The 72,089-nt window shown below is 28.1% G+C and overlaps 4 protein-coding genes across 4 annotated transcripts; 1 reads left to right on the top strand and 3 right to left on the bottom strand.

Moving 5' to 3' along the window:
• Positions 1-3,665: 3,665 nt before the first annotated feature.
• Positions 3,666-12,302, bottom strand: LOC134836962 (regulatory-associated protein of mTOR). Its single transcript, XM_063852256.1, has 9 exons — positions 12,108-12,302; positions 11,938-12,040; positions 11,230-11,866; positions 10,883-11,157; positions 7,535-7,636; positions 7,229-7,470; positions 5,128-7,169; positions 4,146-4,262; positions 3,666-4,078 (listed from the first exon to the last, which is right to left on the bottom strand). Exons 1-9 carry the CDS (start codon positions 12,234-12,236, stop codon positions 3,901-3,903), a joined length of 3,825 nt encoding a protein of 1,274 aa, XP_063708326.1. The 5' UTR covers positions 12,237-12,302; the 3' UTR covers positions 3,666-3,900.
• Positions 12,303-13,908: 1,606 nt separating this feature from the next.
• LOC134836761 (eukaryotic translation initiation factor 2 subunit 1) lies at positions 13,909-15,302 on the top strand. Its single transcript, XM_063851975.1, has 3 exons — positions 13,909-14,013; positions 14,161-14,246; positions 14,309-15,302. The coding sequence occupies exons 2-3, from the start codon at positions 14,205-14,207 to the stop codon at positions 15,269-15,271; spliced, it is 1,005 nt and encodes a 334-aa protein (XP_063708045.1). The 5' UTR covers positions 13,909-14,013; positions 14,161-14,204; the 3' UTR covers positions 15,272-15,302.
• Positions 15,303-16,224: 922 nt separating this feature from the next.
• On the bottom strand, positions 16,225-19,743 carry LOC134836786 (reticulon-4-interacting protein 1, mitochondrial-like). The gene is made up of 8 exons (XM_063852004.1): positions 19,652-19,743; positions 19,249-19,436; positions 18,897-18,977; positions 18,254-18,410; positions 17,482-18,192; positions 17,052-17,305; positions 16,614-16,714; positions 16,225-16,554 (listed from the first exon to the last, which is right to left on the bottom strand). The coding sequence occupies exons 2-8, from the start codon at positions 19,294-19,296 to the stop codon at positions 16,428-16,430; spliced, it is 1,479 nt and encodes a 492-aa protein (XP_063708074.1). The 5' UTR covers positions 19,297-19,436; positions 19,652-19,743; the 3' UTR covers positions 16,225-16,427.
• A 12,534-nt stretch (positions 19,744-32,277) lies between these two features.
• On the bottom strand, positions 32,278-48,347 carry LOC134837244 (protein Teyrha-meyrha). The gene is made up of 8 exons (XM_063852613.1): positions 48,221-48,347; positions 47,060-47,287; positions 46,791-46,974; positions 34,529-34,767; positions 33,074-33,840; positions 32,786-33,011; positions 32,652-32,726; positions 32,278-32,588 (listed from the first exon to the last, which is right to left on the bottom strand). Exons 1-8 carry the CDS (start codon positions 48,335-48,337, stop codon positions 32,517-32,519), a joined length of 1,908 nt encoding a protein of 635 aa, XP_063708683.1. The 5' UTR covers positions 48,338-48,347; the 3' UTR covers positions 32,278-32,516.
• Between the last annotated feature and the right edge of the window lie 23,742 nt (positions 48,348-72,089).

Genomic DNA, 72,089 nt, shown 5'->3' with positions numbered 1-72,089 from the left:
GCGCGCGTAGAGATGTTGCATAACTTTTTTTTTCGAATTATCGTACAACCACGAGTAGATACGCGTTATTAGAGCTGCAAATGCTGTTGGTTGTTTTTTTTTTCAGGGAATTTTCACGAATTACTTTTTATTTCAACTAAAAATCGCGTTACGGCATCTTTGAGCGACGCTTTTGCAACAAGTGAGAGTTAGACAAAACCTAGTGAATGGAAACTAGGTCAGTCAAATTCACTTTTATTTATTATGAATTTATACGTAAACATCATTTGGGCTGTTTCTATGGTGCGCGCGCGGTATGATCGACGAACGTTCGTTGACCAGATTTTTTTAACTTGAAATTTATTTTTTTTTTTTATTTATTTCAGGCTACCAACTACCACAGAGCGATGTGTAATTATTAGTGCAGTTGAAGAATTTACATACGCACATGACGAGCGACGTGTGCGCGGCATAAGGAAATCCAGCGTACGCGATTCTTGATTAATTACCATTCCAAAAGCCTTATTTTGCGATGGAGAAAAAATGCACCGGTGGCAAATTATCATACGATGCGAATTGAGAGCAGAGATTTTTCATGATTTTCTGTTGGCGATAAATTTGTTTTAGTCACAGAATTGACTTTTTATATTTTTTTTAACATTTTAAATTTATTTATTTTTTTTTTAATTATGAGCAAATAGTTTTTAATTATATTAAAATTTTTTTTAATTGTTTTCAAGAATTTTTTTAAACAATTTAAATTAATTAAATAAATTTTAATTATTATTTAAATATATATTTTTTAATTTTTTTTTTAAAACAAATTAATTTAAATAAAAGTATTCATAACTAATTTACTAAATTTTACAAAACAAAATTTTTCAAAATATTTATTATTTTTTTTTAATTCGAAATAAAGCATTTTTGATTTTAAGTATTTTTAAAATATTTTCAAGTGGTTTTTTAAAAATAAATTTGATAACAATTATTAAAATATTGATATCTAATTCATAAAAAAATAAAAATTTCATCATATTATTTATTATTTTTTTAAAAATTTGATGAAATAAAATAATAATTAGAATAAATAAAATAAATAATTAAAAATTAATCTAAATAAAATATAAATTTATTAATTATATTAATTTAAAAATAAAAAAATAAATAAATAAATTTATTCCAAATAAATTATTTATAAATTCATGAACTTTTGTCGAAAAATTATTTTTTCTACTTGAAACTTATTAAAATTAATTTTTTATTAATTATTTTAATTATAAAAATGTTATTTTCTTACTTATTTTTTTTAATTATTTTAATTTAATTTTTAAAAAATCTATGATTAAAAAAGTTATTAAAAATAAAGTACAATTTTATTTTTTAAATAAAAATTTGTTCTTTACATAATGCAATGAAAAATAAAATGTATAAAAAAAACACAAAATTTTTTTTCGTTTACATTTGAAAGGAAATAATAAATTAAAAAATTTATTTTTTAAAAAACTTTATTAAATAAGATACTTTTTATTTTAACTTTCAAAATTAATATGTTTTTCAAAAAATATCTCAAAAAATTTTGAAATTATTTTTATTTTTTTAAATAAAAAATCAAAATTGAAAATAAATAAAATTTTAAAAAATATGAAAAAATAAAAAAAATTAAATTACAAACCCATCAACATCCTTCGCTAATTTCCTTCTCGCCGTTTCCATCCACTCCGCGTTGCTCTAAATTTTTCAGCATTTTCTTCGCCATAGAATTCATTCACCTTCTTGTGGTAGCTGCATTTGTGTGGTTTTTATTTTTCTACACATAAAACTGCAACGTACAACATGCAATTTTTATGGTCGATTTACGACCTAACAGGTTTCGATGGCGCAATTTGTTTTTCTAGCTACTTCAGTAAATGAGCCAAAAAGAGAGAGAGGAGAAATCCTCGCCGCCAACAAAATTTATTTTTAAGTTCCATTGACAAGAATAGAAAAAAAAAGCCTCGCACGTGTCAGAAATCAGACATCAATTTAAGAGTCATTAATTCCTCATTATCGCCCATCAGTCGAAAAATGGAAGAAATTCGATTCAAGAGTTTTTCCTACCTCAACTTTTTTTTTATTTTTCTCGAAGTATTTCTGACGAGCTCATTACTTTTAACCGCACGAACGAAAAAAGCGGTCGAATTACATAAATGAACTTTACAATATTTTTCACGATTGAAAGCATCTAACGATTACTCAATCCACACGTTTTTTTTTCAGCAGCACCGAGAGTGTCGTGGTAATAAATAAATACATTTTTCCTCCATGTCTATATTATTGCAAACAGGTATCAGTGCGCAACACATTACAGCGAATTTTGTAGGTTAATATAATGGCAATGAAAGTGAAATGTGTCTGATTTGTGCATCGATAAACGGCGAGTTGTCGACATTGCCGGAGAAAGACTTTTACGTAGCAATTTATTCAAACACGTCTGGCGAGCCGGCTTGTTGTTGTGTCTATGATGCGGATGATGAAGGCAATGAAGTGTGCGACGATGTATTGGAGAAAGAAAGAAAGAAAAGGCGCAAAAACAGGTAAGTTTGCTATCTGTAACGGAATATAGTTCAACGATTCGAGCACAGATGATTAACTCTATTTATGACGTCGTTTATGCCGTAACGGATGGATATTATCGGAAAAGGTAATTGCGAGTAAATCAATGTTATGGGCATATTAAGACTTTATTGCGTCACTGATTTACGATGGCATCGGGTGAGTAATGCGGAAAAAAGAAAGAATTTCTTAAAGTTCTTTCTGAAAAAAGTATTTTTCTTTATAAAATAAGAATAAATTTTTAATAATTTTTCCTAAAGATAAATTAATTTTTAGAAATGAAGCAGTATTAAATTTTAATAAATTCGATGGAAGAAAAAAAATCTGAAGAAGCTTTGGAAAAGTTTTTGATTAAAAATTCTTCAATTCCTAAATTCCTATTGATATCAAGATAAAAACTTTCATTTTTGATATTTGAAAAAATATTATTTAATTTTTTGTACGCTATTTTTAACGTTTTTTAAATTTTAATTTAATTAAATTTAATTATTTTTATTTAATTTTAGTTTAATTTTTTTCAAATTTGAAGAAAAATCAAACATATTCTATATCCAAAAACTGAAATTTTAGAAGAAAAAAATTTTTTGTCTTGTAATTTGTCTTTTTTTAATCAAGTTAGATCGTTTTTTGAATAATTTTAATTAAAAAATCTATTTTTTCATGATTTTTTTTAATTTTAAAAAAATGTCAAAAAAAGTTCAATTTTTTTATTTATTTAAATTTTTTATTATTATGTACCTACCCCTGAATTTTTTCAACGAAATATGAGAGAAAAGTGAAAATATTAAATTATCTATGGTAATAAAATACTAAATTTATTATTTAAATTTTTAAAATTAATCAAATATGAAGAGAAATATTCTTTAGAATGATTGCGAAAAAAAATAATAAAAATTTAATAAAATATAAAATTAATAAAAATTAAAAATTTAATACAAAAATTTAAAGTTAAATAAAAAAATTAATAAGTGGTAAAATTTCAAAAGAAATCTAATTAAATAATATTTTTTTAAATTAAAAAACGGTAAGAAAAAAATAAAAACAATTTTTTATCGATTTAATCTTTTCGAAATTTATTTTAATATTGATACAATAAATTTTACAATAATAAAGCTTTTCTTTTGTCGCTACATTTATAGCTTTACTGAATATATAAACAAAAAAAAATATTTTTTTTTATAATAAAAATGTACATTATAATTATATAAATCAATTTCTTATGGCCACAAAACTGCGAGCGAGTAGTTTTTTGTATTTTTTTTTTTTTTTTTTCTTCATAAAAATAAAACCCTGATGACAAATTTATAATAAATATAATTCCACGTCTTATCAAACGGAGAAAACGGCAACCGTGTTATCGACAAAGCCACTTGCCAAGCTGACTTTGTGCTTGTGAAAGGAGAGACAATTAACTGGCGAGACCCGAGGTCCCATGAAACCCTGACTTTTGATTTGATTCAATTGACGACTGTCCATGCCGTAGATTGTGATGCTGCTTTGAGCGCCGCTGTGTGAAAAAAAATTTTTTTTTTTAGAAATTTTTCTAAAGGAGAATTTTTGTTTTGAAAACTTACCATGCAATAACATCTGCAGATTCATGGATTGCTACACTTGTCACATCGGGAACCGTATCCCAGCTCATTATGGATTTTTTACTTCGCGTGTCAAAGAGGCGAACGTTGCCGTTTTTGCTGAAATTTAAAAAAAAAATTATCAAAATTTACTTTAGGTATTTTTTTAATTAAAAAATTCTCAAATTTGAAAAAAAAATCTTTTTTTTTAATGAATTCATCTCTAGGCTACTTTTTTAAATTTTTCTAAGTTCAAAATAAATATTAAATTTTTTAAAAAATTATAAAAAATAAAATAACATTGTATGAATGAATTTATGAAAAATATTTTTAGAAATTAATTTTTTTTAGCCAATTCAATTTTTTAATTATTTTTTGAAAATTATTTTAAATACATTTAATTGCATTGATTTTTTTTTAAATTTTGACTAAGGGAATTCCAAATTTTTTTTATGTTTTTGTCCAAAAAATTTTTTTTAAATAAAAAAAAAGTTTTGAAATACATTTTTAAATAAAATGGCAACTTTTTAACCAAGTTCTGACCAAATGCAATTAATTTTTTATTTTTCTTGTATTTGCAAATTCTAAAATAAATTTAAAAAAATGTAAATTATAAAAATATTAAAAAAAAATAAAATGAAATTTATAAAAATTTAAAAAAAATATTCAAAAAATTAAAAAAAAAATTTTGTCAATTTTCTTAAAAAAATTTTTTTTTGAAATAATAATTTTTATAAAATATTAAATTCATTTCTAAAAATTGTGAAAAGAAAATATTTTTAAAAAATAATTTTGACGTCGAAAAATCGGTAATTTTTGATGAAATTTTTATTTTTTTTTATTTTCATCCATTGGATTTTCGATTTTTAGGGCATGGAAAAAACATAAAAAAATCTTTGGAACGGCCTAAGTTTAAAAAAATGTCTTAAATGACTAATTTTTCACTTTCAGCTTTAAATTGCTCAAAAATAAAAAAAATTCTCACCTTGCTGCTACCATATTCTCACAATCGCGTCTCAAACAAACCGCCAACACCGACTGATTGTACTCGCAATACGTCCCTATCCGACAATTATTGATCGGCAATCGCTGATCAAACAGCCTTATACTTCCATCGCCGCATCCCACAGCGAAAATTCCATTTCTCGCACACACAATATCCACAACTTGACTTTCGGTGCCCGTCGGAATATCACTTAGCAGCAATTCTTGCTCCGCATTCCATAATTTCACGTATTTCGAATCTCCCGCCGCGAAAATTGTCTGCGATCGCTGATGCCAAGCCGTCACAAGATTAATATTTTTCTTCGCCGACGGCTCTCCGATGGCTTGCCACGCTGTCACAAGCTGAGGCTCCTCTTTGTCGACATTCCGATTCCAAATTCGTACAACGCCGTTGACATAACCCACCATTACGAGAAATTCGTCGTGTTCGTTGACAAAATTCAGCGAATTCACGTAAATCGAGGTTTGTTGTTGGTTCATGAAGGGTGCGAAATGTTTGCTGCCCGTGATGGGGGCTTGCGGAAGTTTGGCTGGGATTAAAGTGTGCGTTGTGCTGTTGGTCCAATCGTGCAAAGCGACGCGATCTTTGTAGGCGACGGCGATAATTGATTCGTAAGGATGTAATTTGAGGGTTATTGGGGTACATTGGGTTCTTCCGGTGTAAATTTGGTTTTCTAAACGATTAAAAATGACTTTTTTCTGTTCTTTTAGGCCTTCTTGACGGATGCGGGCATTGCGTTTGAGCCGATCCAAGCGATCGATGTACTTGATGGACTCTTCGTTCAAAATATCACCGGAAAAAGCGGTTGGGGAAGCATCGTTGCCCGGAATATCGGGTCGTTTCTTCGATTGTCGCACAAAATATCCGACACTCCATTTGAGGTAATTCGTTGTGATGATTGGCTTGATATTTCGATGCAGCTCGTCAAAGTGCCCGCCATCCGTGAGACTATTATTGGCGGAATGCGAGTCCGAAAGTCGTGCCCGAAGCTCAATTCCGCTCGCCGACGTGTTTAATTGGTTCAGCTGGAAGCGATTGTGAGTCGATTGCACGAGTAAACTGGCATCGGGTTCGTCGTTCGTCGAAATTCGTCGCGAATGAGGCATGTGGTTGTTATGATGAATGGGAGGCGATTCACTCAAGAAGCTCGTTCGCGTATTCGGGCTCGGCGGTAAACTAACACTCAACAAATGTGACTCCGGAGTGCCTTCCTTAGCGGTATACAAAGCAATTGCTTGACTACTGACGTGAGTTACTATTTGATGAGCTAATTTTGCTACTTCCGGATACGGATCCCGACATAAATTCATCAAACTATGCCAAACATTCATATTTATCGAGTCGAATTTGATCAAGGTACTTTGGTTCGACATGCTGCTGTTACTCGAGACGCGCCGCATGCGTTCCAAGCTGTGAGTATTGAGCGGATGCAAGGCAGCTGCCGATCCGCTGGGTTCTTGAAGGAAAATTTGCATAAACTGATTCTCGAAAAAGATCACAATCCATTGAAGTGTGGCAAGAAGTTCGATTCGCACAATGGGACTTGCATCGGAAACGACTTTTGACAGTAAATACGACGCAATTGGGCGATCCATGGTATTTGCTTGTTCCGTACGAACTGTCACGGAGCTAATAAACGTTCCCATGGCATAAACAGCAGCTGCTCGTACCTCCGGAACGGGATCCACGAGAAAAGGATTCAATTTTTCGATGGCATTATCACGATTTCCTGACCAGCGGGCACGTTCGAAATTTTGCCACAAATTTCCGAGACAAATAATCAGCCATTGACGCAGTTTGGGGTTCGGATTTGCCGTTAGCTGCAACAAACAATTCGAAAGTAACGTTCCGTTTAAGGCATTTTCCTGTCCAATGGGGAAATTGTGAACGATGGAAGCGAGAACGAAAGCTGCATAGGTGTGATAGTCCTCGGAGAAGATGCAACGGTTCACTTGTTGGTCCAGCAATGCCGTCAGGAAGTATTTGTGGTAACCGTCTTTTACTAAATCGATTTGACATGTCTGAAAATTAAACATTAATTAATTTTTAATTTTTTTTTTTAGGGAAAATTGAGACTTACACAATCAACTGCTAAAATTTTCACCCAAATAAAGACCAAAAAGGGTCTCAATTCGACGGCGGAACTTTGTAAAAGCTTCAAAACGTAAGGAAAGATGCCAACACTCAGCGCTAAGTTGACAGCCCATGGTCCGAGATCCAAAAAGCGACCTAATAGCTCTAAGGCACGAGTTCGATGCACTTGCGAGAGTAAAACTTGCAAGACGATCGGTAGCTGCTCGGGAGGCGTGCGTTTTTCGGAGCCTGTTTAATGAAAAATTTTAATAAATTTTGATTTGAAAAGTAAAAATATTGAAAAAAAACTTACTTCCTTCGAGCCAAACTTCAAAAGCTCTTAGCTGCTCTTCAAAAAATGGTGAATTTTTAAAAGGTACTTGTTTCTCAATGATGTCAGGAAGTTGTGAAAGTGCTGTAAAAAATTTATTTTTAATTAAATTTGTTATTTTAAGGATTTAATTTTAGATATTCTTAATTAATATTTCAAAATTATTTTTTGTTACGTTTAAAAAAAATTCAATAGGGCAAAAAAATTTAAAATTTCATTAAAAATAATTTTCTTACAATTTTTCTAAATATTGTATTTTTTTTAACTTAAAAAAAACATTTTAAACATTAAAAATTGATTTGCAAAATTTATCACGATTTTAATTCAGCATGAGGAAGAATCGTGAAAAATTTTATTTGTTTGAAAATTGAGAAAATATGAATGGAAATCATCTTCAGAATGACTTTTTATTCAGTTTCAAGCTTGAAATTGCTCAAAAATTGACATGCAAAATTTATCACGATTTTAATTCAGCATGAGGAAGAATCGTGAAAAATTTTATTTGTTTGAAAATTGAGAAAATATGAATGGAAAACATCTTCAGAATGATTTTGCTCAAAAATTGACTTGCAAAATTTATCACGATTTTAATTCAGCATGAGGAAGAATCGTGAAAAATTTTATTTGTTTGAAAATTGAGAAAATATGAATGGAAATCATCTTCAGAATGACTTTTTATTCAGTTTCAAGCTTGAAATTGCTCAAAAATTGACTTGCAAAATTTATCACGATTTTAATTCAGCATGAGGAAGAATCGTGAAAAATTTTATTTGTTTGAAAATTGAGAAAATATGAATGGAAATCATCTTCAGAATGACTTTTTATTCAGTTTCAAGCTTGAAATTGCTCAAAAATTGACATGCAAAATTTATCACGATTTTAATTCAGCATGAGGAAGAATCGTGAAAATTTTTATTTGACTTGCAAAATTTATCACGATTTTAATTCAGCATGAGGAAGAATCGTGAAAAATTTTATTTGTTTGAAAATTGAGAAAATATGAATGGAAATCATCTTCAGAATGACTTTTTATTCAGTTTCAAGCTTGAAATTGCTCAAAAATTGACATGCAAAATTTATCACGATTTTAATTCAGCATGAGGAAGAATCGTGAAAAATTTTATTTGACTTGCAAAATTTATCACGATTTTAATTCAGCATGAGGAAGAATCGTGAAAATTTTTATTTGTTCGAAAATTGAGAAAATATGAATGGAAATCATCTTCAGAATGACTTTTTATTCAGTTTCAAGAGGAAGAATCGTGAAAAATTTTATTTGTTTGAAAATTTATCACGATTTTAATATGAGCATGGAAAATCGTGAAAAATTTTTATTCAGTTTTTTATTCAGTTGAAATTGCTCAAAAATTGCTTGAAATTGCTCAAAAATTGACTTGCAAAATTTATCACAGATTCGTGAAAAATTTTTAATTTTCAGTTTCATTTATCACGATTTTAATTCAGCATGAGGAAGAATCGTGAAAAATTTTATTTGTTTGAAAATTGAGAAAATATGAATGGAAATCATCTTCAGAATGACTTTTTATTCAGTTTCAAGCTTGAAATTGCTCAAAAATTGACTTGCAAAATTTATCACGATTTTAATTCAGCATGAGGAAGAATCGTGAAAAATTTTATTTGTTTGAAAATTGAGAAAATATGAATGGAAATCATCTTCAGAATGACTTTTTATTCAGTTTCAAGCTTGAAATTGCTCAAAAATTGACTTGCAAAATTTATCACGATTTTAATTCAGCATGAGGAAGAATCGTGAAAAATTTTATTTGTTTGAAAATTGAGAAAATATGAATGGAAATCATCTTCAGAATGACTTTTTATTCAGTTTCAAGCTTGAAATTGCTCAAAAATTGACATGCAAAATTTATCACGATTTTAATTCAGCATGAGGAAGAATCGTGAAAAATAATATATGATATGCAAAATTTATCACGATTTTAATTCAGCATGAGGAAAAATCGTGAAAAATTTTATTTGTTTGAAAATTGAGAAAATATGAATGCAAATCATCTTCAGAATGACTTTTTATTCAGTTTCAAGCTTGAAATTGCTCAAAAATTGACTTGCAAAATTTATCACGATTTTAATTCAGCATGAGGAAGAATCGTGAAAAATTTTATTTGTTTGAAAATTGAGAAAATATGAATGGAAATCATCTTCAGAATGACTTTTTATTCAGTTTCAAGCTTGAAATTGCTCAAAAATTGACTTGCAAAATTTATCACGATTTTAATTCAGCATGAGGAAGAATCGTGAAAAATTTTATTTGTTTGAAAATTGAGAAAATATGAATGGAAATCATCTTCAGAATGACTTTTTATTCAGTTTCAAGCTTGAAATTGCTCAAAAATTGACTTTTATCACGCAAAATTTATCACGATTTTAATTCAGCATGAGGAAGAATCGTGAAAAATTTTATTTGTTCGAAAATTGAGAAAATATGAATGGAAATCATCATCAGAATGACTTTTTATTCAGTTTGAAAATTGAGAAAATATGAATGGAAATCATTTCAGAATGACTTTTTATTCAGTTTCACTCAAAAATTGACTTGCAAAATTTATCACGATTTTAATTCAGCATGAGGAAGAATCGTGAAAAATTTTATTTGTTTGAAAATTGAGAAAATATGAATGGAAATCATCTTCAGAATGACTTTTTATTCAGTTTCAAGCTTGAAATTGCTCAAAAATTGACTTGCAAAATTTATCACGATTTTAATTCAGCATGAGGAAGAATCGTGAAAAATTTTATTTGTTTGAAAATTGAGAAAATATGAATGGAAATCATCTTCAGAATGACTTTTTATTCAGTTTCAAGCTTGAAATTGCTCAAAAATTGACTTGCAAAATTTATCACGATTTTAATTCAGCATGAGGAAGAATCGTGAAAAATTTTATTTGTTTGAAAATTGAGAAAATATGAATGGAAATCATCTTCAGAATGACTTTTTATTCAGTTTCAAGCTTGAAATTGCTCAAAAATTGACATGCAAAATTTATCACGATTTTAATTCAGCATAAGGAAGAATCGTGAAAAATTTTATTTGTTTGAAAATTGAGAAAATATGAATGGAAATCATCTTCAGAATGACTTTTTATTCAGTTTCAAGCTTGAAATTGCTCAAAAATTGACATGCAAAATTTATCACGATTTTAATTCAGCATGAGGAAGAATCGTGAAAAATTTAATTTGTTCGAAAAATGACTTTTTATTCAGTTTCAAGCTTAAAAAAGTCCATTGAATTTTTTTTTAACTTTTCAATTGGAGAAAATTAAAATATTTTTAAATGAATTAAATAGAAAAACTTACTTTGATCGAGTGCCAAGTCCCACGAATCCCACATGGGATGCCTGTAGCTTTCGGGTAACGCGGGATTCGAAATTGGCGTGCAATCGTAATGCCGTAAAATCCGTTCAGCCAGCAAAAAGTTACGGAATAAGCTGGCAACGAGTAAATCTTGTCTAAAAAGTTTCTGGAATAAGTCACGTGGTAAGATATTCCAAGCAATCGTATCTGTAATGGCAGTGAAAATCCAATTTAGTTCTCCTAACATCGTCCTTCTGTCGTTCAATTGTCCCGGGATTCTAAAAAAAATTAAAATTTTATTATTTCAAGTCAAAAAAAAAAAATTAAATTTCAGGCGATACGGCACTCACTTTTCTATGTAGTCATACGATACATTCGGCACAAGACTAGAATTTTTCTGCAACGTATACCACTTTAAAGCTATTTTGATGGGCGTCGTGAGGCAAGAGGTAAACAGATCCGCCGGAAGATTCGGATTCATCGGAAGAATTTGATTTGCGCCGCAAGCCGCCAATTGGATGCAATTTTTGTATGACGAGCCCGAAAGTGATCCTGCGGGTGAATTTCTACTGCCGGGATTCGATCCGGGAGGCAATTGATCCATTTCGCGTTCATGCTGTTCGGCAAACATGTTGAAGGAGTTGACAATTGTGCCGGCATTTGAGCAATCGTAGACGTAAATTGACGGCGCACCCATCCAAGTTTGCAAGTCGTAGATGGAGAGCGGGATGTATTGCGTGTATTTCTCGTTGAAGACCCAAATTTCGCCATTTGTCGTCGGTCGAGGCACCCCATGCCCGTTGTAATGGAATAAAACGCGTTCTTCCTTCGCATTTCGCCGCAACGACGTACAAAGTTTCTTCACAACTTCCACTGTGGGGTCCAAGGATTGTTTATATCTCGCTTTCGGCTGCCATCTTTCGTATTGTGCTTGCAAATTTTTACCTATTAACTCGATTGCCTTCGCTGGCGATAATGTTGAGGGATCTGGATTACATAAAAAAATAATTTTTTGATAAGAATTTTTTCTAAACATTTAAAAAGTTGACATTTCTCACCGATCCACGCTTCCAATCTGGCACACGGTTGAATTTTCACGACATCCGGCGGATCTACGCCGACATTTAGACACACAACCAAAGCAACACTCACAGTTTTCATCTGAAAAAGACAAAAATTCGTAAAAATTTGCTAAAAATTAGGAAAATGCGATGAAAATGTGACTTACCCGTTCTTTCATACGCCAATTTTTGTTGATAAAATTGAGATCTCCGGCTCCGGAGAAGGTCAAGTGACGCCGTTGGCAGAAGCTAAGTGGTAGTTGTTCGTCATCGTTCGTCTCTTGCTCCTCTATCATCGTTAAAAAGGTCCTTTTTCGCAAAATTTATTCGGTGAAATGAACTTGCAGTGTGATTTATTTTGATTTTTCGTTCCGTTTTCATGTCAAAATCATTTTTATTCGTCTCATTTTTGATTTGGATTTTAGAAATAGGGTTGCCAGATTTATTTTATTTAAAGAGAATTCTAAAATTTATTAAAATATCTGAAAAAAATTCACTTTTCAAACAATTGGACATCAAATAAATTTTTTACTTTGTAAAACTATTCAAATTTCATTTAAAATTTATCTTATTTTTTAAAATTTAAAAAAGTAAACTGAAAAAAAAAATTTCCTTTGACATAGTTTTGTTTTAAAAACTAAATCAAGAGCAAAAAAACTGTGTCAAAGCCATTTTTGTCAAATCTTGCTCCAAATGGATAAAAATTTGTCAGAGGGCTCTAATTTATCATTTTTAATCATTTTATAACTCAAAACTGCCAAAAAATTGAAACTGAAAAAAAATTTTTTCTTTGACATAGTTTTGTTTTAAAAACTAAATCAAGAGCAAAAACTGTGTGTCAAAAACTGTGTCAAAAACTGTGTCAAAGCCAATTTTTGTCAAATCTTGCTCCAAATGGATAAAAATTTGTCAGAGGGCTCTAATTTATCATTTTTAATCATTTTATAACTCAAAAAAAATTGAAACTGAAAAAAAAAATTTTCTTTGACATAGTTTTGTTTTAAAAACTAAATCAAGAGCAAAAAAACTGTGTCAAAAACTGTGTCAAAGCCATTTTTGTCAAATCTTGCTCCAAATGGATAAAAATTTGTCAGAGGACTCTAGTTTATCATTTTTAATCATTTTATAACTCAAAACTGCCAAAAAATTGAAACTGAAAAAAAAAAATTTTTTTTTGACATAGTTTTGTTTTGAAAACTAAATCAAGAGAAAAACTAAATCAAAAACTGTGTCAAAGCAATTTTTGTCAAATCTTGCTCCAAATGGATAAAAATTTGTCAGAGGGCTCTAATTTATCATTTTTAATTATTTAAAAACTCAAAACTGCTAAAAAAATTGAATTTGAAAAGAAAATTTTCTTTGACATAGTTTTATTTTGAAAGTGTATGTAATTGCAAAAGGGTATGAGGAGTACGAATATGTGACTTGAGGAGTACGAAATTGTGAAATTAGGAGTACAAAAAAGCGTAGATAAATGATATAGAAATGCGGTATAGAATGTCGTTCTTTAGACGACTACTTCCTCTATTTTTTAAACTTAACTTTCATTCTAAAATGCTCCAATGCACATTCTAAAATATTACCCCAATGTACAATCCAAAATTTTGCCCAATACACATTTTTAATTTTTTGGGCGTAAAAATTTAACAAAAATTGATTCAAATACGGAAAAAATTCGTAAAAATTTGAAAAAAATTGATTCATATGAAAAATACGGAAAAAATTTGGCAAAAATTGATTCATAATAAAATATGGAAAAAATATTTCGTAAATCGATTTAGATGAAAAAATATATAAATTTATAATAAATAAATAATAATAATAATAATATATAAATAAATATATAATAAATTTGAAAAAATAAAAAATTAAAAATTCTAAAATTTAGAAAATGTTAAAGAATTAAAAAAAATTAGTTCAAAAACCGAACACATGGCAACCCTAAACTCAAAAAATGAAATCGAATGACATGAAATTTGGAACGCGACAGCCTCGTTGTCAAAAAATAGATTGCATCAGCTCAATTTCCAACTTTTCCTCAAGTTTTCTGCGAAAAGAAGCTCTTTGGATCAGGTAAAGCCCCAAAAAATGACTGTCCAGATGGATTTTTTCTTGAATTCATTAAGAATTTGAACGAAATCGGACTAAAACTTGATGAAATTCTTCAAATATGTTTCGTGACTGAAATGTGTGTTAACCTGTCAACTTTTTTTTTTGCAGATTCCTGTGAATTGAAAAAGAATTAGAACAAAAATTATTCAAAAATGGTGTTAACGTGCCGGTTTTACAAGCAAAAGTATCCCGAGGTAAGGAAATTTCATTGAGAAAAATTATTTTTCGATAAAAATTTATTTTTTTCCGAATCTAGGTTGAGGATGTCGTGATGGTGAATGTTCGTTCGATCGCCGAAATGGGTGCTTATGTGCATCTCTTGGAGTACAACAACATCGAAGGCATGATTTTGTTGTCGGAATTGTCGCGTCGTCGTATCCGTTCGATAAACAAGTTGATCCGTGTCGGCAAGACAGAGCCCGTTGTCGTAATTCGTGTCGACAAGGAAAAAGGTTACATCGATTTGTCAAAGCGACGTGTCAGTGCGGAAGATGTCGAAAAGTGCACAGAACGATTTTCCAAGGCGAAAGCTGTCAATTCCATCTTGCGACACGTCGCCGACATCCTCAAATTCGAGAGCAACGAGCAACTGGAAGAGCTGTACCAAAAGACGGCGTGGTATTTCGAGGACAAATACAAGAACAAAGCAGCTGCTTACGACGTCTTCAAGCAATGCGTTTTGGATCCTTCCGTTTTGGACGAATGCAATTTGGAGGAACGCACAAAAGAGGTGCTCATGAGCAACATTAAGCGAAAACTCACATCGCAAGCGGTCAAAATTCGCGCCGACATCGAATGCGCTTGCTACGGATACGAAGGTATTGATGCCGTGAAGACCGCGTTGCGTGCCGGCTTGGAAATGTCGACGGAAGAGCTGCCAATTAAAATTAATCTCATTGCGCCGCCGCTGTATGTCATGACGACATCGACGCCCGAGAAGGCTGACGGCTTAAAAGCACTCGAAATGGCGATTGAAAAAATCAAGGAAACGATCACGGGACTCGGGGGTGTCTTTAATACGCAAATGGCGCCGAAAGTTGTGACAGCAACGGATGAAGCCGACTTGGCACGACGAATGGAGAAGGCTGAGTTGGAAAATACGGAAGTTGCGGGCGACGACGATGACGAAGAAAATGAGGAAGGCATGAAGTTTGATGGCGATGCTGGAGATAATGGCAAGGAGGGCGATAGTGAGGAAGGAGAAGAAGAGGAAGAATAAATTGTTGAGTGAGTTTCGCGCTTTTTTTTTACTCCAAGATCCAGAAAAAAAATTATTAAAACAAGTCAAATCAGGGACCTCCAGCTTTCGTTGAACACAAATACCGCAGTGACATTTAATTATTATTATATTTAATAATTTAGGGGATTTCCGACGACTATTGTAATATAAAAAAAATGAACGCTTCGAGTATTATATTGAAGCATCAAATTAAAAAAAAATGTTTTTTTCTTTGATTTTTTCTTTGAAAAATTTTCTTTGATTTTTTTTCTCTTGTTCAAAAAAATCTGTGAAGCAAAAGTAATTCTTTACAAAATTGCAACTGTTTACCGTTGAAAAAAAATTAATTTAATTTTTGGATTTCTTTGATTTAAAAAAAATAAAATTTATTTTAAATTTTTTCATTTTTGGTTGTAAAAATTAATAATGTATTTTTTTAAATTAATTAAATTAAAATTAATTACTTTTTTAATTATTTTAAATAAAGTCGTAATTTTTAAAATTATTTTTTTCTTGAAAATTATTTTTTTTTTTTAGAAAATTTAAGTTTTTTAAATTCTTTTTTTATTAAATATATTTTTATATATAAATATAATTATATTTTCATTAATATTTTTTATTAAATTTTTCTTTTCTTTAAAATAAATTTGGAAATTATTTTTCAAATTAAATAAATCTAATATTTTAATTTTTTTTTTTTTTTGTTTAAAAAATTAAAAAAATATTTACTACTTCCAACTGAAAAAATTAATTTTGGAGTAAAGAAAAATTATTTAATTTTCTTCAAAAATTGAAAAAAAAAATTATTTGAAAAATTATAAAAAACAAAAAATGAAAATTTTTAAAGAACTTTATTTTTTTAATTTTTTATTTAAATTTTTATTAGAACAGAAGAAATTAATTTTAATAAAAAATTAACTGAAGGCTCATTAATAGATGTCAATAAATATTTTTTTTTATTTAAATTTTCAATATAATATTTACACATTCAAAGCACGTTATTTACACTTTTTTGTCTTTTAAACATTGTTAGAACACAAATTTTCAACACTTTTCGTATATTCGTCAAAGAAAAAAATCTTCAAAAAATTTGTTGTTAGTTTTAAGTCATCATCAAATCTGATAAACTTTCACGTAGCGGAAGCGGCTTCGGTTTTCATCTGAACGTTATGAGTGTGCTCCCGATGCGTTTGTCGCTCATCACATGCGCAAGGGCGCGCTCCGCTTCATGCGGCGAGTAAACTTGGTCCACAACGGTTTGTAGGATGCCGTCATTAACATAACTGAAAATACATTTTTTTAATTAATTTTTTTTTTTTATTAAAAAAAGGAAAAATTTTACCCAGCAAGACGATCAAGTGCAAGATGACACAAATGAGGACCATCCCACGTTGGTTCTGTCCTCAGCAAGAAACAGCCAAACTTTTTTAACTTAATGTACATCTGAAAAATTGAAATTTTATTGAAATAAATATAAAAATAATTAAAAAATATAATAAGAAACTAAAATTAATAAAAAAAAATTGATAATAAAATTAATTAAATTCTAAATAAATTTTAAATTAATTTAAATTATTTTTTTTATTTTTAAAATTTAATTTTAATTTTACATGTAAATTTTATTTTTTAAATTTTAATTTTAATTAAATTAACTATTATTAATTAAATTAAATTATTTAAATTAATTAATTTTAATTATTTTTTTATTAAAAATAATTTAATTTAAAATTTTAAATTAAATTTAATTTTTTTCATGATTTTAGTTGAAATTTCAACTTACAGAATAAAACAGTCTCATAAACGCTCCGTACTGATCAGAATCAATATCAGGCTCAACTGTGTTCACAACCGTTCCTGATGGCTTCACGAACTTCCAGAAAAAGTCTGTGCTGTAACGCAAGCGTGTCGTTATAAAAATCACGTCGTAACTCTCTCGCGACGTCAATTCGTTGATAAAATTCGACTGGGCGATGTTCACTTCGAAGAACGATGGCGTAAAACTGTCATTTTGGAAGGTAATGACATCATCAGCTCCTGAAATTCATAAAAAATTTAAATTATTTTTTTAGCTTTTGTCGTTTTTTGGACTTTTTGAAGCATTTTTCGGGTAATTTCTTACCTCTATCCTCTAAAAATGCGAGCATGAAATGAATTTTTAATGAAAATGAAGCCAATTTTGATGAAAAAACGTAAAAAAATTAATTTCTTACCTAACGCTTTAACAACTGGAGCACTTCGAGAATGGCAAGTCGTTGTCACAAATGCTCCCCATTTCTTCGTCAATTGCGTCAAAACACATCCAACCGGCGAACATCCATCTTCGATCAAAATTCTCTTGCCCGACGTCGTGTGTTCGCTCAAATTCGCCGTTTTTAGTGCCGTTAACGCGACACATCCGCTATATGGCAGTGATGCAGCTCCTTCGAAGCCAATTAAAAAGGGTTTTCGCGCGACAAGTGTTTCCGGCGTGACAACATAATCCGATGCCAAGCCCGCATTATACCACGGCGACGCGATCCACACTTCATCGCCAATTTCTAAACCGCATTTCGAGCCTCGTCCCACAGCTTCGACAATTCCCGCGCAACTTCTGCCAAGCACGAGAGGCAATTCCGGATGGAATGAGTCATATCTGTTGATGAGTTGTCGCAAATATCTGCCGTAACCGTGCGAAATTCGATCGTCGAGACGCATTACGGATGCCGCACGAACTTTTACGAGAATATCGGAGCTACTTCGAAGATGCGGAACGTTCGTTTGGCAAATTGTGACGTTATCGCTATCTTTGTACGAGACACAGGCAACTGCTTTCATGATGGGTTCGGCAAGATGAGGTCTGGCAAGCCATAATCCGAGCAGAAAACCGCCTGTAGTGCCGAATCCCAAGCCAATTAGCACGAAAAAAGCGTTGTTGCGGGAAACTAAAAAAAGGTAAAATTTTTTTAAATTTATTTTTCATTGAAAAAATCGGAAAAAACTTACTTTCATCACGAAAAATGAAAGCTAATTGCTCTTGAATGACATTCGGGTCGGTAATTTGGTTCGCGAAATTAGAAACACTACCGGCAATTCTTCCTAAACTGGCCCATATGTTCCTCAAAGTTTCTCGCACGGTATCGAATGCTGGATCTCGAATCGCCTAAAACGAAAATTCGTAAAATTTTAATTAAAATAAAATAATTGATTTAATTAAATTTAAATTTTAATTAATTTATTCATTTATAAATTTCAATAAATAAGAAATTTAAATTTTAAAATTAATAAAATTTAATTTAAATTTTTTAAAATTAAGATAAAATTAGATTAAATAAATTAAATTGACAATTTATAAAATTAAATAATTATTAATTAAAAATTGATTTAATAAAATTAAATTAAATTGAAAAAATAAATTAATCAATATTTATTAAAAAATTAATTAAAATTTAATTTTAATAAATTAAAATTAATTTATTTAATTTAAAATTATTAAATTGGAAAATTTTATTTTATTTTTAATTTTAAATTTTATTTCTCAAAAATTCATTCAATTTAATTTATTTATTAATTTTATTTTATTTTATTTAAATAAAATTTTAAATAAATTTAAAATTTTTTAAAATTAAAAAATGTGGGAAAAACTTACTCTAACAGCTTGTTGCCTCGCCTCATCGGAATATTGTCTCACGACTCGCATAGAATTTTCGGCTGCCATTCCCGCTTGTACCTTTTTTCGGAAAAATTACTTCAAATGAATACTTTTTTTCGTGCCTTATTTTATCACAAAATTACAACAAATTAAATTATTACTGACACCATCCATTAGTCACAACAGATAAGAAGCAGATGAAGAAATAGAAACAACATTTTATTTACAAGCAAACTACCGAAATCAATTTTTTAAATGTGTGTGTTAAGGGATTGTTACATAATACCCTTGAACAATTTTTGGACATCAAACAAGCACTTTCAAGGCCAAAATTCGGCTGAGGACCTACCTTTAACGTATCCAACGACTGACTCGCTCGAAAGACAACTTCATCCATTTCCCGGTGACGGCTTTTGATCTCGAAAACTACCCGACAAGAGGGCAGTGGGTTCTATTGTGAAGACATTTCTCTCATCCGACAGTGACTCACGAGTGTTTCGTTGCAATCTTCGAAAATGAGGAAGTAATGGGGTGATTCTGGAAAAAAATAGGTAAGAAGTTTCATTCAGTTTTAATATTTTATTTTGAAGTTTTTGAAGAAATATTAAAAAAATAATTCGTATTGATCCGAAAAAATTTTTTAGGTCGTTCACTTAATATTTATTAAAGTAAAAAGTAAGGAGTAACATTTAATAATTTCACTTTTAAATGATAATTTTAATTTTTTGTTAATTTTTTTCATTGACACTAACCTTTAATTTATTTATTAATTGTTAAAAATACTGAAATAATTTTTATTTGTGCGATTCCAAAACAAAGTGAGAAAATATTGACAATCGGAAAGCTGGATCGAAAGGCTCGTGACTGGATGGCATGCGAAATCCGGGTAACTGAGTGAGACGATCGAAAGTGATACTGTTATATGCTGTCAGGTAAGTATACCAGTACTGGTATACTTACCTGACAGATGTATAACAGTTCAATTTCAGCCGACTCATTTCGTCACTATGGATTGCCTATGAAATTCCGTCACGAGCCTCATGCATTGCAGCGTATATTCTGGCAGAGGGCGCTAAAATTGGTAAATATTTATTTGAATTTTCAAAATTAACGATAAAAAGTTAAAAATTAAATTAAATTAAAAATTAAACTAGATTTATTAATTTAAAAAAATATAATATTTGAATGATTATTTTAATTTACTTTTTATTAAATTATTTTTTTTTTCAATTTTTAATTTTTATATTGAATTAAAATAAAATAATATTTTCTAATTAAAAAACATAGTTAGTTTTTATTTTAATTTTTAATAATTAATTAATTTTTTTTTTAATAGGTATATTTTTAATAATATTTTTATTAACTATGTTATTTAATTAGAAATAAAATATGCTTAAAAATTTAATTTTTTTTTGTAAATTTTGCTCATAAATGAAATTTGTTTTTAATAAAAAAAATAATATTTTTTTTCCACTTTTGATTAATAAATAATTTTTTTAATATTCTATTTCAAATTAGCAGAAATCTAAAATTTTCGAGTTTTTCAATTGGTTTTATTTTATTTGAATAATGATATAAATTTAACGAATTTTTTAAATAATTTTATTGTACATCGTAAAATTTATTATTTCATTGAATAATTTAATAATAATTTTTTAAAAATATTTTTTTGCACCAATTTCTTACAAATTAGATTTTTATGAAAATTAATTTAGATTTTTTTTAGCATTTTTTAGAAATCGTTAAATGTCATAAAATATTTTTGTTTAATATTTCTATAAATTTTCGTCCATGTTTATTAACTAACAATTTTTATTTTACAGCAATGTTTTTCTTAACGCAAAAATGGGCTTCTTTAAAAAACAAAACTCTTCCAAACATCGTTGCTTCCCTTTTCCTTCCCTTGACTCTTGCTTCCAATTGTTCGACATTTACATTGCATTACCATCACTTTACATTTTTAATTTGAATACCATTACTGTCAAAAAGTACATGCGAAAGTAGCAAAAAAAATGAACGAGACCACAATCAGAAAACGCGCACTTTGTTTGACTTTTTAATACAAAAAAATTTAAAAATTTAAATGAATTCTTATCCTCGGTATTTTGTGGCTCTTGCATTACTCGCTCTCGCCATATCCCGTCATTGCATCGCGTATCATAGCCATGCCGGTGTTTACGTTAAAAATTATGCGGCGTTGATACACACTCGTAAAAAATATTCTGACTGGTGTTTGAATTATTCATTTCTGTATTTGTTCTGAAACATTTTTTTTGTCATCGCTGTGTCAATAAAGCAGCAAGAAAATTGCGCGATTTTTTGTTGATTAATACATCAAATCTGTTCCTTCGTTCAGAGTGTAAATTTTTCTTGATTCATTAATATTTTGCACATAAAAAGACCCTTAATCCCCTTTTATTATTTGCAACTTTCTGAGATAATAAATTTGATTACTATTAATAATAAAATGATTCCTTCATTAAATACTCCGACTCTCCCATCAACTTGTTACAATAATAATTTCTTAATACTACCACATTATTAAATTCACTCCGTTCCCGACATGGATAAGCTGAAATTTTAATATTAATTTTAATAGTAATGATGATTGGATAATGCAACAACAACAACAAAGTATCGTGCGTACGTCTTGTTTGTGTGGGATGTTCAATCAGATTGAAATAACATGGAAATTACAGGGTCTTTATGTGCATTGAAATATGGCAATTTGCAAAAATATTGCTTTATGTTGTTATTAATTTTCGTTTTATTTGATGTTTTATTTTAAGCAGGGGTGTTTTGTGACTTTTAGCGCTTTTGTATTAGAAAAAAAAAGATTTGTAGAAACGTTTATGCAAAAAAAAAAAATGTTATAAGGGGAAGTTTTCGCAATATTTTAGATTGTTCATTTTTGCACATGAGGAACGTTTGCGTCTCAGTCGGAGGTAAAATGGGATTAAAAGGATCTAAAAGAGGTGTTACTGTGAACCTGTTAGATTAAAATCTGTTGCATGAGAAATTTTTTTCAAAGTTGGAAATCTGATATATTCTGAGTTAAAATTTTGATATTTGAAGCTAATTTTTTAAAATGGATTTAATGAGAAATTTTAAGGTTCTTAAGCCGATAAAAAAATTGAGATCTTAGATTTTTTAAAAAATAGAAAGAAAATAGAACGGCGAAATATTTTTCAGAAAATCTAAGAATTTGATTTTTTTAATTTTTTTTTATTGGTTTAAAATTTCTCATTTAATCAGTTTTGGAAAATTATTTTCAAAATCAACGATAATTTAAAGAAAATTATTTTTGTTCTAATTTTTTAAAATAATTTTTCTATTTTTCTATATCAATTTTAAATTTTTTATTTAATTTTTTTTTTAATTTTAATTAGTTTTTTTTATATTTAATTTAATAATTTTTTCTCTTTTTAATATATTAAAAAATTTTAGAAAAATATTTTTAAAAAATAAGAAAATTTTGGATAAAATATTGAAATTTTTTATGTATTTAATTCATTTTTTTCAAAAATTTTTTTTTTAAAAATTATTTTTGTACAATGAAAAATGAAATGATCAAAAAAAATTTTTTAATTTTTATTTAATTAATTTTTTTTGGTCTTAAAAATTAAATTAATTTTAATATAATTTTTAAATTTTTTATTTATTTTAAAAATATTTTGACAAAAAAAATTAATAAAAAATTGAAAAAGCTAAATTTTTTAGACACAAAAAATAATTTCTGAGAATTTTTAAACAATAAGAAAAATAAAATCGAAATTTTTTAAAAATCTTTTTGACACAATTTTTTTAAAATTTTTATTTCGATTTTTTTCCCAAATTCATGCCATTAACAACAAAGAAATTGACTAAAGTCATTTAAGCAACTCACCAAAAATGAACCAATATTCACATCTTTTTTATTCAAAAATTATCATTCGCCATACAAAACGCACATAAGTTAATATTTATGAGGTTGTAGCGTGCCATACCAACAGTTAAACATGAGAAAGTATATAAAAGAAATGAAAATAAATAAAAAAGGCGTGGCATGTTTTTTTTATATTCAACGTTCTTAAAAAAAAATATACGAACAAAATCACTCTTGAACTAAATTTTTTACTCATCTTGATCTTTACTTTGTTGTCAAAAAACTGACTTGAGAATTTTTTTTTTAATGAAAAATTTTTTTTTTCTGTTAGTAAATGTTTCACTTCCTAAAGAGAACGCGAAAAACAGCAGGCACTTCCGTATTTTTATTACTTTTCTCCTGTGCCCAACCCCTCGTTCCTCACTTCATAATTACGAGTGCGCCAACATGTCAAAGATATAATTTAATTAACGTCCTCGTTAATGCCTTCTTCACAGATTTTTTTTTATTTCACAGAAGTAGTTATTTAGATAACGCAGAAAGTATTTGCATGGAAGAGCTAATTTACACAGCAAAAAAAAAAAAGAACATTAAAAGATGCCTTTTTTCTTTTTATTTTATGTTTTTTTTTATTATTTGTAAAAAAAGCATCTGATAAGCGCAGTCTCTGTTTGTGTGTGAATTGAATAAAGTTAATTAAAATCGGGGTGTAAAAAAAGTAAAAACGAAAAAAATACTTATAATTGCATTAAATTTAAAAAAAATACACGGAGCATTGATCCATAAAGATAACATGTAACGACTTTTGGTGACGAGATGACTTTTAGCGCGCGCCCGTTGATTCAATAAAATTTTAAAAAAATATTAAAATAAAAAAAGTCTTTGATTACTTGAGCGTAATGCGAAGCGAGTGTGTGTATTTTTTTGTCAAGAGCGCGCGCTTGTGTAATTAGCAGTCTTTTTAAAGAGATGTTTTAATGGCATTAGAGACGAAGAGCAAAAAAAAAGTGTAATTTAATTTAAAGTTTTATCTTTATTTTATTTTTTATGAAAGAAAAAGACGTCTTTTGGTCAAAACTGGGTCAAATTTCCTCTAGAAAAATATCTTTTCCAGACGTTTTGTTCAAAAAAGATAAACAAGTCTCCGTTTGATAAAAAATTAAAGTCATGTACAATGTCAATGTGAGTGATAATGGGATGCAATGAACTATAAAAGGAAGTTCAAGGAAGGTTTTTGTTCGTAGAATAAATTTAAAGTTTGTCCATTAAAGACGTTTTAATAAAAAAATAAATTATAAATTAAAATGAAATTTACATTAATTATTTTTGTAATTGGCATTGCCTTGGTTTCTGCTGTCAATTTAAATAAAATTGAAGTTCAATTTGAATTAGATTCTGATTCTAATTCGATTTCCGATGACTCGAGTCAACTAAGTTATGGTAATTTTTTAATTTTTTTTAAAAAATAATTTTAAGAATTTTAATAAATTTTATAGAAAAAAATGAGTTCTTTCTTGATGAAGCAGAAGTATGTATTGAAATGCTGAAAGCGGAAGGAGACAATGATAGCGATGAGACTCGTCGAGGTCGGTATTATCCCAGATGTGATAGTAGACAATGTACCAAACAATGTGCATGTTATCACAAAAGAGGACTTTGTCAACATGGAAGATGCAACTGTTGTTAAATGTTGCCCTATAAAATTTTTTGAATGATTGAAAAATACATCTTTTCATATTTTTTTATCAACGTGAAAAAAAACTGATTGAAACTTTCTTAAAATCGAGTTTTTTGAAAATTCTAATTCAATAAAAGTTTTAAAAATATTTAATGTTTTTTTTTGCAATTTATGAAAGATTTTTAACTTTTTTAATTTAAAAAAAAATCATCGATGTTTACAAAATTTTCAATACAAATTTTTTGATATACCTAATTTCTTCTTTATATTTTGAAATTATTTTAATTGAATTTTTAATTTTATAAAAAAAATTACATAGATTTAATTAATTTACGTCACTTTTTTCACTTTCTAGTTGTTTTTTTTTAAAGATAAATTCATTTCCGATTTCTCATAAAATAATTGATAATAATTATAGAAATATGCATTTACGTCAGTGATAAAGCCAAAAATACAACTATAAAAATCGATCAATTTTGCATTTTTCTTCTAGAAGTAATTTATATTCTGCCAATTAAAATACTTTCATAAAAATTATAAAAACTAAAATAAAATGAAACTTATAGTAATTGCCCTTATACTTGGCATTGCTTTAGTTTCTGCAAATGGTTACAAAAGAAAGGAAGATCAATTTGACTTAGAAGATTCTAATTCCATTTCGGATGAAAATAATCAATTAATTTATGGTAAATTATTTAACTTATTTGATTTTTCGTTAAAATTAACCATATTTTAGATGAAAACTCAGATGATTTCTTCATTACAAAATTAGAAGAAACTCTTGCATTACTTAAAGCAGAAAACGAAGAAAGTTTTGAGAATTTTGAAGGTAAGAAAGGCAAAAAAGGCAAGAAAAATAAGGGAAAGAAAAAGAAGAAAAAGTGCAAAGACAAGAAATGCGCTAAAAAATGTGCCAAAACCGAAAAAGAAGGAAAATGTGAGAATGGGCAATGCAAATGCACTGATCCTCATCCCGATCCTGGACCTGATGATTATTTTTACTTTTAATAATTTTTCAAAATTAATTTTTTTTTTAACATTTTTCTAAATATTTTTTCTATTTTTTTAACTATCAAATTATTTTTATGAAAATCGTAAAATAATTTTAACCCACATTATTTTAATTTTATTTTCAGTGTTTGAATTAAAAATATTATTTTGTATTACATATTTTTTATTAATAATTTATTTTTTTTATTTTATTCAATAAAGAGAAAATTTAATAAAAAAAAAAATTTCTATCATGTGACATATTAAAAGTTGATAAAAAAAATCTCATGTGACCTGATTTCTAATGACTTGTGTTTGCATTTCCTGTAAAAAATTATTCCATTGCATTATTACGATTAGATTAAAGTAACAGGAAACCATTAACAAGGTCATGAATGAGTTACAACTAACTTAACTACCGTAATAAATAAATTGCTTGACATTTTTTTTCACAATTCATAACTCAAGTCGTGCCAGTAACTACCGAGCAAATAAAATAATTAACAATGAAGTTCGTGATAATTATTTCATTAATTGGCATCGTTCTAACTAAATCCATAAATATTGAAAGAAATGAAGATTCAGCTCGACTTTTAATTAATTTTGAACATTTTCTATTGGATAAAAATCTAAGTAAAGGATGTGATCCTAATATTTGTGCAAGAAAATGTCACGCACTCCGTAAAATTGGAATGTGCACTAAAGTTAAATGCAATTGTCAACCTTGGTTTAAGAATTGAATTCTAGCCTTATACAAAATTATATAAAAAAAAATCACAAAAGATGCCATAATAAAAATGTAATTTATGTCAAAAACACAAGAAAATCCAATACAAAAAAAGTCATTTGTCATTTTTTTTCCTTTTCACGGCCTTTTAAATACCCTTGTCAATAATAATAATGTTTTATTAATCTTGCAACATTTTTTTCCGAGTTTTTTTTTTTTCATAAATCATCTTGTTTTATTAAACAAATCTCCGCCAATCTGGAATATTTGCTGAATAATGTAGTGGTTTTACAATTAATTGTTTTCGCTTCTAAAACATTGAGTGCCTCATCGCAGATGTTGCTCAATAGTCACATGTGCTGTTCGAAGGGGATTGTCGATAAGTTAATCTTTCATTTTTTATATTTTTTTTTGCACCGCAAGATATATTGACGCGCGTTCCCGAAAAATCGTACATCATTATTTTTATTTGTCAATTTTATTTAAATTTTTCTGCATTCGCTGCCCAAATATTAACAATATGATTTCGACATAAAAAAAATATACACAAACCCTGCCCGAATATAAATACGCGAGCAAATAAAAACATGACTTGAGTAAATCAATATGCATAGTGAAAAAACCAAAAACCAGATTTTTCAACCACAATATTAAAAATTGTTTTATTTATTTTTTGTTAAGTCTGTGTGTACGACGAGGCTGTGTTAATGGCGTGTTAATACTCGCAAAAAAATGTCGAAAAATCACAAGAGCAAATATTGTTGTGTCACACAAAATAAAAATAGTTATGTCCCTCGGTTCGCTCGCCGGCTCGTTCCCATATTGATTCATGAATTTTTTGCATTTTTTTTTTTCGACGTCGTTTTCGTGCGACAACACACACAATTATCGCAAATTAATTGACCATTTATTATATTGAAACATAATATTATCGATTTAAATGTTGCGCCAGTCTCACACTATCGAATGCTACTACTGTATTTTGTCACGTCACTTTTGTGCATATTGTGTGGTTTTTCTGAAGATTGATGAAGAAATAATTACCATCATAGTAGTACACGATGCAAAACAATATATGCAATGGAGCTCGACAAATATTATGCAAAAATATTGTCCAGGATTATAAATATCTGTACATTTTCGGGGACACCGACGAGACACATCTGGCACACGTTGGACATTTGAAAAAGTTTTTAGCTACAACAAATCCCCCCAAAAGTACATTGACTAATTTTCGCATGGATTTGTGCATAGTTTTTGCTGGTTATGGCATGAATAGTGTCTGGTATGTGTGAAAATATTTCATAAAATTAAAAATAATTCGATGTCAAGGCTTTTTGTAATATTTTATGGGTTGTCTTAATCTGTAAGAGGTGAAGTCATCGGTCGAAGGCATGAAGTTTATAAATCCTTTAATTAATTCTGTAGTAAAGACTTTACTGTACTAATGAACTTGATGGCTTTACACGAACCTTGAAAGGGGGCTTTTTGACATTTTAATTTTTTTCACATTAGGTTAGGTTTGAGAATTTTTTGTCAACTTTACTTTTGATTTTATTTTATGGGTTTGGAAGAGTAAAAACTTGATCTTCTTATCCAGTTCAGATAGATTTTCACCAAATTTATATTGTATTTGCACAAGTTTGAAAACCAACGCGTTTTGGCGAAGCTGTACGTTTTCGAGAACATGTATCACGGAGAAAAATGTTAGTTTTAAACATATATGCTGTTGACATAAGAAAGAAAGTAAAAGTAGTAGAATTAAGGCTTTTTCTTGAGGCAAATTTATCAAAGGAGTGCCATCTCATTCAAATTGTTCAGACACCATGATATATTAATTTCTATGGTCTGTGTAACAGAAGGTTCGTGTCCCCGGAGGTCCGGGAGGTCTCGTGTTGCTTGATCTGCTCTGCTGCCCTATAAGAGAACTCTCCATATGATGTCAACGATGCATTGTCTTTGTAGATGCAGGCAGAATTATATTTTTCTTCAGCGGGATCGTTCATTGTGACTTTTCTTATAACTATGCAAACTAAGTACAAGGATTTCGATCCACGGTTCGTTTTTTAACACAGATTTTAAAAAACTTACCATTCGTTGATTTCGAAAAAAAATCCAAAATCAAAAAGCGCCTTCCTCTTCGTGCTAATCCTTCAATAAACGTAAAAAATTTGGATTTCCTTTTTTTTATTTTATTTGCTTATTCATACATCATCGTTCGTAACAATAAAACCCCATAAACTGTAAAAAAAGCATTTAACTCGTAAACTATAAACTTGCCATGTATCAACTGCGAAGACATTAAATGTGTGAATAACAAAGTGTGATTAACTTAATACATTTATGACATTCACGTTTTGACGTTAAAAAAAACTTCAAAATTTATAGTTCACTCACTTTTTTTTACTCGTTTACTTACTTGATTGCCAAACTTGGATGGAAAAATACAATTCACTTGATTGCGTCAATTCTTTTTGTTTTCTACAACTTCCGAATGTTGCAAAACAATCACAAATAGCAATTACCTAAATGGACAATAGGTTTTCTTCGTTTTACTTGTTTTCCTGTTGCGAAAGGTATTTCATCAAAATTACATGTTGTCTCGGAATTGGCATTGTTGGTATGCAAAAAACTAACAAAAACAAGTTGTATTTTTTATAACTTCACTTTTTTTTCGTCTGAAAAGCTTCTAGACAACATGATGATTTTTTTCTTTTATCATTTCGAATTTAAATTAATTAAAATTGAGAGAAGTAGTCGTTTGATGTAAATTAAGGAGGCATAGGGTGCATTTAAAACCGCACACAATTTTCTTAAATGAGATAAAAAGGCAAAAAAAATCATTATTAGCCGCTTTGAGTGATGAGACGCGATATAAATGAAAGAATTTTTTCATTATATTTTATTGCCATATTTTTCCCTTCGCCTCGTTGCCATAAATTTAATCTGTACAGAGGTTAACTTGAATAAATCGAGGGGAGGATGGTTGGTGTAACAGTGTCAATAAATACTTTCTTTCGCGCTCATAGCAAAGAAAATCAGCGTGGATAAACAACATGCTGAACAAGAAGAGATACCAGGATAACAATGTTATTATTAGCAATTAATATGGATCAAGGTATTTTCTTGTCTTTCGTCGTACAACAATATTTAACACGCACTTAACAAGGCATTTAACAATCACATTTATGTTCCGAAGATTTACGTACTGTCGTTATCACCCTCACTTCTTGTCTTGTTTTCGATACGAATTTTCGCTGAGGGAAAGTGAAAAATGCTGAAAATGATGTTTATGAGCAGTTATTACACCGAAATTAATAACATCAACGATATTTTTAATAAAATTGCAAGTACCTTGTTACTTTTTCTCGAAACAAAGTTGCGCTGTGTAATAAAAATAAAAGATCATTAAATTAAATTACGTGAAAAATTACAAGGAATTAATTATATTGTTGAAAAAGACTAAAGAGGACTTCTTTGTCATTCATTTAATTGAACAAAGAAAATATTTTTTAATAAAATAAGAAACTTGATTACATAAACAAGTGCTTGCCTCAACAATGTTTCAATGTCCGTTGCCTATCACTTGCCTCATCACAAAACGTTATCACAGAAAAACCTGTAACCGATCAATGTGTCATGAATTAATTTATTTTCCGGTGATGGTTAATAAAATATGACATTCAGTGACTTCTTGAAAGATCGTAAAACAGCAGCAGCAGCAGAGAGTTCAAGTGAAGAGAGAGAGAGAGACAAACTCGCTTAGCAATTCAGAATTTGAGATTTATAACGTTTTGTGTGCTAAAATCTTTTGTAACTATCATTCATGACGCAGGGAAGACGCAGTTCAGTAAGCATATCGGACTCTCATCTGAATTGTACGCAATTGAATATTATAATTTTTCATAATTTGCATTCAATGCACTTTTTTATTGGGTACAATCGTTTCTCTTGTACATAAATTTTTGTATACGCAACGTTTTTGATATTATGTAAAGTTGATGAAAAAGGAAAGAAAGTAGAAGGTTGAGAATTCGCTACTTGAAGGAGAAGAAGAAGACTTTTTTGAATGTAAAATGTATTAAACAAGGTGTTACTAACTCGCTTTACTACTGCTCCTGTGTGAAAACATGTGTTGCCAAGTGAGTTGCACTATAAGAGGAAAATTTTCTGAGGATGCTGATGGTAGATTATATAGGAAAAAGTAAGCAGGTTTGACTTTATGGTTTTTAAAATTTATGATGAATATTCTCATTTTATTCATCTGATTCTAACATTTGATAAATAAATTGGTAAATTTATGTTTTTTTATATGAAAATATACTGCTAAGAGGCATATTATGACAGATTGGCAACAAAATTAACTGTTTATAACTATACCATATTCAAATAAAAATATTTAAAAAAAAAAGTTAAAGAAGTTCTTTACATATTTCTTGAGTGTTGTTGGAAACATTCTGTAACCCGGAGAATTGTAGCAGGTGATTTTTCAGAAATTCAATCAATATGACGTCAATCTCATTTAATATTCATACCTATGGTTTCATCTCTATACTTTTTTTTGTAGAACACTATGTATCTAATATAATTTAAATTATTCGTCGGTCTCAGAATCTGAAATCATCGAGGTTTGTTTCTCGTACTATATGAATGAAGGAAATATCTTCAATGTTTTAATAAGCGATTTGTAAGCCATAGGTTTTGTAGTAATTTAAATATGGATTCTTTTTAATACATTTCGTATTGAAACAGTACATTCTTTAAAGTTGTCCATAAGTATTTTGCAAAATCTCCGAAACTCCGTGATACGACCATATCTATTTCGAAATTTTGAACTCCAGGTTTATTTATCAGATCTGAAAGTGTATCCTTAGCATGAGTGTATATTATTTTGCTCTAATCTGTCATTTTTACAGCTTTTATGTTTATTTAAAATTTAAGTTTTTCATCGAGTTTTATAAATTTTGAGAATTTTTTTATGCTTTTATTCATTTTCTCATATTGAATTTCAATAAAAATTAAAAACTTACCAAAATATTTTGAAATAATGAACTCCAATGACATTCCCCATAAATTTCCTCCTCACAGTGTTTAATCAAGTGTATTTTGCATACAAACGTGTATTATGAGACAAATAGGGATACTTTATATGAATATATGAGCTAGATATTTATTTATATTTTTTTCTCATAACCAAATAAAAGAGATATAGTTAGGCAACATTACCTTATGTACATTCTTCGTCGACTTCGTGTGGTACTCACAATTTTATTACAGTTTGTTTACCATTTCTTACATCGTCGTCGTCGCATCGCATCGCACTTACCTTACTCACATTTTATTGCCGATACTTAAGGCTTTGAAGTCGATCACCTACTGTGCCGAGTGTGCTGCTGCTTGACCAACAAGTAGTAGATACAAAATGTAATTGAATTCAGAAGTCCATAAATGGGTGCCAAACAGTGATTTGAAATAAATGATATTTGTTTGTTATGTTTTTGTTTTTCGTATTTTTTTCGAAAGTGTGCGTGTATGCAATTCTTTAATTGGTTGAATTTACATAATTTGCGTACATATATTTGAATAATGATGGCGTATAGCTCGTTAAAATAGGTGTGAAAATTGCTCGGAGGTACAAAATTTGCACAAAGTTTTAGATGTTGCTACCATTTACAGATGCGACCACCATTATTGTTTTATCCATCTATGGGAACGCTTTTTAATCGTTAGCTTAGACCTGTAAACAAATTGCTATTAGGAGTGTTTGGCGAAAAATTATAATAATTGATACAAAGTTTGTTTTTTAAACATTCATTGATTTTTCTTTTTATTTACATTCTACAATTTTTACTAATAATCATTTATTGATTGAGTAACATCTTAATCGTCATAATTTAAGCCTTAAGAAAGATGGGGAGAAAAACTAAATTAATCCTCTTAAAATAATAAAATGGATTAAAAACGAGTTAAAATTGATCTATCTACATTACTTATACTAAATTCTTTCAGGAATTGCTTTTACTACGTATTTTTTTTTACAAAGATATTCTAAACAAATTTTTATCATGATTTTTTTTTCTTTTAGTACAGAGGCTATAAAGTTATTATTTACACAAGATTTACATTTAATAATAAGTCAATTTTCTTAAATGGTATGAAAGAGCTATATAATATGACAATGTAAGAGAGAGAAGGAGACCATAAAATTTTTATTTATCTTTTTAATGTTTTTATTGCACACATTGTTTAACCGCTAATGGTCGATCCGAGCGAGAGACAATTAGCGGGATTTCTTGTTGATATGATAAGTTGAAGAAATATTGTTGCGAGTTTTTTTTTATATTTTTTTGAAGTTAATTAAACGTGAATTTTACGAAAGTCACTGTTGTGTGTGATAATTTTACATCGAGGACAGGATTTTTTGGTATCCTAAAATTTTTTTATTTAAAATTTAGAATTTTTTTTTTAAATATTTTAAAAATTGTGACTTACCGACTCACTAATCCAGCAATCTTCGCAAAGGTAATGTCCACAAATAGTTGAAAGCACGAGAGATTTACAGCTTTCCTGTTATTTTTTTTTATTAATTTTAGTTTTTTTTTCTTTTTTAGGTAAATTTGACTTACTTTACATATGAAGCATTTATAATGAGGCGATCCTTCGAGCTCCCGAATTCTCGCCTTGAGTTCTTCCAAGACCTGCGCTTTGCTAGCGGGCGGATCCGAGCTTGTCTCCGATGTACTAACGTAAGATTCAGAATTAGGAGTGACAGGAGTAGGCCTTAGCGGTGTAACGGGAGTTGTCATATCTGTAGCGGAATCAATCTCAACTGACGATGTCGCTTCTTCAGTGCTAACGAGACGCCAATTAATTCAAACCATGCAAAATTTCGTGAATCTCAGCAAGGAACTCACCTATTTTTATCCGTATTTGACGAAGGGCTTATCGAACGACGTCGCTTATTGTCCGTATTGTCATCCGTGTTATTGTCAACGACAACTTCCTCATCGGCATCCATGTGATTGCGCTCTTTGTCGCTACTCGTGTATTCCGTCTCCATGCGATTGTTGTGATGCGTGTGATCGTGGCTCGTTGTCGTGACTCGCGGCATGATTGTCTCTGCGTGCGAAACGGGCGGCAACGGCGGCGCATTGCTCCCTGCAAAACAGGCGCGCTTGTAAAAGTCTTCCAAAACAGCGATACTGCTGTCTTTTGTCTTACAATTCATTGCGGCGAGATTAAAGCGGTGTTTCCGGTCCCAATGATGTGCTGGATGAAGCGGCGTCAATGATGGCTCGTGTTCCAGATTTTTATTCGCTTCCATTTTTAGGGTGTTATTGTTGTTGTTGTTATTGTTGTTCAGCGGTTGGATCATGTTTATCGCGCCATTTGACGTTTCATCGCCGAAACTTTCAACATCGACAGTTTCATCTTCTTCTTGGGTCGCAGAGGCTTGGGCAGCAGCTGCATGAGCGTTTTCCTGTTGATGCTGTTGTTGTTTGCGAGCACAATCCTCAATGTGTTGCGTGATTTCTTCGGGCGTTCGTTGCAATCGACCATGACAAACGGGACAAGATTGACATTGACCCACGGGAGAAAAGTCATCGCTGCCATCAAAACGACGTTTACGGAATTTTCCACGAAGACGACTTTGACGATTGGTTCGTATTCTATTAAAGGTCTGAAGAAAAATTTAAAAAATATTAAAATAAAAATTTTAATAAGAAATTCTATTTTGAATGAAAATTAATAATTTCTTCCTTTATAAAGAGTTAAAAAAAAAACTTAAAAAAATTCTCAAAGGTTCAAAAAAAAATTTTAAACAAAAATTTAAATTTTCATGATATTTTATGATGATTTTCTCATTTTATTTTTTTTTTTTAAAATTTTAAAAAATAAATATTTTTTTTATTTTTAAAACTAATGCAATAATTAAAATTATTTTAAAATTAATTTTTCAAAATAAAAATTTAAATTTTCATAAAAAATCAAGAAAAATTAATTAATTTTAAAAAATTAAAAAATATCAACAATTCATAAAAAAATAATTCTCTTTTTTTGCAAAAAAAAAATAAAAAAAATAAATAAATAAATTAAAAAAAAAAATTAAAAAAATAAAAATTAAAAAATTTTTCTTTAAAATTTCAAAAAAAAATTTTTTTATAAAAAAATATTTTCAATAATTTTTTTGAAAATTTAAACTTAATTAATTTAAGAATTTGATTTTTTTAAAAATTAATTTAAATTTTTATTTCTTTTTTTTTTTTAAAATTAAAAAATTTTTTTTAATTTAATTATTAAAATTTATTTATTTTTTATTTTTTAAAAAATTTTTTTAATTTTTCAGCTTTTTAAAAAAAATCACTCACCTCCCATCGACTCGTTCTCCCTTGATAACTATTTTGCACGGCATGCATTTCCATGCTCAACGTCCTTCTAAGCTCCTGTCTTTCGATGAATGAATTGGGTTTCGCCAGTCGATTCAGCTCGGCTGCATAATGAGATTCAAGCTCGTTTTGAGGTATTTGGGTAGCACACACGGGACAAATTGGTCCGTGCTGCGTTGTCGGCGATGGAGTCCCAATCACGGGTTTCTTTGGACCAACACCTGAAACGGAAAAATTGCAATTTTAATCCAGCTGTTTTTTTTGCATCTCAATTGAAGCAAAAAAGAAAAAACTCAACGAAGAAGAAGATTAAAACAAAATTACACAACTTGACGTATTTTAGTTATTGCTTTAACGCGCTTCTGTTTTATTGCTTTGGCATTACAATGGCTTTTCTTTTCCTTTTGCCTTGCTCTCTTTCTCCCGAGTGAAGTATAGCAAGGTTAGCAAATTTTACGCCAAGTAAATGACATTTTAGTCTGTATTGTCTCGTGTTTTAATTTATGACCGTTGTAATCCGGGCACTTTGGATTTTTTTTTCTTCAACAAAGGTACATTCAATTTATTCACTCATTCAATAAAATTTTCTTTATAAATAAATCTCTTCGTTTTTTTACAGATTTTATTTCATTTCAACTAAAATCTGCTAAAATTAATGATATTTATTCATCATATCACAATATTTGTCATTTTTCCCCAAACTAAACTGAAACCGCACTGCACAGTGACTATGACACTCAAAATCATGCAAAAATTGTATTTTGCACCGCAAGCGTGCCCGAGAGGTGTTATTGCACTCTCACGAACTAAACTACAGAATAAATTTGCTAAATTTGAGCAAATAAAGTAACATCAGTTGCATGGCTCTCTCTCTGTGTTGATGTGTATTTAGAAAATTTGAAACCGCAATGTGTGAACAACATATTTTGGTGTCAATTCGTATCAACATATTAATTAAATAAAGCGATTAGCTTTTCCAACTTTAGTGCGAAAAAATTTTTTCCGACGGCATTTTTTTTTTTTGCAAAAATAAGGTTAAATTTTTTTTTTTGCTAAAATTAGGTTAAAAAATTAAAAATTTTTTTTTTCAAAAATTTTAAAAAAATGACTTTATTTTTTTTTAATTTTTTTTATTTTTTTTATTTTTTTTATTTTTTTTTTTTATTTTTTTGATTTTTTTTTTTTTTTTTTTTTTTGTTTTTTTTTATTTTTATTTTATTTTTTTTTTTTTTTTTTTTTTGCAAAAATTAGGTTAAAAAATGACTTTTTAATTTTTTTTTTTTTAATTTAATTTTTTTAAAAATTAGATTTAAAAAAATTTTTTTTAATTATTTTTAAAAATTTTTTAATTTTTTTGCTAAAATTAGGTTAAAAAAATTATTTTTTAATTTTTTTTTGCAAAAATTAGATTAAAAAAATTATTTTTTTTATTTTTTAATTTTGTTTATTAAAATTAGGTTAAAATATTTAAAATTATTTAAAAAAATTTTTTTTTTCAAAAATTGGATTCAAAAATCACTTTTTTATTTTTTTTAATATAAAAAATAAAGTTAATTTTTTTATTTTGCAAAAAATCAGGTTAAAAAAATGACTCATGAAGCAAAAAAAAAACAAAAATTTAGCAAGACCATAAAAGAATGTACAGTTATTAAATTCACGCCTTTGATGGCCTTTTTGTCAATTTGCCTCTCTCGAAACTTTAACAGTTAATACAAATTTGATGATCCGCTCATAAAAACGACAGGAGGCTCGAGAAAAGTTTTGATTGTGCAACAAAAGTCCATCCATAAACTATAAAAAAAAAAGTTAAAACGATATAATTTTTATGACGGTCTTTTCTCTCTTCTTCATCTTGCAGCGAGCAACAATGTAGCAACAACTCGTTAAATAAATCAGGGAGTACATGTGGAAGTCAGAATTGATGTAAAATTCATGTTTAACGACGAATTTTTATGGGTTACGATGCATTAGCGGACTTGTTAGAAGATCCCGCCAACAATCCATCATCATCCTTCTTGAGTCAACAAAAAAAAGGTAAAAAGTTGCAAATCGAAGATTAATTAACTCAAATTTTTTTCATTTAAATTTGATATCAAAAATCAGAGAAAGGAACAACTGACAGATAATTAAAAAAAAAAGTTTTAAAAAAATGTCAAGTGTTGCTCCCTCATTCCATGCCGACTTTGTTGCACATTTAATTTAAACATAAATACACTTAATTAAATTCCATTCTTTCTTTTTTTCTCTTGATATTTTTTTTTAATTCCGAAACAATCTGCTACAGGAAAGAAATTATCCACGCGCAATTTTAAGACTTCAATGAAGAAATTTATCACCCTCGATTTTTTTTTTCGAGATGTCCTTACTCATCCTTTAGACGACTTTTTTTTCGTCATGCACGCTTAGTTGAGCATAAAAAGACTATTTCGCGCCGATTTTTTCTCGCTACAGTTAAAAAAAGATCAAAAAACCTTTTTTTTTCATATAAATAACAATTATCTCAGTCTGTGAGTAGGTAATCTAATAATGTCTTCGTATTTAGTGTTAAACGACACACTTTACATTCTGATAGATGAAAATTATTTACTTTTTGTGCAAAATATGCAACGATGCGAAATTAATCGCAAAAACCATCGGCGACAACAACAAGGACGAGAAAAAAGGGAACACAAGTGATTATTTGAAAAAAATAAAGTTTTAAAGGCGATGTCAACCCTCCTTGGTTGTTGGCCAATTTTTGTTCAATTTAATCTTTTTTTGTGAGTTTTTTTATTTTTTTTTACAGATTTTTTAAGTAAGTTCATGACCGTTTGTAAGGAAGAGGAACAGAAGGCGACAAAAAATTGGATTAATATTTCATGCGGAAAAATCAGAGATAAAGTTGATGGATTTATATCAAAAAGTTGAGTTTTTAATAGAAATTGCTTTAAAATTGCGGAAATAATGCACTTTAAGACGAAAATTGATTTTTTTTTAAAGTTAAGAATTTGATAAAAATGATAAATTAAAAAATATTTTTAACAAAAAAAAAGAAAAAAAAAATAAATTAATAAAAAATTAAATAAAAAATAAATTTAAAAAAATTATTTCAATAAAAATTTATTTAAAAAAATTGATTCAATAAAAATTAAATATAAAAATAAGTAAAAATACTCAAATAAATTGATAACTGAAATTTTTGATTTAAATTAATTGTTTTTAATTAATCTTAAGCAATTTATTTATTTAATTTATTTTACGAAATTAATTTAATTTAATTTTTATTGATTTAAAGATTTGTTAATTTTTCATATTTTTAATTAAATTGAAATTAATTTAATATAAATTGGTAACAAATTTATTTGTTTTTATTTTTTCCGAAAATCAAATCCCATTTTCCAAATTAAATTTTTTTCCAAATTTTTTTTTTTTTAAATAAAATTGTAAAAAGTTTATTTTTTCTTTTAAAAATTTTTTAAACATTATGAAAAATTTTATTTCTTTAATTAAAAAAAAATAAATAAATAAAATAAAAAAAAAAATAATAATAAAATAAATAAATAAATTTAAAAAAAAAAATAAAAATAAATAAATAAATAAATTTTATTTAAAAATTTCTCTGATAAAATCAAAACAATTAAGAAATTAACTTTTTTTACCGATAAATTACCAAAAAATTTCTTCGTAACACATTTCTGACGATCGATTTTCTTGTCAAAACATCGATCGATTAAACCTCAAAATATCTTCATATCACCATTCCTCCAAAAAATGCCGCAAATATTATTGTTATTGCCTCGATAATGCATTCACTTATATAAATTATAACACAACCGAACCTACATTTACACTTTTATTAATATTTTGTCTCTTTTCCTCGTTCTTTCATTGAAAAAAAAAACTTTTAAAATAAATTCAAAAACACAAAAGAGAGACACGTAAAAATAAATTCAGCTTCCTTTTTGCTGCATTTTCTCACATTTTTCGGCTGTTTTAATCAAAAAAATTTTTTTGCGCTAAAAGATTACATTAAATGAGTTATCACGCGGGTTGAATTTTTTTGTGTGTGCGGTTAAATTGCATCAATTGACATATCTCTTGTAAACATCAAAAAACTTCAAGAAGTTGGTCAAAGCAATAAACCAAACATGATGAGTTAACCACATGTTGTTGACCACTTCTCAAGACGAGATTTTTGTGACATTTCTTGGTTTAATTTTCACACTTACATCGACCAAACATTGCAAGATACCGAAGGTGAAGGTACCAATTATCAAGACAAACATATCTTAGTTCCCCTTGACAAGACTCGGGTAAGCAAATATTGTAATAGTTGTCATCATATATCACCCCATCATTGTCGTCAAACGGGAAAGTTGTGATAAAACTCACAGAAACATCATTTATTTTGGCAACAGGCAACATCTGTGGCACCGAAATTCATATATTTTGTAAAATTTCTCCCCTTTCTCGCACGACGAAAGATTAAGGAAGAGATCATGATACTGTCGAAGGAAGTGTAAATGTGGAGTTTTGTACTGAACAGACGATTTAACAATTTTTTTTTGCGGTTGATTTCCGTTTAATAGTTGTCTGTGTGTTAAATTTTACACGTAAAATGATAAAAAAAGGGATTTTAAAATTTATAGTTTTTTCCTCGTTTTTTACGAGACCATGTGATTTTTCATGTCTGAATTTTAAATTACTCGTCGCATGTGACGAACAAATCACATCGTTATTTTTAATTTTCTTTTGTGGTTTTCATTTCCAGGCGAAATCAACAATTGTTGCGAAAAAAAAAATTAATTTTCCCTCGCAATTGTCATCGACCGGTAATTTATTAAATAAATTCATGACCTTTTCATGACAAAAAAATCTAATTACTCTGTAAATGTTTCCATTTTAACGCCAGTTTCATTGTCTCGTTGCTGTTCAATGCGATTGTTGTCGTTCCGAAGCAAAAACCGCAACATCATCCGCACACTTATTCACTCGTAGTCCGAGTTGGAAATGAAAATCAAGAGGTTATGATGCAGGAAATTATGTTATTAAAACTCTTCATCGGCAATCGTTCCGTATTATCGTCGCTATTTATTGCGATTCATGACAATTTTCGCAATTTTCGATGTAAATATGGTAAAATCCCACGTAAATGTCCCGTGAAAAAGGTGACGATTTTCCAGACAGTTGAGTTTTTGTTGTCATGTTTGTTAGGAAAATTGACCGTTTCTTTTACAGGCGCAACAAAAACAGAGAAGTGCAAATCTGATTGCGGTTTTGGGACTCCCAGTATTCCATTTCAATTTCTGCAGTTGGCATGCGAGAAAATGAGAGAGAAGTGAGGAGGCATAAAAATACGCAGACATGGCAAATCACGCGTTAGGGACACATAATTGCAGTAATTGATTGTGAATATGTTAAAGTTTTGCGATAAGTTGGGAGAAGTAGTCCCAAGATAGAATTTTTAATGAAGTCTCGAGTTTTAACAGGTTTCGAGGTTTTTTATACAATGTTTGTTAATTAGCTTTTTGTAAGTGATTTATTTAGAGGTGACCACACACGTTTTATTATTTTTTAGTTAATTTTGAGTTTTGAAGTGATTTTTTTATTTACCTTATGAAAATAACATTTATTTAAAATTGTTTGATTTTTTTTCTAAAGACACAAATTATTTTTTTTTTTTAAGTTTTTAAAATAAGTTTAAAATTTTTGAAATAAAAATAAAAAAAATAAAAAATTTTGAAAAATTTTTTTTAAAAATACTATTTCTAATAAAAATGTTTAAATTTTATGTTAAATTAAAAAAAAAAAAATTAAAAAAAACTGTCAAAATTTAATTAAACAAATTTCAATTTTTCAATGAAAAAATTTTAAATAAAATTTTAAAATGCAATTTTCAATAAAAAATTTAAAAATAAAAAATCTTGAAAATTTTTTAAAAAAAAAAATACAAATTTTTGATGAAATTTTTAATTGGATTTTCCAAAATAAAATGGGGCATAAAATAAATAAAAATAAAATTTAATTTTTAGTAAAATTTAAAATAATTTAAAATTTAAAAAAAAAAAATTTTTTTTTAAAAAATATTAATAATTTTCTGTTCAAGCAATTATTAAAATAAATATAATTTTTAGTATTAAATTAAAAAAAAAATTTTTGAATTTTTATTTTATTGTTTTTAAACTTTTTTAAATATTCAAAAAATTATTAAATTTTTAAAAGTACAAAAATTTGATACATATTTTGCTAAATTTTTTTCGACTTATTTTAAAAATTTTTATTTTCAAAATTTTTTAAAAAAAAAATATCACATTTTTGATTTTCTATTAAATATTTTTAAAAATATTTTAAATCCTGGTGAATTTTAAAAAAAAAGTTGAAATTTTGAATATAAATTTTTTAAAATATTAACATTTTTAAAAATTTTAATTTCTTCTTTTTTGATTTATTTAAATATTTTTAAATAAATATTTTTTATTTTTTAGAATGGAATGCCATATTTAAATTTTGATTAATATTTTAAATTTTTTTAAATTGTTATTTTAAAAAAGATTTTTATTAAATTTTCATATTTTGAATCGAATTAAAAAAAATGGAAAAAAATATCAAATTATTTAATTTAAATTTTAATTATTTATTTAAATACTAAATAAATATTTATAAATTTTTCCATTTTAAATTTTGATCTATTATATTCATAAAATAAAAAAAATAATATTATCTTTTAAAATTTATATATATTTTTTTTTAAATTTATTATTATTTTTTTATTTGAATAAAAAAATCTTTGAATTTTCTTCATTTTAATTTTTTATTTTAAATAAAACTTCACATAATTTTATTTTTTTTATCCATTTGACTTAAAACCAGTAGCTCTCATTTCTAAGTCAATGCACAAAAACTGACAGGAAACTTGCATCGCTCAACAGCTTAGTCAAAATAGATGACACTTTTCTACATGAAATCCTCCAAATAGATTTCAATTATAAAAAATTCAAGTTTTCCTTTTATTTTATTTTATTTTTGTTCATCTGTTCACTCGACGGCGTATAAATGCCACACAACAGCTTGAATCGAATTTAAATTCCTTTCAAACAATTTTTTTTTTTCAATTTTATTAAGTAGGTATCAACACTGCTAATACCTCGCTTTGCTCCCTTTCTACCATTTATGATTATTTATGAAAAATGTTTTAAAGCGATAAATAAATAAAAAAAAGGAGAGTGAGAGATACCATCAATGATATACTTCAAATAACAGCAATAATACCAAATGTAAGCTAGTTACGAGTGTTTGTCTATCACACCGTATTAAGCGGGTAAATGACACGTCTCCGTCTAAAAAAATTATAATCCTGTCTATGGCAATTTTTAATATAAATTCTAATCCTTAAAACCAACTAAAAAGTCAACAACAATTATTATTAAAGTGTCACCTTTTGAGCAATTTAATTCAGTTTCGTAGACAGACAAACGATTTTTTTTTCCAGATGAGACTCGCATAATAATGAGACGATTATCGGAGAACATCTGGGTCAGAGAGAGAGAGGAGTGTTCATATTTTTCCGAAAAGACCCAAACTAACCAACAAAAAGCGATAAAAGGGTGTTAATTCGAGGTACATGTTACAAGACAAATCCCCGTAAATCCTCTTGTGATGGAAAAAAATAACATCAGAAGAGGCGGAAAAATAAATTAAATTCGTTTCGATCGGAAAAAAATCGCTTCTTGTCTTTTTTCGAGCTATAATTTAATGGATAAGTGATCAATTTAAGAGCAACGTTAATTTCTAATTAAATATTCAATAAGAACGTGCCTTCTTGTTTTAATTTCTTTATTTGTGGCGTTTTCTTTTCACGACGACCCCCTCGTAATGAAATAAAAATAAAGAAGAAGAATTTGAGAAGAACTAAATAAGTAGAGAGAGATTATTTGTCTTTCTCGCATTTTAATAATTAATTTAATTTTCGTGGATTTTATGTTGAATATTTAATTGGAAATTCGATGTTTTATGCAAGTATATTTTACAAAAAAAATTCAAGTTACTTTAGACTTATAAATAGTAAGAAACAGCTTTTCAAAAGAAAATTTAGATTTTTTTAATTTATATAAAATTTTATTTTTAATTTAATTTATTTTTTATTTAATTAATTAAATTGTTTTTTTATTTTTATTGCATTTTTTTTAGTAATTGTAAAAGTTTTATTTTAAATTTTAAAAAACAAAAAAAAATAAAATAAATAAATTTATTTTGAAAAAAAAAATTAAAATTTTCCATTTTTTTAATTTTTTTTTTTAAATTGGTGAAATAATTAAAAATTAATTAATTTTATATTTTGTTTAATTTTTATTTTTTTTATTAATAATTTAATAATAAATATTTTGATAATTTATTTGATTTTTTAAATCAAATTTGGTTATAATTTTTTTTATTATTTTTCCTTGTTGAAAATTTCATAAAAAAATAATTTAGAGAATTTTTAAGTTTCTTTTAATTTTTTTTATTTTTTTAATTTTACTTTCAGAATATTTTCAAAATGGGTCAAAATCAGTAAATCCAGAAGTTGTTCAAATATTTATCCAGAAGGCTGAGATACACTTTGAAGTGAGTGATGTTACCAAAGTGTTTCAAAATATTTAAACAATCATCAAGACAATGCACTTATTCCTCATCTGCGCTCGCAAAAGAGGCAAAAAATACGCAAAATAAAAACAATATCCATTATTTTGCATATTATTGTGTTGAAAGTGAACAATGAGAGTTGTGTCGCAACAACCCCAAGTACACACATATTTTACAAGTCAAATACCATCAATTTTTCAAAAAAAAAAAAAAAAAGTAAAACAGTAGCAGTGAAGAAATGCATAAAAAACATTGATGGCTTTTGTCTCTTTTTTTGCTTGATACACTTTCCGTACTTGAAAAAAAAAATAAAAGTGTTCAGTACGAGATTTTTTTTTTGTAGAGAACGCGCTTTTTTGCATGCGAGTCTTGAAGCGAAGAGTACTTATGTAAAGAAGCTTGTTTAACAAATTTACATACAAAAGGATTTAAATGCATTGCACATTATACACACTCAATATTTTATTTGCTTATCACCAATATCGGCATACAAAACTGTCAACAATGACAAAAGTTGCTGATGTGCAGTTGTTGCAGTTTCTTTTTTTTTCACCAACAACAACGAAAAAAAAATTGACAATAAAATAGTCGCGGATTTATGTCTTTAATGGCATTTTAACGGTTTCGCGAGAGGTGTTATCTGCGAACGCAAAAAAAAATAATAATAACAACAACCAGGTGGTCGATATGGAACATCATTACATATTCAAGTCACAACTAGATGAGTGTTCACCGGGAAAAATTGTGCAAATTAAATAACGCATTCGCAATAAAAATCAATATTTTACAGCGAACATATATGCTAAAAAGGCCGTTGTTAGTGTTTTACCAAATTGAATGAAATTTTAAGTGATCTATGTGAGATGAATTTTAAACAATTTGCGTGAAAAAAAGGATTGAATTCCTTCGTAACACCGTCGAGTCGTTCCCTATTATTTTAGAGTCGGAAAACTCGCATTCTGGGGGGACTTGCATAGATATTTTCCTGTTTTTGCGAGTGGGAAAGCCAATTATGAATTGTCCTCTTGTGAATTTGTGTTAGACGAGCGAACCATTAGAGAGAAAAATCACACACTTTTAGTTACTAAATCAAAAATTATATGAATTGATGACAAATGGATTTTTACATGTATTTGTAAGGGGATGAAATTTATTGAAATTATTGAAATTTTATTATTTTTTTATGATAAATTGTCAAAAATATTAGTTTTTAAAAATTATATTTGATTTAGAGATTTTTTTCGAATATTTAAGTTATTTTTTAAATTTATATTTTAAATTTTATTAATTAAATTTTTTTTAAATAAATTATTAATTTTTTTAATTTTATTAAAAAAGGTATTTTTTTTTAATTTTAAAAATTTTATTTTAATATTTTAATTTTTTTATTTTAATTTTATTTTAAATATTAAAATTTTTTAAATTTTATTAATGAAATAATTTAAAATTAATATTTACAAAAATTATTATTTTAAATTTTTTAAATGTTATTTTTTTTTAAAATAATTTGCCAAACAAATCAAATAGTATTTTATATTTTGAACATAATTAAAAATTTTCTTAATTTTCAGTTTTAATTAATTTGTCAAAGTATTTGAAAATTTTTATAATTAAAAAAAATTTTAAATTTCATATTTTTCATATATTTTACTACTAATTTTATAATTTTTTAACAAAACTTTCTTTAGCTTTAAATTAAATTAAAAAAAAATACAAAATTTTTAAAATCTGAAAATTCTTATTTAAAATATCTTGAAATATTAGGTGATAAAAATAATTAATAAAAATTATAAAAAAAATAAAAATTTATTTAAAAATAATTATTTTAATAATTTTGTTATAAATTTTTTAATTTCCAATTTCAAAAATATTTGAAAATTTCTTTTGAAAAATATCAAAATTATATTTTATTTTAAAATTCGTAAATTTTAAAATTCGTAAATTTTAATTTAAAAAAAAATAAAATTTTCTAAAAATTCATTCAAAACATAAAATACCGAAAACAGCCTATTTCAAAAAATAACAACCAAAAATTCTTCACTAAATTCTATTTAAGATACTGATTTATTATTATTTTTTTAAAATTCATATTCCAAAACCAACAACCTCATAATTGTTTAAAAAATCCTTTTGTCCCACATTTTACATTAAAATTGTTACAAATCATGTAACGACAAATGACGACACGACGACGACACAATTCAACCCTTTCCCTCCTAATTTGTCAATTAGTATTGTAAAAGTGCACTCAAACAACAAATAAAGCTCATTGAATTGAATTCAAAGTCATCGTTGAATTTTTATTTTTTTTTGCAATTTGTCATAAATTAACAAGATGAATTGATACAATTAAATTTATTTATTTCATGGGGTGCCTTTTTGTGGTTTGTACCTTTTTGATCTTTTTTTTTAATTTTTATTTTTGGCCATTAGTGTAAAATTAATGACTTGCTCACTTGAAATTTTTTTTCATGATGCACCAAAATTAAAAATAATCTAAAATTACATTGTTTACATAAAAGTCACTGATAAAAAAAAATACAATAAGAATTCCTTTTTCGAACACAATGACTTAACTGGCCGCTTTTCTATGTAAATAAATAAATATATCGGATCGCAATGTTTTTGAAAATAATAATAAAAGTTACCAAATGCATCCATTTGGTTCATGTTGAGATGCATAAAATGTAAATAATATCGTACAATTTACATACGTATTTGAGTTATTTCTTTTAACATTTTTGTTAACAGAAAACGCATTAAAACTCGTCTCTTTTTGTTTCTCCGATTTTTCGTTCCTGCTGCCCATCCGCATATTAAGTTAACATAAAATAAAATAAGATCAAACACAATAGTGAATGGGTGGCAGAAAAATATTTGAGTAATTTTTTTAAGAGCATTGTTCACGAAGCTCATTGAATGCGCGTAGAGAGGAGTCAATTTTGTGATAAAACACTTCTACCGCCAACGTGATCGTGTATTACAAGAACAAACATTTTAAAAAGGTGAAAAAAGTATTTTAAATATTTTTTTTCCTTTCATTCAACGAGTTTGGAACGAGAACAAGAGAGAAAAATACTTTTCATGACAAGCAACATGGACTCGGCTGAAAGCATAAAAGAAGCAGGAAATATTTGAAAATCCATTAATGTCACTAATTAATATGTCATGAACTTTATAAACAAGATAATTTATCAAGAAATGAGTTGAAAACATGCGGTTATCGTGTTTTTTCCATTTTTTTCTCGTTAAATGGAACTTTTGTTGTCATAATTCATTAAAGGCGCGCACTAATTGATCCGAGATTTCGTCAAAAAATTTATTGTGAGATCCTGTGAAGATCGTAAGGATTAGGAAAAGCACTTTATTTTGACTAATGACGCGTGTAAACGCGTGCTTCAAGACATTTTTAATTAATTATCACACAACCCCAATTCTCTTCCGCAAACATTAAAGAAAATTTACCGCACTAAAATTTTATGATCTCACAATTCTACACATGTTAATGGAGTAAAATGAAGATTATCTATTGGCTTTCAACTCTTCTTCTTCTTCTTCTTTGCCGTATTTTAACACTCAGAAAGCTTTTAACACCCGAAAGTTATTGCTCTTCTAAAATTTTTTAAAATTTATGTGAACTCACGTCGGAATCCAGGAGTTTCGCCGGGACTGCTGCGCGACGGACTGCATATCCGATCACGATCGCGATCTCCTTCTTCGCTCGTATGGCCCTCCATGGATTCGTCCTTTGTTGGCGGCGAAAGGGATGTGCAGGCGGGACTTGAGGAGTCTGTTCGATATGATTCACTGCCGCCGAATAATAAGCTCTGAAAGGGAATTTTTGATGATTTTTATTAATTTGATGATTTTATTTAATTTTTTTTAGAAAATAGAAGAAATTTCGAAACTTACTTGATCTAATCCGAATCCAAGGCATTTTGGTGGCGCAAATGCTGATGATAAAGGAAGGCTCGAGGGAAATGGTTTGACGAATGCACCGCCTCCGCTAAAGGGATTTGTGCTGTTCGCGGATGAGACTGCGGGATTAAGATGAGGATGGAGGAAATGAGGCTGAAAGCCATGTAAAAGGTGGGCACCGTACGAGAGGGAAAAATTGTGGAGATCTTTTGCGTCAGGCATCTAAGAGAGAAAAATTTAAAATAATGAAAATTAATTAAAATCAGGTAAGAAATTAATTTTTTAAGGTTTTTTCTCTCAAATAATAATAAATATTTAAAAATTTAAAATATTCGAAATTAGTTAAAATTTTCTAAAATTAAAAGTAAATTATTAAATTTAAATTAGTTTAAATTTCTTTTTAATTTTTATTTTAATGAGAATTAATTTTAATTTATTTTTTTAGTTGAAACAATGTAAATTTATTTCAATTTTACTAAATTTTAATTAATTTTTTAAGTCAATTTAATTTTTTTTAAATTCTTGATTATGAATTTTTTTAAAAATATAAACAAAAATCAATTTATTTTTTTTAGTTAAAATAATAATAAAAATTTATTAATTTGCTTTCAATTTTAGTAAATTTTAATAACCTTTTCTATTTTAATTTAAATTATTATTTATTTTAAATACTTTTTCAATTTTTTTGTTCTTAATAAGGAAATTTTTTGAAAATTTTAACAAAATTTTTATTTTTTAAAATTTTTTTTTTTTAATTTTTGAATATTCATAGAAAAAATTTTCTTCGTAAAAATATAAGAATTTGTTGAAAAATTTTAATGAATTTAAATTTATTTTATGTTTTTAAAATTAAATTGATTTTTTTTTAATTTTTTTTTGCTCAATAATGCCATAAAAATTTTGTAAGATTTTTTAATTTTTTTTTTTATAAATTTTAAAAGCTTTATGGCTTAAATTTCGAATAAAAACTCTTAAAAAGTACTACTCAATCGAATGAAATTAGAATTTTAACACAAACAAAAAACAGAAACCTTAAATTATATAAAAATTTTTCAAGAATTTCATCATATTTTTAACTTTCATCAATTTTTCGGTACTTTTAAATCTTCTAAAAAATCTTTAACAATTAAAATCACTTTAATAAACAATCAGTACCTGCGACGGAAACGGCCTTTGCAACCGCAATGCGTCACTCAATCCGTTCGCTGCTTGTGAAAACACAACTAACGCTGGCGAGGACAAATGTGCTGCTCCATAACTTGAACTATCCATCGTTTCTAATTGTTTTATCATTAAATTTGATCTTTTTTCTTTGTTTTTATTTAAAAAATTTTCTTTAACAAAATAAATTCGGCGGAAATATTTTAATTTAATTTTTTTATCACAAAAAATTATTTTAAACACTTTTCTTGACTATTCAAGAAATATTTTAGATTTTTCACAATTCATCATTTTATTTATTTTTGTAAAAATTTTTCATGTAAATTTTTATTTTATTTTTTTTTGTGAATTATTTTTGCATTTAATTACTTTTTTTTAGTTATATAATTAATATATATTTTTGCTTTTTTTCAGAATGAGCCGCTTAAATGTGCCTCGCATAACACACTACTGGCTTTTAACTATTTAATACACTCAACTTGTCTTTTTGCACATTAAACACTTAATAATTAACTGGCAAAAATCAAGTAACTCGGTGTCGGTGTTGTTGTCGTCGTCGCGCGGCGATCTGTCTATATCAACTACCTGATAAATACTGAATTTTATCATACGCAACGTGTTGTGTGAACACGAAAAATACAGCGCGGCGACGAAGAAGAAGAAGAAAAAAGCAGTTCATATTTTTCTGTGTGTGTGTGTGTGTGTTGCACATGCGGGCTGACATCCAATAGGCGTGTATATTCGAGAAATATGGGAATGGTTTCGAAGTATATAAAGCGGGTGCTTGTGTGTGAGTACACGGCCTTCCTACTTTTTGTGAATGAATGTTCGCTGCACGACTCAATGGAAGCAAAATGCGTAGTAATAATAATAACAACAACAATAAACTTCCACTTCTGTTCCTTTGTGTGTCGCGTTGTACCTAAAAAAAAATAAAAAAAAAAAGTTTTTTATTTAAATAATATGGTTATTGGTAGGTTGTAGCTTGTTGTTTTTGTAGCTAAGTAAGTATATAAACGACACCGAGAGATGAGTTGAGTACAGTTCAGTTCGGAATATACTCGTCGCGTACAGTAACTTTATATACCTCCGATGTCCGGACTAAAGTTTGAACTGAACTGAGTAAAAATAAAGAGTATTTAACATTTTGTGTAGCTAGCTTCGTTGCTGATGTTGATGATGATGAAGGAAAAACCCAAACCCATTTTTTTGCTTCCATTTATTTTTTCCTCATAACATAAAAAGAGATAACGAATTGTCTTCATTTAATGCCTCCATATGTGAAAACACACACAAACCGGATTTATAGTCTAATAATGATCTAATTAAAATATCTCTGCATTGTTCGTTCCAAGCTCTTTTCTATGGAGTACAAGAAGAACATTCGTATAAATAATAATAATAACCGAAAAAAGTTTTTTTTCTGTAATAATTTATTCGTGAGGTTCTGTTCGAAGGGGAGTTGAATAAACTTGTGGGTCTTTTTGTTAGTTTATAGTTTGTTGTATCATTTGTTAAAAAAAAGTGAAATATATGATGGTTACTACGCTTGTTACAACTTACAACATGTTAAAAAGGGAAAATAAAATATGGCTGGAAATTTTGTTAACCTTTTTTTGTTGTTTTTGAATTTTATTTGGTAGTTTATGTTGCGATGGTTTTTTGTTTGAAATGAATTGATATTAATGGAGTTTTGTGAGAAGTAAAAGTTTTGTTTTGGATTTTAAGAATAAAAGGCACTTAAAACAAATATTTTTAAGATTTTTAAAAAATTATTTTTAAAGAAAAATTAATAATAATTAATGAAATTAGATCAAAAATTTAATAAATTGAAAATTTTTTAATTTTTTTTTTACTAAATTACAAAAAATGTTTTTTTTTTCTTTTTTTAGGCCATTAAATTTAATTATTTCACTTTATTTTTGGCGAAAAAATTCAGGGGGAAAAATAAAAATAATAAAAAAAAATGGAAAAAAATTGAAAATTTTTGACATTTTTTGGTACTTTTTGACTAAAAAAACGATAATAATGTCCAGTAAAAATTAAAATTATATAAGATATGAACTTAACATGCTTTAAAAACGCATTATCTACCGAAAATTTGATGAAAAAATTTTTGAGTCACGTGACTAAATTTTTTATTTTTTCTTAAATTTTTATTTTGTGACATTTTATTAAAGTTTTGACTTAAAAACTTAAAATAATAAAAGTAAAAATTATTTCAATGTGTTTAATCAACGATTAACGTTCAAAAACGTCAAAAAAGTAGTAAAAAAAATTAATTTTTTTTTTATTTTTTTTCTCCCCCCCCCCCCCCCTTCATAAAAATCCTCATGCGACATAAAGTGAAATAATTAAATTTAATGGCCTTATAAAAAAAAAATAATGAAGTAACAAAAATTATTCATGAAATGAGAAAAATTACATCGAAATTTAATTTTTTTTTATGTCATGAACTTGTAAAAAATCGATTTTTTAAATATTTCATTATTTTTTAATTTTTTATATAAAATTTTGATTTTTTTTATTGTTTTTTGAAATTTTTATATCAATCTCTACAAAAAAATATCAAATAATTTTTTAATAATAATTTCTTCAATCTACAATAAATGAAACAAAAATTTTTAAAAAATATGATAAATATAAAAATATCGATATTTTTTCGAATTTTAAGCTCATTTTTGAAATTGAATGGATAAATATATTTTTTTTAAAAAAAAAATAAAGAAAATTAATAGGAGGATTTTTTTATAAAAGACTTTTTAAACTTATTTTTTTTTAATTTTCAAATTAAATGTATTGAATTTTTTTTAACCAAAAATCGTCAATAACTTATAATTTTATTAACTTTTTAATTTCTTATTTAATAAAAGCTCAATTTAAATTTAAAAAAAAAAACTGTTTTTTTCGATCAATTTTTGTAAATTTTATTTTATAATGATTATGAGCTAATACTGATTTTTATTTTTTTAATTCGTTAAACTTTTGAAATAAATAAATAAATTAAATATAAAAAATAAAATAAATTTTGTAAATTTTTTTACAAAATCTGAAAAAAAGTTCAATTCAGAAAAAGTTAGCAAGAGTAAAAATACACAACCTCATTACAATTTTATATTTCCTTGAAAGCTCCTTAAAAAAAAGGTAGAAAACAACAAAAAGGAACATCCTTAATATCCGACCATAACTCTTCAGTCCGGAAATAACAGTAGCAATAAAACTCTCCTTACACAGCAACGACGACAAGAAAAAACCCTCAGTACATTCTGCGACGAAAATTACGTTAATAAAAAAATGAAAAATTACTTTAGTAAATTATAACGAAGAAGCGGAGACACATAACATGTCTGTTATATTTTATTTCTTTTTCATAATCCGGTTGGTTGATAAATTTTCTTTCACATTGTCGAGTCTTCTTCTTTCGTCGTCGTCGCAATGAAGCCAAAAAAAAAGAGAATCCATTTCCTCATAACTTTTTTTTTTCTCGTCCGTTTATTTATTCCTCAAACAACAAACTAACAACAACAAACATTTTTACATTAAGTCTACGGAGCAGAGAGTAATAAAAACCGAAACCAACACACACGGAGCTACAGCAGTTGAAGTATATAATCTACAATATTGTTGGGTTGGTTTTAAAATAAAGTACATTTCTATGAGGCAGTTGAGTCGATTTCGAACTGTACGAAGTGTTTGCCACTCCCCGAACACACACAGACACTCGCATTGTTTTATCTTTTATTTATCTACAAACTCGACTGACATACATTTGTAGCGCCCGTAGCAAGGAGACGTTCTATGTAGAGAAGATACTGAAATTTATTTTCTTTTTTACCGATTTTCCCATGTAGCTCGGAAAAAAGATAAAATGGCTCGTCGCTGCTGCTGCTCTACATATCGAGAGCTAGCTATCACGCCGTCGCCGACAAATGAAAAGTTAAAATGGTAGAACTCTTGTGATAATAATAATAGGTCAGTTGAGTGTTAGTGAAGTCGTTGAGTTTGTTCATGTGCAGAAGAAGTCTGAAAAAAAGTCGAGAAAAAAATTAATTAACACGAAAAATTGTCTCACTCTTTCGATTTCGAAATAAAATAAAATAATAATAATAATTGTTTGAGCAAATATTTTACCAATCGAAGTTTATGCAAATGTTCAAATATTATTATGGTTAGTTAGCTACTACTCTGAGAGTTCCCTCTGATGACGCCGTCGCCGCAATTTTGTGTGTGCTTTCAAAGTGCAGTTGATAGTCAGTTGTTTGATTATTTGCTTTGAAACTAGTCATGCATACAATTTGATTAGAGATAGACTGACAGAGGAGAAATAAAAACAAAAAAAGAGGTGCATTGATGAGTAAAACGATTTGATTTGTTTTGATGGTCGTTTATTCAATTAGAAATGGAAATTAATTTTTCCTCGTCTAGACTTGCTATTTTTCTATATTTTTTTTTCTCGAAAGCGAATTTTAATTTCCTAAAAGAAAAAAAAATAAAATAAGAAAAAAAATAGGAATTTCTTTAAAAAAAATTATTTTTTTAAATGAAATTTTAAAAAATTTGTTTAAAAAAAATATAAAAAAATTAAAAAATAATTATGTTTAAAAATAAAAGAAAATAATTTTTAAATTTAAATCTTTAAAGTTATAATAATTTATTTTTTTTTATTTTTAAACATAATTATTTTTAATTTATTTTAAATTTTTTTATATATAATTAATTTTATGTTTTTTATTAATATAAAATTTATAAAAAATAATTTTTGGCAATATTTAAAACTTATAATCTAAAATTATTTTTTTTAAGATTTTATAAAATTATTGAGAATTTAATTTTTAATTTTTTTTTTATTTTCAAATAAAATTTTTGCATTAACTTTGAGCCATTTAACGAAAAGTACGAAATTTATAAAGTAAATAACGATAAATATAAAATATTGTCCATGAAATCAATATTTTCATTGCAAAAGTAACCGCATATTATCTCTACTCAACTTTAAATTAGTCGCACTTCAATTGGTTTCAATAAATTTACAAACAATATTTTTTTCCATTTATCACCAAACTCGCATTCATTCTATTCTACGTGAAAAAAAAAATCTGTCAAAAAGAGGGTCATCATCAACTCAGGGACGTAGTTTTCGTTTCTTTTTCGCCAAATAAAATTTCTCGTACTGCACTGCACAATTTGTTCAACATAAATCTGGACTGCCTTACATGTGTCTAACAAGAGAGAGAAAAAAAGGAGCCGAAACAAATTGAATCATAAACATTTATCATTAAAATGAATTCATTGATACCCGAAGTGAGTAGAATGAAATAGGGGCGTGGATGAGTCGAGAGCAATAAAAGGTGCAAAAAAAACCGCTTTGTGTTCTATTTTTTTTTGTCAATTCATTGAGTCATGTCGAATGAATGGGACGAAGCGTGCGATTTGAAAAGTCAAAAACTAACCGAGAAATTAATGTTGAAGTACGTTGTTTGGAACAATTGTAAACAAGTATCCAAAGTTTCACAAAGTTCGATTCATTCACAAAAAGGAACGGGTGGCAAAAAGGCATAAAATCGGCATATTTTCTATTCTCCTTTTTTGGTTGTTGTTTCGCTCCTTTGACACAAAGCAAGAGTGAGAGAACATTTGCACTCAGAAACAAATAAAACAATATAATAAAATATACAAGCGAATAATAGTATTACAACAAGAGCGTTTGTAATAAAATAACAGTAGGGATAATTTTTCGATTTAAACAAATTTATGACACCGTTTTGTTTGTTATTCTTCTTATAAAATAACATACATATTTACTGTTACGATCTCCCTGCTTTGTGTATATCTACGTGTATTTGGTGTTGACTTTTTTGAGCGAATTTAGATTAGGGTGACCTTTTTGTTTGAATTTCTTTTTTTTTAATTTACAAAAGAATTTTTATTTTCAATTATTTCATACAAATTTTATCATTTTGAGTTTATTCTAAAATTTTTTAAATGTATTTATTTTAATTTTTTTTTTTTATTTTCAGCTAACATCAAGTGTTACGTTTTTACTTTTTCTATAAAAAACAAATTCTGCTTAAAGCTTTTGAAAGAACCGTCATCATCGAAGAGACCAACCAGAGTATTAGAAATGAAAGCGACAGATCAATTTAAAAGAATAAATTGAAGAAGTAAAAAGCAACATCGATGTAGTACTCACAGACTAAACTATAGGCAAGATAGTAGCGATATAAATTTTTGGACTACCAAAAAAAGTAAAACGAACAATTTTTAACTAATCAGGAGACTGTTTGGATAAAACCCTCTAAAAGCCGTCTAAACGGATCCTTCCGTCGTTTTTGAAGTTCAATATCTCACTTCTGAAAACGAATTCGCTGGCGATATGTCACTATGCCAACCCAAATAAGCTGTTCCTCTTGTTCAAAAAGGCAAAAACTCGAACTTCTTCGAACCTTAACAGCATTCAGCTTGTATTAAGAAGAAACAATTAAGGATGAAATTTTAATGAGATCTATCAACATTTCAAAATAAGAATTCAAACTGAGTTATACTAAATCAATAAAAAGTAAATTATTATTGTAATCGACGAGTCACAAAATTTTTTTTTAATATATCAGAAAAATCATTTTTTTGTAGAAAAATGGCAAATTTTAATTTTTATGTAGTACCTGTAGTAAAAAAAAATATTTTTTAAATATGAGACTAATATTAAAGAAGAACTGACAAACGTTGATGTTTTCAAAAAACTTGTCACCCTATAATTCACGTTCGATTAGAATCACGAACAAAATTCGCCTGTTACAGTCGAACATCTGAATATACCGGCACAAATATCTATTTTACATGCCTCTTGTACAAATACATTGGTCGCGATGGGAATAAATAAGAACAAATTGATACAGAACGAGAAGCAGCATTGAAAATTCTGGATATCATTGAAAATTTTGTTGATACTGTGAAATCGTTAAATTCAATTTAAATATCGTTTTATTGAAAAAATTTTCTTTTACACGAACAACTCGCGTAACAAACTTTTTTTTTTATTGAAATTCTTTAACTTCATAAACAATCTAATCAGGCAATAATTTAATTTCGCACCTTTTTCCCTGATGTTAACTGCGGTGCGGTGTTAATATGAAAAATGAGTGTCACTCGTGTAAATATATACATAAATACAGCAATTTAGGTTGACATTAGACCTACATATAAATTTATTTTATTTATTAATTTATTTTTATCAACACACACTTTTTCACATATATAACCCCATATGTGTGTGATATCAAAGAACATTTTTCGCAATATATAATATCAGCAGTGCACAACATGCGACTAATACCTTCAAATAATAAATAAAATTTAATATATTTCGTTATTGCTTGTTGTTGTTATTATTGCTGCTCGGGAAAATTTTCGTGCAATAACTCTCTTTACTCTTTAATGTGGCGGAAAATTTTTGTCGAAAACTCAGACTAATTGATTTTTATTGCTTCGCTGATCACGATTTTTCATTTCATATTTTAAATTACTATTGTGATGATTTTTAATATTTTTCTGGATGCAGCATTTCATAAAATATTTATTTCACGTTTTAAAATTAGTGTTCTCGAGTGTACTTCGTTATGTTAAATGTTGTCGTCGAGGCCACTAAAATTGCCCATTAGCTGGTCGAATCACGTAACTTTTTTCTATATAATATAATAAAATGTATGCAATATTAAATTGTACAAGCTGCGGAAAAATATTCATATAAAATATATTTTTTCTGTAATTTTCAGTTGCACTCCATTTTGTGTCCAATTTCAACCGGAAAAACGTTGCAATGGAACGTGATAATTTTTTTTTTCAAAAATTTACCGTCGGATAATCAACTTTAAACACTTTTGACACCTTGGAAGAGAAAAAAATACTTCACATTATTATCTATATCAAATTTCAAGAATTTTTTCTCACACCCGTCAAGTCATCATAACTCGTTAATCCTTTCTTTGTTAGTTGCTCGGATATTCATTGGTCAGTTGCTACTGCTTCTTTCTGCTGCGAAAAACGGAATTAATGCCCGTGTTAATTAAATTTTGTCAGTCTGCCAAAATAAATTATGTGAAACTTGGCAAATACGCGCGACAGGCAGAATTTATATGTATGCAGCGAAACTGACAGAAAACATTAGAAGTGGGAAGAAGAGCGATACTTATAATAAGTTAACAAGATTTTTCACACTTCGTTTATCATTCATGATGATGTCGTTTTATTTATTTTATTTTATTTTTTGTTTGAAAATAAGAAACATCACTGCTGGTCTTTCTTTCCTTTTTTTATTGTAATTTTTATTTCGTTATTTAATCTCCTAAATCAAAGTGACACAAAGTTCTATATGACGTACACTTGAACAGGGGCGATATTTAATTTGTACTTCTATGTCACTTTGAATAAAGATAATTTTTTAATAACATGATGGAAAATTTATTGCGTTTCGGCTATTTAGAGGGAAAGTTGATTTCTTTCCGATTTTTCTGTCTGATTTCTCGAATCGAAATCGAGAGACTAATATCCAATTCACATCACATTTCATTACTTTTTCTCTTGTTTTGCACTCTTTTAACTGTTATTTATTTATTTTTGAGCTAAATAAACGTTTCATTTATAAAAACGATACACTTCCAATTTTGTTCTGATGCGACAACACGAAGACGGCGAAACGACAACGACATGTTAACCAAGAAATTAAGATGTCATCATAAGCTTATAACGATGATCCGAAGTGATTGTATCAAACAGCGAAACATATCAGACAAAGTGGCGCAAAAAATTGCGTGTAAGAAAAATATGTGAGGAGCAATGATAATAACACGTATTGCTTTAAAAGTCGACTTAAAGTCACGAGCAAAAAGTTTGACCGCGATCTACTACTGTTTTCAGCAAGCAAGCAGCATCAACGTTCGTCAAGAGAGACATCAAAGTAAATTTATTCGTATTTTTGATAGTTTTTTATGATTATGATTCCAATCTGCTGTATCGCGGAGAGAAAAAAGCAACATAAACGTGATAAAAGTAAATTATCCTTAAGACATATTTCGCTGTTGCATGCCTTCGTTGTAACTCGAATTTTTTCAGTTAATCACAAAATGACACAAAAACTGAATTAATTTAATTTTATTGTATTGTATTTTAAAGTCATCGCTTTATTCTTGTAACGCAAGTGAATTAATTCGAATTTGGTCGGAATTCAACATAATAATTTTTTATTCGCCTCTGCAACTCTCTAGAATGTTTTAATAATTTTATTTTTATTTGTCATGTTTGCGAACATCTCAGTTTGTAAAAAAAAATCGATTGACAGGGGAATCGTATATCATCGAGTTTCTTGTACATGTATATTTTTACTTCTCTCGTCTGTTTTTATTTTTATTATTATTTATTATTGAATTTCATCACCATTTATCCGATATATTTTTACGTTTAACACATTTCTCTAATTCATTTTGAATTCATCACATTTTTTTTTCTTATGTACACTTTGCGTTTGAAGCAGTCTGAAATGGATCAAGAACCGGCATTGATAATGAGATGAATTGAAGAGGAGCTTATATGGTCATGGCACATGTTAAGGCACTACTGGTCAGGCAGTTGACGTTTTATGGTCTCTTTCTCTTCTTTGCTTCTGTTGCTGCTGCGTTACGTTGAAGGAATCTGTTTTATGATCCCTTGTATGTAAGACAAATACTCGAAGATGGTACTCAAAGTTTATGACAATGTTATTGGATTTTAAATATTTTTCAATGTCTTATAAAGCGCTGACGGAATGTTTTTGTGTGACTGATATTCAATCATTTTGCAGTGTGTCGCGCATTGTCGTCCTACATACATGGAAGGTGCAACTGGAATAACGTATAAGGTTATAAAATGTCATAACTTACTTTAAATTTAATCATGTTTATGATTGAAGTAGCAGCGATCATAAAAAATTGTTTGTTTTGTAGGGTCGATGTACTGGTTACCATTAGGTTAGCTTAACTTTATCATATTTCTTCTTATTAGCTTCTTCTCGATATACTTTAAAATATCAAAAATCTTTCATTTTGCATTTTAAAAATGAATTTGAGTTTTGCATATCTTCTTATGGCGTCATCCATTAAAGGCGTCGGCAAAAAAAGGGCATTTTTGGACCCCCACCCCCCCCCCTATAATCGTAAAGTTTCGGAATCTTTTACACGTTTTTTTTAACATGCCACTTGAGAAAAATTTTTAGTACCAGTTCAAATTTTTAAAAGCTCGTGAAAAATTAAAAAAAACTCAATTAAATGAAAATTTGAAAAAAAATCTGAACTAAGTCTGAAATACTTCAAAAATTATTTTAAATAATTCAAAACGAAAAAATTAACATTTCAATTAATTGACATTTCAGAAATCAGTGTTGAAATTTTTTTTGACTTGATTTGATTTAAAAAATCAATTAAATCAAAATTAGATCACATCAAATAAAAAAAAGTTGAGGGTTAAAAATTTTTTGATTAGATTTGCAAATCAAATCATGATTTGATCTGTCGCCTCAAAAAAGATCGAATCATTTTTTGATTTTGATCTAGATTATACAAGCCTGTCTTCCAAAATATTTTTTTCCGCCATTTTGTTGCAATTTCTTAGCTGCATTTTAATAGATGTTCTTTGTAGGCTCATTTTAATAAATTCGTTAGACAAAATGTTTAGCTTTGTTTTTGAATTCAGAATGGAGTTAATAACTTATTAAAAGTGCTTAAATTTATTTTTAAATTAAATTTTCATTATCAGAAAAAATTTAACTATATTCCTTTCAACGCTTACTCAGAGTTCCTGTGAAGTAAAAAAAAACTATTAATTTTGTTAAAAAATCAAATCTTACCAAAAAATCCTATCCTTACGGTTAACCGACCCTTAACCCTATTTTCTTCTTGACAAACAACCAAACAAAAAAAAATCATAAAAAATACCAAACAAAGCAAAAATGACATAAAATTTTAAAACTCATCTCTTCGATTGATTTTGCAAGATTCTGAGCAGTAAACAATTGAAATGAAAAGAATTCATATATATCTGCAATATGGCATAAAAAAACGCGCAACGCGAAAGAACAAAAATAAATAAATAACATAAAATATTTTACAGTGCCACTGTTCATCGCGCGTCATTTCTGAACAAAACAATTTTTATAGAAAAAAAAAATATTGTGAATTTATAAGTAGCTTTCGACATATTAAGTTATATGATCGGACACAAAAAAAAAATAATAAATTTATGAAATTCTTGTACGAAGTCATATCGTGAGGTTCTTCACACAAAAGGTGCGATTTCTTTAAGTGACTTGATCTTTTTGTTTTTCCAAGCAGAGCCCAAATTCCTTTTGTCATTCGTTTCGTAGTTAGCACCTTATGTGTTTACAATCGTTATAAATAATTATTGCGGAATTCATTTGAAAAGGCAATAACCAATAATGATCATTCATCGATGCTGCTCATAATTATTATTATTATTTTTCCTTCTCTCTTGCTATTATTAAATACTTGTGATGCGGATGATGGAACACATACCAGCTTCTTGTTTATTGTTATTTATACAAATGGACGAAGCTAATTACTAATAAGTCTTGATGATGGAACGTGTTCAAAGATCTGGTTTTAATTAGTATACTAACTGGCCTTCACATAGAATTTTATCGTTATTGTAACGATTATGATGATGTAAATTATTGTTTTGCCAATAAAAATTCTCCGATTCCATCTGAATCGGTATATTATGGCATGTGGCACAAATAACGAACGAGCAGAGGTAGAAAAAGTATTAAAACCTTGATTTGTGTCCCCAAAACTGTAACCGGGTGACATTTGTGTTTAATGTGACTTTGATGATGATTACTTACTTTCACACAACATTCACTCGGGAGCTCATGCTTTTGTGTGTTTGCGGTTAAAATATTTGATTTAATAAATTAATTTCCATTTATTTTGTTTTAGTTTCGCCCAACAAAAAACCAAACTAATTATTTAAATATGTTACCTCTTTGTTTTCATTTTGTTGTCCTATTTGTCATGCTCATAATTGATCAAAAGTTTCCCCTTTTTTTCAGATTGGCAACAAATTTTGATGAAGAAGAAGACATTGACCTCACTCGTAGTCAAACAAAAACTGTTCCAGTGACATCCTGCTCTCATTTTTCTTCGGACACTTGATTCCCGAACATCGCTTGTAAATCATTTAATTGAACCCTCACTTGATGAATTTGGTTCACAAACATCGAAAACGGTTCAGGAAGTAATTTTGCATCGATTTGAATATCATCGCTTGAGGCGTCAACCATTTCCCGTGCACTTGTTCAAGCTAAAGCCGTTTAACAAAACATTATCTGATCCTATTTAAACAAACAAAATAGGATTATCATCATGTATGTTCAATTTTTTTTTTGCTATACGAGAGGAGATAAGAAGAGCAAGTTCACATGTGTGAGGATTTAGTAATTTATGTGCAAAGTTAGTGTTAAAATTCTAAAGTGAAGTGAAAATTTGGTGATTTGTAAACAAATTGAGGCGGTTTTCCCTTTTTATTACATATTTCAGTAAGATTTTTAAAATTGATACGATACGAGCAGAAGGGTACGTCGATTTGCATATGTGCTGATGATCATTATCGTATTTTTTTTTAAATCGCACATGAAGAATTTAATATGAAAAAAAAGAAAGAAATTCGCTATAAAAAATATATTGAAGGATAAACGAACGAAAAAGAAATGCCTAGGATCAATTTTAAATTAAGTTACCGTCTGTTACAACAGGGATTTATTTGCGAATGGAATGGGCACGTCTTTAATATGTTACAATGTTATTAAATGCCAAAGAAGAGGCAGTTAGGCACGTGATATGCAAATATTTTGCTGAACTTGTACGACAAAAGTTATCGATAAAAATAATCGAATATGTTTGAAAAAATGCAAGGATTTCACTCTTGATTGGCCATCAGAAATCTGATTGAAATTGCATTTCTTTTTTCTTTCAGAGATTCGGAGATGACTCAGTTACTCGATAGTTGAAGGTGAATGTTAATTCAATCATCATTGACTACTAAAGAGCATAAAGAAAAGGAAACAGAAAGGCCGAAATTGAAATTACTTCACCTTTGATCTTTTGGATCAATAAAAACGAATTGAAAAAACACGAAGAGATAATCGAATACTGAATATCCCTCTTGTCCAGTTCTTTAGCATATGTACATTGTTTTTCATGGCAGATACGGTGACTAACTGATTTTTTCTTTGGTGTTGTATTAAATTTGATGTGAGAGACTTAATTTTCACTTTCAGCTATAAAATTTATCAAATTTAGGTTGAAAAATTATTTTGGATGCATCATAACGGTATTTCATTTTCATTAGAAAAAACGTTATAGGCCTCATAACGCTTTTTAGTTTTCATTTTCAAAATTGATGAATTAATAATTTTAAAAATATCATATCGTGATGTCGAATACCGATTTTCAAATTAAGACATATTTAAATTCTAAGTAATTTTTTAGAAAAAGCGTTATAGGCCTCATAACGCTTTTTAGTTTTTATTTGAAAAAGCGTTATAGGCCTCATAACGGTATTTAGTTTTCATACGAAAATGTGTTAAAAAGATTGATGCAACTTTCACGTGCTTAAAATTAAATTTAATTTTATCGAATAAGGTTTTCCGAAGACGATTTGCCAAATTGAAATATTTTCAGACCACTTTGTTCCCGTATCTCTTTATCTGGCACGTTTCCTTATAAAGAGGCGATACACGCACCTCTAAGCAGCAACACACATTGTCGGTCAAAGATAAAAGAATTTAATGTCGAGGCAGTGTAGCACAGTAGTAGGTGTTTTACACTCGTTCTTTTTTTTGTCTCTCTTGTCGTTCCAACCCGACATCGACGATGGTCAACAAAAATATTTTTATTTACAAACCAATGAATGTAATATGAGAGCATAAAAGTGACCATGTAAGCGTGTAAATGAAAATGTGAATGTCGCATCGTCGTTCTTCTTCTTCTGCCTCTTTGGACTCGAGCAAGAGATGTAATAAGCAGCGCGCACACAAAACCAGTAAAATATATTACAAAAAGGGAATAATCTGTCGTTATTATTGAATTAAATGGTAAACAACTCAATTCATTGTCTTTTGTACAACAATCATGTTGTGTTCAAGAGAGTGCAAACAATTCACCTTCTTCGTCTTCGGTCTTTTATTTGCAAGAAGCAAGCAAGAAATAAATCCTTCAATGCCATTTCTGATGAATTTCAAGTACACGAGGATACTGGAGGGCAATAAAAACGCATGAAATATTGGCTCTTACTACCGTTTTACGCTTGTACTTAATTATTAATAAGCAGTATTACGGTGAATAATCACCACAGGATTTTTTTCTGTGGTAAAATATGTTTTTTTCTTCTTTTATCTTCTTTCTATGTTTCTTCACATTAATGCAAAAATTTAATTAAATATTTAGTGGCGTACTTTGCCGCCCGCGCTATAATCCGGATAATTCCGATTTTTATTATTTTTTACTCGGAATAAATCACCTTCCGTGTTGAAAATTAAAATTTAAAAAAAAATCGTAAGAAGATTGTCAGATCACTTTATTTTTTGAAGAAGCGCATCAATTTCATCCCCTCGTTTCCATTGATATGCAAATAACTCCCTGTCTTCGCACGTAATACCATGTGGTTTTATTCATTTTCGTTTTTCTTTCTTTTTCGCTTCCGTCTTGTGTTAACACCGCACTTCACAATGACTGACAGGGATTTTATTTTGGCAGCTTTTGTGTAAACTGTCGATAAAGCGTGAAATAATATTTTTGATGAGTTAAAAAGTGTTAAACGATAATAAAAAAGAATATTTTTGGCAGAGCGATTTTATTTGAAGGAGCGAGAAGAAGAAGGGTAAAAACGGAAAATTTTCAACACATTTTCTTCAAATTGATTTTTTTTCTTGTCGTTTTCTTTTTTATTTGCTGGTAGAGTTGAAAATGGTTCACAGCAGTTGTCGAAGAAGTACAGCAAAAAAAATTGTGTGCGCGATAAGTGCAAGTGTATAGACACTTGAAAGTTTTCAATTCTATCTTCATGGCACTTTAGATGATATTAAAAGACAGAAAATATGGAACGAATAGAGTGACAATTTATCACGAAATATCAAAAAATAAAAAATTAAAAAAAAAATAAAAAAATTGAAACTGAAAAAAAATTTTTCCTTTGACATAGTTTTGTTTTGAAAACTAAATCAAGAGCAAAAAAAACTGTGTCAAAAACTGTGTCATAGTCATTTTTGTCAAATCTTGCTCCAAATGGATAAAAATTTGTCATAGGGCTCTAATTTATCATTTTTAATCATTTTCTAACTCAAAACTGCCACAAAAATAGTTTTGTTTTGAAAACTAAATCAAGAGCAAAAAAAACTGTGTCAAAAACTGTGTCATAGCATTTTTGTCAAATCTTGCTCCAAATGAGCAAAAAAAACTTAAAAATTTGTCCAAATGGATAGGGCTCTAATTTATCATTTTTAATCATTTTCTAACTCAAAACTGCCAAAAAAATTGAAACTGAAAAAAAAATTTCTTTGACATAGTTTTGTTTTAAAAACTAAATCAAGAGCAAAAAAAAACTGTGTCAAAAACTGTGTCAAAGCTATTTTGTCAAATCTTGCTCCAAATGGATTGAAATTTGTCAGAGGGCTCTAATTTATCATTTTTAATCATTTTATAACTCAAAACTGCCAAAAAATTGAAACTGAAAAAAAAATTTTTCTTTGACATAGTTTTGTTTTAAAAACTAAATCAAGAGCAAAAAAACTGTGTCAAAAACTGTGTCAAAGCTATTTTTGTCAAATCTTGCTCCAAATGGATTGAAATTTGTCAGAGGGCTCTAATTTATCATTTTTAATCATTTTATAACTCAAAACTGCCAAAAAATTGAAACTAAAAAAAAATTTTTTCTTTGACATAGTTTTGTTTTAAAAACTAAATCAAGAGCAAAAAAAACTGTGTCAAAAACTGTGTCAAAGCCATTTTTGTCAAATCTTGCTCCAAATGGATAAAAATTTGTCAGAGGGCTCTAATTTATCATTTTTAATCATTTTATAACTCAAAACTGCCAAAAAATTGAAACTGGAAAAAAATTTTTTCTTTGACACAGTTTTGTTTTGAAAACTAAATCAAGAGCAAAAAAAACTGTGTCAAAAACTGTGTCATAGCCATTTTTGTCAAATCTTGCTCCAAATGTATAAAAATTTGTCATAGGGCTCTAATTTATCATTTTTAATCATTTTCTAACTCAAAACTGCCAAAAAATTTAAACTGAAAAAAAATTTTTTCTTTGACATAGTTTTGTTTTGAAAACTAAATCAAGAGCAAAAAAAAACTTTAAAAAAAAAACTAAATCAAGAGCATTGTCAAAAAAAAATTTTTTAAAAATAAATTCAAGAAAAAATCATGTTCACCTTATTATATCAACCAAAAGTGCAGTCAAGCAATAATGCAGCAGAAGAAGCACCCTCAAGCTAAAAAAGATGCGATTTAATATTAAAAATACACTTTTTCTCAACAAATTTTTATTCCTTCAACATCTTTTACCGCTTTTTTATTCACTTTTTTTTATCCCACGTAATGTATCGCTCAACTTTTACATCAAGGCAACGAAAGAAGCGAAAAAGATGAATTTATAAACAGATTTTTAACACTTTGGTAAGCAAACTGATTGAATATTACATCGCTTCTCTTGAAAAAGTCAAGTTTTTTGATGTGTTTTTATGTGAAATCTAAAATTTACAACGGGGAACGAAAAGAAAGGGATTCACAAGAGAACCGTTGAAAACTTTAGAAAGTCATGAAGAGTGGCAAATATGACATTTATGATTTTATTTTTATTTTTTTTTACACAAAAAAAGTCAAGTAGATTGACATGACATAGATTTGTGAACCGAGTTAACCCCAATATTTATTTAATTTTGCAGAATTTTTTTTTTCTTACAAGTTTATGACTTTTTATCATGAAGGGTAGAGAAACTACTTTAGAAGAATAAAAAAAAAAGTTGCAACTTATTAAATTTTCATTTGATTTTCGTCTTTCGACCCCTTCTTTCGTCGCAATAAAATTCTCGTCATAAAATATTGACGAAAATTTATGCCTCGTCTTTAATTAGTTCAGCAAAAATTTATCTCCGTGTCGAAATTGTCGACAACAAACACACTCTCTTCAATATAATTGAGTTTTATTTAAGGCAATTAGTGCAAATAAATACCTCAAATGTTAAATAACACACAATAATATTAATGACTTGACTTACTCTTTTGTTGCCAGTTACAAACAAATGATGATGATGATGCCAAAGACGAGAAGGAGGACCGAATATAAAATGAGCAATCAGTCACATTCGTATCACACTGTTGTCTCCCCTTTTTTCTATTCTGACACCAAATTTTCCGTGCGGAGACTGACAGACATCACATACATTCATTTAAATTGTTTTAAAATGTTCAACATCAACCGAACAACCCTTTTTGTCGTAATTGCTGCGTTCGTCGTAAATGTTCGAAATGTTCCGTGTGACGCTATTTGGAAGTTTATGTGGGTTGTAATGAAATTGTTTTGTTAGTAATTAGTACACTTTACGATAGAATTGATATTTGACGTTGTTGTAAAAACACGAGAGGAATTTAATCGGTTACGGAAATTAAAGAAAATTTCAGCAAAATTAGTGTTTAATTGGGGTCTTTAAGTGAGAAGATGGAACATATGGAAGAGTTTTTGATGGAATTTTAGATTAAAAAAGAATAGATTTAAATGAATTCTCTTTTAGATTTTGATGAAAAAAAATTAAAAAAAAATATTTTCAAAACAAAACTATTTCAAAGAAAATTTTTTTTTTAGTTTCAATTTTTTGGCAGTTTTGAGTTAGAAATGATTAAAAATGATAAATTTAAGCCCTCTGACAAATTTTTATTCATTTGGAGCAAGATTTGACAAAAATAGCTTTGACACAGTTTTTTTGCTCTTGATTTAGTTTTTAAAACAAAACTATGTCAAAGAAAAAATTTTTTTTCAGTTTCAATTTTTTGGCAGTTTTGAGTTATAAAATGATTAAAAATGATAAATTAGAGCCCTTAGACAAATTTTTATCCATTTGGAGCAAGATTTGACAAAAATGGCTTTGACACAGTTTTTGACACAGTTTTTTTGCTCTTGATTTAGTTTTTAAAACAAAACTATGTCAAAGAAAAAATTTTTTTTCAGTTTCAATTTTTTGGCAGTTTTGAGTTATAAAATGATTAAAAATGATAAATTAGAGCCCTTAGACAAATTTTTATCCATTTGGAGCAAGATTTGACAAAAATGGCTTTGACACAGTTTTTGACACAGTTTTTTTGCTCTTGATTTAGTTTTTAAAACAAAACTATGTCAAAGAAAAAATTTTTTTTCAGTTTCAATTTTTTGGCAGTTTTGAGTTATAAAATGATTAAAAATGATAAATTAGAGCCCTTAGACAAATTTTTATCCATTTGGAGCAAGATTTGACAAAAATGGCTTTGACACAGTTTTTGACACAGTTTTTTTGCTCTTGATTTAGTTTTTAAAACAAAACTATGTCAAAGAAAAAATTTTTTTTCAGTTTCAATTTTTTGGCAGTTTTGAGTTATAAAATGATTAAAAATGATAAATTAGAGCCCTTAGACAAATTTTTATCCATTTGGAGCAAGATTTGACAAAAATGGCTTTGACACAGTTTTTTTGCTCTTGAAAGTTTTTAAAACAAAACTGTGTCAAAGAAAAAATTTTTTTTCAGTTTCAATTTTTTGGCAGTTTTGAGTTATAAAATGCTTAAAAATGATAAATTAGAGCCCTTAGACAAATTTTTATCCATTTGGAGCAAGATTTGACAAAAATGGCTTTGACACAGTTTTTGACACAGTTTTTTTGCTCTTGATTTAGTTTTTAAAACAAAACTATGTTAAAGAAAAAATTTTTTTTCAGTTTCAATTTTTTGGCAGTTTTGAGTTATAAAATGATTAAAAATGATAAATTGGAGTCCTCTGACAAATTTTTATCCATTAGGAGCAAGATTTGACAAAAATGGCTTTGACACAGTTTTTGACACAGTTTTTTTGCTCTTGATTTAGTTTTTAAAACAAAACTATGTCAAAGAAAAAATTTTTTTTCAGTTTCAATTTTTTGGCAGTTTTGAGTTATAAAATGATTAAAAATGATAAATTAGAGCCCTTAGACAAATTTTTATCCATTTGGAGCAAGATTTGACAAAAATGGCTTTGACACAGTTTTTTTGCTCTTGATTTAGTTTTTAAAACAAAACTATGTCAAAGAAAAAATTTTTTTTCAGTTTCAATTTTTTGGCAGTTTTGAGTTATAAAATGATTAAAAATGATAAATTAGAGCCCTTAGACAAATTTTTATCCATTTGGAGCAAGATTTGACAAAAATGGCTTTGACACAGTTTTTGACACAGTTTTTTTGCTCTTGATTTAGTTTTTAAAACAAAACTATGTTAAAGAAAAAATTTTTTTTCAGTTTCAATTTTTTGGCAGTTTTGAGTTATAAAATGATTAAAAATGATAAATTAGAGCCCTTAGACAAATTTTTATCCATTTGGAGCAAGATTTGACAAAAATGGCTTTGACACAGTTTTTGACACAGTTTTTTTGCTCTTGATTTAGTTTTTAAAACAAAACTATGTCAAAGAAAAATTTTTTTTTCAGTTTCAATTTTTTGGCAGTTTAGAGTTATAAAATGATTAAAAATGATAAATTAGAGCCCTTAGACAAATTTTTATCCATTTGGAGCAAGATTTGACAAAAATGGCTTTGACACAGTTTTTTTTTGCTCTTGATTTAGTTTTTAAAACAAAACTATGTCAAAGAATTTTTTTTTTCAGTTTCAATTTTTTGGCAGTTTTGAGTTACAAAATGATTAAAAATGATAAATTAGAGCCCTTAGACAAATTTTTATCCATTTGGAGCAAGATTTGACAAAAATGGCTTTGACACAGTTTTTGACACAGTTTTTTTGCTCTTGATTTAGTTTTCAAAACAAAACTATGTCAAAGAAAATTTTTTTTTTCAGTTTCAATTTTTTGCCAGTTTTGAGTTCTAAAATGATTAAAAATGATAAATTAGAGCCCTCTGACAAGTTTTTATCCATTTGGAGCAAGATTTGACAAAAATGGCTTTGACACAGTTTTTGACACAGTTTTTTTTGCTCTTGATTTAGTTTTCAAAACAAAACTATGTCAAAGGAAAAAATTTTTTTCAGTTTCATTTTTTTGCCAGTTTTGAGTTCTAAAATGATTAAAAATGATAAATTAGAGCCCTCTGATAAATTTTTAACCATTTGGAGCAAGATTTGACAAAATTGGCTTTGACACAGTTTTTGACACAGTTTTTGCTCTTGATTTAGTTTTCAAAACAAAACTATGTCAAAGAAAAAATTTTTTTTCAGTTTCAATTTTTTGGCAGTTTTGAGTTATATAATGATTAAAAATGATAAATTAGAGTCCTCTGACAAATTTTTATCCATTTGGAGCAAGATTTGACAAAAATTGCTTTGACACAGTTTTTGACACAGTTTTTTTTGCTCTTGATTTAGTTTTTAAAACAAAACTATGTCAAAGAAAAAATTTTTTTTCAGTTTCAATTTTTTGGCAGTTTTGAGTTATAAAATGATTAAAAATGATAAATTAGAGCCCTTAGACAAATTTTTAACCATTTGGAGCAAGATTTGACAAAAATGGCTTTGACACAGTTTTGAAGAAAAAACTAAATTTTTATTTATAAATTTGCAAAAAAAATATAATATAAACAAAAAGTTGATAAACTAAAAAATCTAATTAAAACAAACTTTACTAAAATTCAAAAACTCCCAAAAAACAATAAAACCCAAAACCATTATTTTCGTTGTGAGTTTTTTGTCTTAAAAAGTGAAGTAAATTACACAAAAATCAGACAATATGTTCACAACTGTTTCCCTTCAACAAAAAGATATTCTGCTCAAACAAACAAAAATTTTAACATTTCAATAACATTATTTCATAATCGTTTGTTTATTCAAACATCTAACACCACACACACGCACAAAAAAACAATCAAATTCTTTTTAACGCAGTTTCCAGACAGAAACAATAGTAGATTAATTTTGAATCCGTTCATCTTTTGGAATTCCGTAACGCGCAAAGTGATATCACTTTTTTATATTAAAGAAAAAACACGCGAGAGACGACCAGCTGACTCACTTCATTTTCTGTTCTTTTAACACTTCTCCTAACGCCTTCTTGAATTTTGTGATGGAATGTGAAAAAGAGAGAAAATTACTAAAATAATAAAAATCAAGACAGTGCAAGAAGTTCAAATAGAGATTTGGACAATATGGTTGCGTATATATGACGTGAGTTAATGCGTGATGTGTGTTTATAATAAATTTAATATTAAGAAAAGTTTGACACGACTTTCAGACTTTATTACAGTCAGTTGTTACCCGACGTCTTGATGCCGTTTTGATCCATCACGGATGATATAATGATAGACAAATGTTGCATTTTTTGCCATAGGAGTTATTGTCAAAACTTTTCTGGGTTAAATAAACGCGCGCCCGTATCCAAAAGGAGATTAACAAACTTTTTTTTTTCCACAAACACAATTAATCGCATCCTGTCTCGTGTCTCTCTTAATGTAAAGCAATTTTCTGCATTCTGACAGCTAAACTAAGGTAGGTAAATATTTTCCGTGATAAGCGTTTCATGAAGTCGTGCACTTGTACAAGGGCAGGAATAAATCACGTGGCATTAACAGGATAATTCTGGGAGATTAGCAAAAATTTTGTGTCATTTACTCGGAAACTCACAACACGAGCAGCACAGAGTTGATGATAGAATTTAACAACCTAATAAATCACCCCCGAAAAATGTTGCCAACGAAGTCACACACGATAAAGCCAAGGTAATTATATTGAACACTCTGATGTGATTTGAAATGTTTTCTGTGGCATACGAAGAGGAACGGGAGGTGCGTAAGGGGTCACATATGTTTTTTTGTTTATTTATTTTCGTAATGATATGGATACAAAATGCTCGCAATGATGATGACATGAAAAACATACAGAAGAAAAGCATTAGAGAATGACATGAAAAATAAATCTTTCTAATCATAACAATAATCCAGCTAAGTAAACGTATCATCATATTGCGTGTTTTACATGCTTTTGTGGGTAAATTTATGGAAATATAATATATTGAGTAAAATATTTCTCTGTTAGAATCGGTAGAGAGAGAGAGAAAACGAGATGATCTGTAAAAGTTTAATCGTATGAGCAAAAATAGTACAGGGAGGTTTCGATTAATTTTTATCGATATTTTCTTGCATTTACTTACTTTTACTTTTTCAAGCTGTCAAGTAGTTTGGCAATCTAAAATCACTTCTAGCTCTTTTTGTGTTCAACACGTTTCTTGAATAGGTTGTGCTGAAACTTATGCGTGAAATCTTTCAGTCAAACTACGCCGTCGCCTTACTTCAAGTAGTTCAAGCTGTCAAGTAGTTTGGCAATCTAAAATCACTTCTTCTTCGTAACTCGTTTTCAATCAGTTTTAGTGCGTTAAAATAAACCCTCTGTTTCACGTCAAGAAGGTCAGTTTCCTCAAGCTGTACATTTGCGTAACGGTCTTTTAGAAGAATTGCCCGCAGTGCTTTGTTGCATGTCCTTTGTATTGTTTTCATGTCTTCGTCCTTCATCAGCATCATTATTGTCCTACAATAGTCTATGTGCGGCTGTATCAGTGACTTATATAGCATTATTTTCGTGTCTCTGTCAAGCATTTTCTTCATTCGTGACATAAAATAGACCTTTTTGGCAATTTTCTTTCGGACAAGGTCAGCATGAAGGCTCAGTCGCAGTTTCTCATCAACCATGATGCCCAAGTACTTCATATCGTTGACACGTTCGAGAGGTGCACCATCGATCACAAGCTCTGCTGTCACACTGCTGCCTTCATTCAGCACCATGAATTTTGTTTTGCTGACGTTCACTTTCAATTTTGACATTTTGAAATACTGCGATAATGCTTCGAGGTCCTCATTGATTCGTTGACATGCTTCTTGACTGTTTTCCGTTGCGATCCACAGAATTGTGTCGTCTGCGAACATTTTCACATTACAATGCCTCACTACTTTCGGAAGATCATTTATGTACATATTGAACAACTCGCACGATATTGGAGCACCTTGCGGAAGCCCACTGATTGTTTGTACTTCGTTCTTTGAATTCGTGCAGTAAGCCATGAAGAGAACCATGAATGAAAATTGCCAGTGATGCCTTAACTTGCCATTTTTTCGAGCAAAATTTTCCTGTCGATCGTTTCGAAGGCTCTTTTTAAGTCAAAGAAAACAACAATCACTTTATTTTTCCTTTCAATTTCTTCTTTGTTTTTGTTGCTTTTTCAAGAAAAATTTACTTGGAGGCTGTATCTTTTAAGACAACTGAGAAAAATTCAAACTTTCAACTCAATCAAAAAGAAGAAAAATTTCCTTCGAATTTAAATGAAATTAATGAAAAATTGAGTTCATTATATTGAGAGTTTACTGTACTTACCTACTCACTGAACACAACCTTCAAAATTTTCATAAAAATATACAAATGTTTGTGGTTTTTCTAAATCCTTTCAACACATATTACCGCATCATATGTTGTTGCTACATCTAAACATTAAAATGAAAAATATTATGTTAAACCATACTTTGTTGTTTTTTGCATAGAAGAGTCTTATAAGCAAAAATGGCAAACATGTTAAAAAGAAAAACTTTTTCCATATCTGACAAAACATGAAATATTT

Source organism: Culicoides brevitarsis, chromosome 1, assembly GCF_036172545.1.
Source record: "Culicoides brevitarsis isolate CSIRO-B50_1 chromosome 1, AGI_CSIRO_Cbre_v1, whole genome shotgun sequence".
Lineage (NCBI taxonomy): Eukaryota > Metazoa > Arthropoda > Insecta > Diptera > Ceratopogonidae > Culicoides > Culicoides brevitarsis.
The sequence above is the reverse complement of the archived record's forward strand: the minus strand, read 5'-3'. Positions and strand labels throughout refer to the sequence as shown.

Bases quoted from the DNA above. Each gene is read 5' to 3' on its own strand.
- LOC134836761 (XM_063851975.1), top strand. From the start codon at position 14,205: ATGGTGTTAACGTGCCGGTTTTACAAGCAAAAGTATCCCGAG. The intron at 14,247-14,308 runs GTAAGGAAATTT...TTCCGAATCTAG, and splicing joins ACAAGCAAAAGTATCCCGAG to GTTGAGGATGTCGTGATGGT.
- LOC134836962 (XM_063852256.1), bottom strand. From the start codon at position 12,236: ATGATAGAGGAGCAAGAGACGAACGATGACGAACAACTACCACTTAGC. The intron at 12,041-12,107 runs GTAAGTCACATT...TGTCTTTTTCAG, and splicing joins ATTGGCGTATGAAAGAACGG to ATGAAAACTGTGAGTGTTGC. The intron at 4,263-5,127 runs GTGAGAATTTTT...TTTAAATTTCAG, and splicing joins GAGAATATGGTAGCAGCAAG to CAAAAACGGCAACGTTCGCC.
- LOC134836786 (XM_063852004.1), bottom strand. From the start codon at position 19,296: ATGGATGAAGTTGTCTTTCGAGCGAGTCAGTCGTTGGATACGTTAAAG. The intron at 17,306-17,481 runs GTAAGAAATTAA...TATGAATTTCAG, and splicing joins TCCAGTTGTTAAAGCGTTAG to GAGCTGATGATGTCATTACC. The intron at 16,555-16,613 runs GTAAAATTTTTC...ATGTATTTTCAG, and splicing joins GCACTTGATCGTCTTGCTGG to TTATGTTAATGACGGCATCC.
- LOC134837244 (XM_063852613.1), bottom strand. From the start codon at position 48,337: ATGGATAGTTCAAGTTATGGAGCAGCACATTTGTCCTCGCCAGCGTTA. The intron at 33,841-34,528 runs GTGAGTGATTTT...ATTTTTCTTCAG, and splicing joins GGAGAACGAGTCGATGGGAG to ACCTTTAATAGAATACGAAC. The intron at 33,012-33,073 runs GTGAGTTCCTTG...GCGTCTCGTTAG, and splicing joins TCAAATACGGATAAAAATAG to CACTGAAGAAGCGACATCGT.